At 40.1% G+C, this 72,089-nt stretch overlaps 2 protein-coding genes and 1 long non-coding RNA gene across 3 annotated transcripts; all 3 read left to right on the top strand.

Annotated features, from left to right (window-relative positions):
• Positions 1-36,150: 36,150 nt before the first annotated feature.
• LOC143259342 (uncharacterized) lies at positions 36,151-36,735 on the top strand. Its single transcript, XM_076521012.1, has one exon. It carries the CDS (start codon positions 36,151-36,153, stop codon positions 36,733-36,735), a length of 585 nt encoding a protein of 194 aa, XP_076377127.1.
• A 20,377-nt stretch (positions 36,736-57,112) lies between these two features.
• Positions 57,113-71,463, top strand: LOC117221523 (uncharacterized). The gene is made up of 2 exons (XM_033472557.2): positions 57,113-57,425; positions 66,036-71,463. The coding sequence occupies exon 2, from the start codon at positions 66,141-66,143 to the stop codon at positions 68,625-68,627; it is 2,487 nt and encodes an 828-aa protein (XP_033328448.2). The 5' UTR covers positions 57,113-57,425; positions 66,036-66,140; the 3' UTR covers positions 68,628-71,463.
• On the top strand, positions 58,905-62,694 carry LOC143259356 (uncharacterized). The gene is made up of 2 exons (XR_013033160.1): positions 58,905-60,405; positions 61,669-62,694. It is a non-coding gene; the product is annotated as an uncharacterized LOC143259356 (long non-coding RNA).
• Positions 71,464-72,089: the final 626 nt, after the last annotated feature.

Below are 72,089 nucleotides of genomic sequence, written 5' to 3'. Positions count from 1 at the left end.
TTTGAATTTTCCTTCGCTGAAATAATCAGCGAAGGCGCACACTGAGTGTGCGACCCGACATTGCGTGGGTACGCTCGAGCGAATCTAATGACTCGCGAGCTAAGATCTTTTTGAATTTTCCTTCGCTGAAATAATCAGCGAAGGCGCACACTGAGTGTGCGACCCAACATTGCGTGGGTACGCTCGAGCGAATCTAATGACTCGCGAGCTAAGATCTTTTTAAATTTTCCTTCGCTGAAATAATCAGCGAAGGCGCACTCTAAGTGTGCGACCCGACATTGCGTGGGTACGCTCGAGCGAATCTAATGACTCGCGAGCTAAGATCTTTTTGAATTTTCCTTCGCTGAAATAATCAGCGAAGGCGCACACTGAGTGTGCGACCCAACATTGCGTGGGTACGCTCGAGCGAATCTAATGACTCGCGAGCTAAGATCTTTTTGAATTTTCCTTCGCTGAAATAATCAGCGAAGGCGCACACTGAGTGTGCGACCCGACATTGCGTGGGTACGCTCGAGCGAATCTAATGACTCGCGAGCTAAGATCTTTTTAAATTTTCCTTCGCTGAAATAATCAGCGAAGGCGCACACTGATTGTGCGACCCGACATTGCGTGGGTACGCTCGAGCGAATCTAATGACTCGCGAGCTAAGATCTTTTTGAATTTTCCTTCGCTGAAATAATCAGCGAAGGCGCACTCTAAGTGTGCGACCCGACATTGCGTGGGTACGCTCGAGCGAATCTAATGACTCGCGAGCTAAGATCTTTTTGAATTTTCCTTCGCTGAAATAATCAGCGAAGGCGCACACTGATTGTGCGACCCAACTTTGCGTGTGTACGCTCGAGCGAATCTAATGACTCGCGAGCTAAGATCTTTTTAAATTTTCCTCCGCTGAAATAATCAGCGAAGGCGCACACTGATTGTGCGACCCGACATTGCGTGGGTACGCTCGAGCAAATCTAATGACTCGCGAGCTAAGATCTTTTTGAATTTTCCTTCGCTGAAATAATCAGCGAAGGCGCACTCTGAGTGTGCGACCCGACATTGCGTGGGTACGCTCGAGCGAATCTAATGACTAGCGAGCTAAGATCTTTTTGAATTTTCCTTCGCTGAAATAATCAGCGAAGGCGCACTCTAAGTGTGCGACCCGACATTGCGTGGGTACGCTCGAGCGAATCAAATGACTCGCGAGCTAAGATCTTTTTAAATTTTCCTTCGCTGAATTAATCAGCGAAGGCGCACTCTAAGTGTGCGACCCGACATTACGTGGGTACGCTCGAGCGAATCAAATGACTCGCGAGCTAAGATCTTTTTCAATTTTCCTTCGCTGAAATGATCAGCGAAGGCGCACACTAAGTGTGCGACCCGACATTGCGTGGGTACGCTCGAGCGAATCTAATGACTCGCGAGCTAAGATCTTTTTAAATTTTCCTTCGCTGAATTAATCAGCGAAGGCGCACACTAAGTGTGCGACCCGACATTGCGTGGGTACGCTCGAGCGAATCTAATGACTCGCGAGCTAAGATCTTTTTAAATTTTCCTTCGCTGAATTAATCAGCGAAGGCGCACTCTAAGTGTGCGACCCGACATTGCGTGGGTACGCTCGAGCGAATCAAATGACTCGCGAGCTAAGATCTTTTTAAATTTTCCTTCGCTGAATTAATCAGCGAAGGCGCACTCTAAGTGTGCGACCGACATTGCGTGGGTACGCTCGAGCGAATCAAATGACTCGCGAGCTAAGATCTTTTTAAATTTTCCTTCGCTGAATTAATCAGCGAAGGCGCACACTAAGTGTGCGACCGACATTGCGTGGGTACGCTCGAGCGAATCAAATGACTCGCGAGCTAAGATCTTTTTAAATTTTCCTTCGCTGAAATGATCAGCGAAGGCGCACACTAAGTGTGCGACCCGACATTGCGTGGGTACGCTCGAGCGAATCAAATGACTCGCGAGCTAAGATCTTTTTAAATTTTCCTTCGCTGAATTAATCAGCGAAGGCGCACTCTAAGTGTGCGACCCGACATTGCGTAGGTACGCTCGAGCGAATCAAATGACTCGCGAGCTAAGATCTTTTTAAATTTTCCTTCGCTGAAATAATCAGCGAAGGCGCACTCTAAGTGTGCGACCCGACATTGCGTGGGTACGCTCGAGCGAATCAAATGACTCGCGAGCTAAGATCTTTTTAAATTTTCCTTCGCTGAATTAATCAGCGAAGGCGCACACTAAGTGTGCGACCCGACATTGCGTGGGTACGCTCGAGCGAATCTAACGACTCGCGAGCTAAGATCTTTTTAAATTTTCCTTCGCTGAATTAATCAGCGAAGGCGCACTCTAAGTGTGCGACCCGACATTGCGTGGGTACGCTCGAGCGAATCAAATGACTCGCGAGCTAAGATCTTTTTAAATTTTCCTTCGCTGAAATAATCAGCGAAGGCGCACACTGAGTGTGCGACTCGACATTGCGTGGGTACGCTCGAGCGAATCTAATGACTCGCGAGCTAAGATCTTTTTGAATTTTCCTTCGCTGAAATAATCAGCGAAGGCGCACTCTAAGTGTGCGACCCGACAATGCGTGGGTACGCTCGAGCGAATCTAATGACTCGCGAGCTAAGATCTTTTTAAATTTTCCTTCGCTGAAATAATCAGCGAAGGCGCACACTGAGTGTGCGACCCGACATTGCGTGGGTACGCTCGAGCGAATCTAATGACTCGCGAGCTAAGATCTTTTTGAATTTTCCTTCGCTGAAATAATCAGCGAAGGCGCACACTGAGTGTGCGACCCAACATTGCGTGGGTACGCTCGAGCGAATCTAATGACTCGCGAGCTAAGATCTTTTTAAATTTTCCTTCGCTGAAATAATCAGCGAAGGCGCACTCTAAGTGTGCGACCCGACATTGCGTGGGTACGCTCGAGCGAATCTAATGACTCGCGAGCTAAGATCTTTTTGAATTTTCCTTCGCTGAAATAATCAGCGAAGGCGCACACTGATTGTGCGACCCAACTTTGCGTGGGTACGCTCGAGCGAATCTAATGACTCGCGAGCTAAGATCTTTTTGAATTTTCCTTCGCTGAAATAATCAGCGAAGGCGCACACTGAGTGTGCGACCCAACTTTGCGTGGGTACGCTCGAGCGAATCTAATGACTCGCGAGCTAAGATCTTTTTGAATTTTCCTTCGCTGAAATAATCAGCGAAGGCGCACACTGATTGTGCGACCCAACTTTGCGTGGGTACGCTCGAGCGAATCTAATGACTCGCGAGCTAAGATCTTTTTAAATTTTCCTTCGCTGAAATAATCAGCGAAGGCGCACACTGAGTGTGCGACCCGACATTGCGTGGGTACGCTCTAGCGAATCTAATGACTCGCGAGCTAAGATCTTTTTAAATTTTCCTTCGCTGAAATAATCAGCGAAGGCGCACTCTAAGTGTGCGACCCGACATTGCGTGGGTACGCTCGAGCGAATCTAATGACTCGCGAGCTAAGATCTTTTTAAATTTTCCTTCGCTGAAATAATCAGCGAAGGCGCACACTGATTGTGCGACCCGACATTGCGTGGGTACGCTCGAGCGAATCTAATGACTCGCGAGCTAAGATCTTTTTAAATTTTCCTTCGCTGAAATAATCAGCGAAGGCGCACACTGAGTGTGCGACCCGACATTGCGTGGGTACGCTCGAGCGAATCTAATGACTCGCGAGCTAAGATCTTTTTGAATTTTCCTTCGCTGAAATAATCAGCGAAGGCGCACACTGATTGTGCGACCCGACATTGCGTGGGTACGCTCGAGCGAATCTAATGACTCGCGAGCTAAGATCTTTTTGAATTTTCCTTCGCTGAAATAATCAGCGAAGGCGCACACTGAGTGTGCGACCCAACTTTGCGTGGGTACGCTCGAGCGAATCTAATGACTCGCGAGCTAAGATCTTTTTAAATTTTCCTTCGCTGAAATAATCAGCGAAGGCGCACTCTGAGTGTGCGACCCGACATTGCGTGGGTACGCTCGAGCGAATCTAATGACTAGCGAGCTAAGATCTTTTTGAATTTTCCTTCGCTGAAATAATCAGCGAAGGCGCACTCTAAGTGTGCGACCCGACATTGCGTGGGTACGCTCGAGCGAATCTAATGACTCGCGAGCTAAGATCTTTTTAAATTTTCCTTCGCTGAAATAATCAGCGAAGGCGCACACTGAGTGTGCGACCCGACATTGCGTGGGTACGCTCGAGCGAATCTAATGACTCGCGAGCTAAGATCTTTTTGAATTTTCCTTCGCTGAAATAATCAGCGAAGGCGCACACTGAGTGTGCGACCCAACATTGCGTGGGTACGCTCGAGCGAATCTAATGACTCGCGAGCTAAGATCTTTTTGAATTTTCCTTCGCTGAAATAATCAGCGAAGGCGCACACTGATTGTGCGACCCAACTTTGCGTGGGTACGCTCGAGCGAATCTAATGACTCGCGAGCTAAGATCTTTTTGAATTTTCCTTCGCTGAAATAATCAGCGAAGGCGCACACTGAGTGTGCGACCCAACTTTGCGTGGGTACGCTCGAGCGAATCTAATGACTCGCGAGCTAAGATCTTTTTGAATTTTCCTTCGCTGAAATAATCAGCGAAGGCGCACACTGATTGTGCGACCCAACTTTGCGTGGGTACGCTCGAGCGAATCTAATGACTCGCGAGCTCAGATCTTTTTAAATTTTCCTTCGCTGAAATAATCAGCGAAGGCGCACACTGAGTGTGCGACCCGACATTGCGTGGGTACGCTCGAGCGAATCTAATGACTCGCGAGCTAAGATCTTTTTGAATTTTCCTTCGCTGAAATAATCAGCGAAGGCGCACACTGATTGTGCGACCCAACTTTGCGTGGGTACGCTCGAGCGAATCTAATGACTCGCGAGCTAAGATCTTTTTAAATTTTCCTTCGCTGAAATAATCAGCGAAGGCGCACACTGATTGTGCGACCCGACATTGCGTGGGTACGCTCGAGCGAATCTAATGACTCGCGAGCTAAGATCTTTTTGAATTTTCCTTCGCTGAAATAATCAGCGAAGGCGCACACTGATTGTGCGACCCAACTTTGCGTGGGTACGCTCGAGCGAATCTAATGACTCGCGAGCTAAGATCTTTTTGAATTTTCCTTCGCTGAAATAATCAGCGAAGGCGCACACTGAGTGTGCGACCCAACATTGCGTGGGTACGCTCGAGCGAATCTAATGACTCGCGAGCTAAGATCTTTTTAAATTTTCCTTCGCTGAAATAATCAGCGAAGGCGCACTCTAAGTGTGCGACCCGACATTGCGTGGGTACGCTCGAGCGAATCTAATGACTCGCGAGCTAAGATCTTTTTGAATTTTCCTTCGCTGAAATAATCAGCGAAGGCGCACACTGATTGTGCGACCCGACATTGCGTGGGTACGCTCGAGCGAATCTAATGACTCGCGGGCTAAGATCTTTTTGAATTTTCCTTCGCTGAAATAATCAGCGAAGGCGCACACTGATTGTGCGACCCAACTTTGCGTGGGTACGCTCGAGCGAATCTAATGACTCGCGAGCTAAGATCTTTTTAAATTTTCCTTCGCTGAAATAATCAGCGAAGGCGCACACTGAGTGTGCGACCCGACATTGCGTGGGTACGCTCGAGCGAATCTAATGACTCGCGAGCTAAGATCTTTTTGAATTTTCCTTCGCTGAAATAATCAGCGAAGGCGCACACTGAGTGTGCGACCCAACATTGCGTGGGTACGCTCGAGCGAATCTAATGACTCGCGAGCTAAGATCTTTTTAAATTTTCCTTCGCTGAAATAATCAGCGAAGGCGCACACTGAGTGTGCGACCCAACATTGCGTGGGTACGCTCGAGCGAATCTAATGACTCGCGAGCTAAGATCTTTTTGAATTTTCCTTCGCTGAAATAATCAGCGAAGGCGCACACTGAGTGTGCGACCCGACATTGCGTGGGTACGCTCGAGCGAATCTAATGACTCGCGAGCTAAGATCTTTTTGAATTTTCCTTCGCTGAAATAATCAGCGAAGGCGCACACTGAGTGTGCGACCCAACATTGCGTGGGTACGCTCGAGCGAATCTAATGACTCGCGAGCTAAGATCTTTTTAAATTTTCCTTCGCTGAAATAATCAGCGAAGGCGCACTCTAAGTGTGCGACCCGACATTGCGTGGGTACGCTCGAGCGAATCTAATGACTCGCGAGCTAAGATCTTTTTGAATTTTCCTTCGCTGAAATAATCAGCGAAGGCGCACACTGAGTGTGCGATCCAACATTGCGTGGGTACGCTCGAGCGAATCTAATGACTCGCGAGCTAAGATCTTTTTGAATTTTCCTTCGCTGAAATAATCAGCGAAGGCGCACACTGAGTGTGCGACCCGACATTGCGTGGGTACGCTCGAGCGAATCTAATGACTCGCGAGCTAAGATCTTTTTAAATTTTCCTTCGCTGAAATAATCAGCGAAGGCGCACACTGATTGTGCGACCCGACATTGCGTGGGTACGCTCGAGCGAATCTAATGACTCGCGAGCTAAGATCTTTTTGAATTTTCCTTCGCTGAAATAATCAGCGAAGGCGCACTCTAAGTGTGCGACCCGACATTGCGTGGGTACGCTCGAGCGAATCTAATGACTCGCGAGCTAAGATCTTTTTGAATTTTCCTTCGCTGAAATAATCAGCGAAGGCGCACACTGATTGTGCGACCCAACTTTGCGTGTGTACGCTCGAGCGAATCTAATGACTCGCGAGCTAAGATCTTTTTAAATTTTCCTCCGCTGAAATAATCAGCGAAGGCGCACACTGATTGTGCGACCCGACATTGCGTGGGTACGCTCGAGCAAATCTAATGACTCGCGAGCTAAGATCTTTTTGAATTTTCCTTCGCTGAAATAATCAGCGAAGGCGCACTCTGAGTGTGCGACCCGACATTGCGTGGGTACGCTCGAGCGAATCTAATGACTAGCGAGCTAAGATCTTTTTGAATTTTCCTTCGCTGAAATAATCAGCGAAGGCGCACTCTAAGTGTGCGACCCGACATTGCGTGGGTACGCTCGAGCGAATCTAATGACTCGCGAGCTAAGATCTTTTTGAATTTTCCTTCGCTGAAATAATCAGCGAAGGCGCACACTGATTGTGCGACCCAACTTTGCGTGGGTACGCTCGAGCGAATCTAATGACTCGCGAGCTAAGATCTTTTTAAATTTTCCTCCGCTGAAATAATCAGCGAAGGCGCACACTGATTGTGCGACCCAACTTTGCGTGGGTACGCTCGAGCGAATCTAATGACTCGCGAGCTAAGATCTTTTTGAATTTTCCTTCGCTGAAATAATCAGCGAAGGCGCACACTGAGTGTGCGACCCAACTTTGCGTGGGTACGCTCGAGCGAATCTAATGACTCGCGAGCTAAGATCTTTTTGAATTTTCCTTCGCTGAAATAATCAGCGAAGGCGCACACTGATTGTGCGACCCAACTTTGCGTGGGTACGCTCGAGCGAATCTAATGACTCGCGAGCTAAGATCTTTTTAAATTTTCCTTCGCTGAAATAATCAGCGAAGGCGCACACTGAGTGTGCGACCCGACATTGCGTGGGTACGCTCTAGCGAATCTAATGACTCGCGAGCTAAGATCTTTTTAAATTTTCCTTCGCTGAAATAATCAGCGAAGGCGCACTCTAAGTGTGCGACCCGACATTGCGTGGGTACGCTCGAGCGAATCTAATGACTCGCGAGCTAAGATCTTTTTAAATTTTCCTTCGCTGAAATAATCAGCGAAGGCGCACACTGATTGTGCGACCCGACATTGCGTGGGTACGCTCGAGCGAATCTAATGACTCGCGAGCTAAGATCTTTTTAAATTTTCCTTCGCTGAAATAATCAGCGAAGGCGCACACTGAGTGTGCGACCCGACATTGCGTGGGTACGCTCGAGCGAATCTAATGACTCGCGAGCTAAGATCTTTTTGAATTTTCCTTCGCTGAAATAATCAGCGAAGGCGCACACTGATTGTGCGACCCAACTTTGCGTGGGTACGCTCGAGCGAATCTAATGACTCGCGAGCTAAGATCTTTTTAAATTTTCCTTCGCTGAAATAATCAGCGAAGGCGCACTCTAAGTGTGCGACCCGACATTGCGTGGGTACGCTCGAGCGAATCTAATGACTCGCGAGCTAAGATCTTTTTGAATTTTCCTTCGCTGAAATAATCAGCGAAGGCGCACACTGAGTGTGCGACCCAACTTTGCGTGGGTACGCTCGAGCGAATCTAATGACTCGCGAGCTAAGATCTTTTTGAATTTTCCTTCGCTGAAATAATCAGCGAAGGCGCACACTGATTGTGCGACCCAACTTTGCGTGGGTACGCTCGAGCGAATCTAATGACTCGCGAGCTAAGATCTTTTTAAATTTTCCTTCGCTGAAATAATCAGCGAAGGCGCACACTGAGTGTGCGACCCGACATTGCGTGGGTACGCTCTAGCGAATCTAATGACTCGCGAGCTAAGATCTTTTTAAATTTTCCTTCGCTGAAATAATCAGCGAAGGCGCACTCTAAGTGTGCGACCCGACATTGCGTGGGTACGCTCGAGCGAATCTAATGACTCGCGAGCTAAGATCTTTTTAAATTTTCCTTCGCTGAAATAATCAGCGAAGGCGCACACTGATTGTGCGACCCGACATTGCGTGGGTACGCTCGAGCGAATCTAATGACTCGCGAGCTAAGATCTTTTTAAATTTTCCTTCGCTGAAATAATCAGCGAAGGCGCACACTGAGTGTGCGACCCGACATTGCGTGGGTACGCTCGAGCGAATCTAATGACTCGCGAGCTAAGATCTTTTTGAATTTTCCTTCGCTGAAATAATCAGCGAAGGCGCACACTGATTGTGCGACCCGACATTGCGTGGGTACGCTCGAGCGAATCTAATGACTCGCGAGCTAAGATCTTTTTGAATTTTCCTTCGCTGAAATAATCAGCGAAGGCGCACACTGAGTGTGCGACCCAACTTTGCGTGGGTACGCTCGAGCGAATCTAATGACTCGCGAGCTAAGATCTTTTTAAATTTTCCTTCGCTGAAATAATCAGCGAAGGCGCACTCTGAGTGTGCGACCCGACATTGCGTGGGTACGCTCGAGCGAATCTAATGACTAGCGAGCTAAGATCTTTTTGAATTTTCCTTCGCTGAAATAATCAGCGAAGGCGCACTCTAAGTGTGCGACCCGACATTGCGTGGGTACGCTCGAGCGAATCTAATGACTCGCGAGCTAAGATCTTTTTAAATTTTCCTTCGCTGAAATAATCAGCGAAGGCGCACACTGAGTGTGCGACCCGACATTGCGTGGGTACGCTCGAGCGAATCTAATGACTCGCGAGCTAAGATCTTTTTGAATTTTCCTTCGCTGAAATAATCAGCGAAGGCGCACACTGAGTGTGCGACCCAACATTGCGTGGGTACGCTCGAGCGAATCTAATGACTCGCGAGCTAAGATCTTTTTGAATTTTCCTTCGCTGAAATAATCAGCGAAGGCGCACACTGATTGTGCGACCCAACTTTGCGTGGGTACGCTCGAGCGAATCTAATGACTCGCGAGCTAAGATCTTTTTGAATTTTCCTTCGCTGAAATAATCAGCGAAGGCGCACACTGAGTGTGCGACCCAACTTTGCGTGGGTACGCTCGAGCGAATCTAATGACTCGCGAGCTAAGATCTTTTTGAATTTTCCTTCGCTGAAATAATCAGCGAAGGCGCACACTGATTGTGCGACCCAACTTTGCGTGGGTACGCTCGAGCGAATCTAATGACTCGCGAGCTAAGATCTTTTTAAATTTTCCTTCGCTGAAATAATCAGCGAAGGCGCACACTGAGTGTGCGACCCGACATTGCGTGGGTACGCTCGAGCGAATCTAATGACTCGCGAGCTAAGATCTTTTTGAATTTTCCTTCGCTGAAATAATCAGCGAAGGCGCACACTGATTGTGCGACCCAACTTTGCGTGGGTACGCTCGAGCGAATCTAATGACTCGCGAGCTAAGATCTTTTTAAATTTTCCTTCGCTGAAATAATCAGCGAAGGCGCACACTGATTGTGCGACCCGACATTGCGTGGGTACGCTCGAGCGAATCTAATGACTCGCGAGCTAAGATCTTTTTGAATTTTCCTTCGCTGAAATAATCAGCGAAGGCGCACACTGATTGTGCGACCCAACTTTGCGTGGGTACGCTCGAGCGAATCTAATGACTCGCGAGCTAAGATCTTTTTGAATTTTCCTTCGCTGAAATAATCAGCGAAGGCGCACACTGAGTGTGCGACCCAACATTGCGTGGGTACGCTCGAGCGAATCTAATGACTCGCGAGCTAAGATCTTTTTAAATTTTCCTTCGCTGAAATAATCAGCGAAGGCGCACTCTAAGTGTGCGACCCGACATTGCGTGGGTACGCTCGAGCGAATCTAATGACTCGCGAGCTAAGATCTTTTTGAATTTTCCTTCGCTGAAATAATCAGCGAAGGCGCACACTGATTGTGCGACCCGACATTGCGTGGGTACGCTCGAGCGAATCTAATGACTCGCGGGCTAAGATCTTTTTGAATTTTCCTTCGCTGAAATAATCAGCGAAGGCGCACACTGATTGTGCGACCCAACTTTGCGTGGGTACGCTCGAGCGAATCTAATGACTCGCGAGCTAAGATCTTTTTAAATTTTCCTTCGCTGAAATAATCAGCGAAGGCGCACACTGAGTGTGCGACCCGACATTGCGTGGGTACGCTCGAGCGAATCTAATGACTCGCGAGCTAAGATCTTTTTGAATTTTCCTTCGCTGAAATAATCAGCGAAGGCGCACACTGAGTGTGCGACCCAACATTGCGTGGGTACGCTCGAGCGAATCTAATGACTCGCGAGCTAAGATCTTTTTAAATTTTCCTTCGCTGAAATAATCAGCGAAGGCGCACACTGAGTGTGCGACCCAACATTGCGTGGGTACGCTCGAGCGAATCTAATGACTCGCGAGCTAAGATCTTTTTGAATTTTCCTTCGCTGAAATAATCAGCGAAGGCGCACACTGAGTGTGCGACCCGACATTGCGTGGGTACGCTCGAGCGAATCTAATGACTCGCGAGCTAAGATCTTTTTGAATTTTCCTTCGCTGAAATAATCAGCGAAGGCGCACACTGAGTGTGCGACCCAACATTGCGTGGGTACGCTCGAGCGAATCTAATGACTCGCGAGCTAAGATCTTTTTAAATTTTCCTTCGCTGAAATAATCAGCGAAGGCGCACTCTAAGTGTGCGACCCGACATTGCGTGGGTACGCTCGAGCGAATCTAATGACTCGCGAGCTAAGATCTTTTTGAATTTTCCTTCGCTGAAATAATCAGCGAAGGCGCACACTGAGTGTGCGATCCAACATTGCGTGGGTACGCTCGAGCGAATCTAATGACTCGCGAGCTAAGATCTTTTTGAATTTTCCTTCGCTGAAATAATCAGCGAAGGCGCACACTGAGTGTGCGACCCGACATTGCGTGGGTACGCTCGAGCGAATCTAATGACTCGCGAGCTAAGATCTTTTTGAATTTTCCTTCGCTGAAATAATCAGCGAAGGCGCACACTGATTGTGCGACCCAACTTTGCGTGGGTACGCTCGAGCGAATCTAATGACTCGCGAGCTAAGATCTTTTTAAATTTTCCTCCGCTGAAATAATCAGCGAAGGCGCACACTGATTGTGCGACCCAACTTTGCGTGGGTACGCTCGAGCGAATCTAATGACTCGCGAGCTAAGATCTTTTTGAATTTTCCTTCGCTGAAATAATCAGCGAAGGCGCACACTGAGTGTGCGACCCAACTTTGCGTGGGTACGCTCGAGCGAATCTAATGACTCGCGAGCTAAGATCTTTTTGAATTTTCCTTCGCTGAAATAATCAGCGAAGGCGCACACTGATTGTGCGACCCAACTTTGCGTGGGTACGCTCGAGCGAATCTAATGACTCGCGAGCTAAGATCTTTTTAAATTTTCCTTCGCTGAAATAATCAGCGAAGGCGCACACTGAGTGTGCGACCCGACATTGCGTGGGTACGCTCTAGCGAATCTAATGACTCGCGAGCTAAGATCTTTTTAAATTTTCCTTCGCTGAAATAATCAGCGAAGGCGCACTCTAAGTGTGCGACCCGACATTGCGTGGGTACGCTCGAGCGAATCTAATGACTCGCGAGCTAAGATCTTTTTAAATTTTCCTTCGCTGAAATAATCAGCGAAGGCGCACACTGATTGTGCGACCCGACATTGCGTGGGTACGCTCGAGCGAATCTAATGACTCGCGAGCTAAGATCTTTTTAAATTTTCCTTCGCTGAAATAATCAGCGAAGGCGCACACTGAGTGTGCGACCCGACATTGCGTGGGTACGCTCGAGCGAATCTAATGACTCGCGAGCTAAGATCTTTTTGAATTTTCCTTCGCTGAAATAATCAGCGAAGGCGCACACTGATTGTGCGACCCAACTTTGCGTGGGTACGCTCGAGCGAATCTAATGACTCGCGAGCTAAGATCTTTTTAAATTTTCCTTCGCTGAAATAATCAGCGAAGGCGCACTCTAAGTGTGCGACCCGACATTGCGTGGGTACGCTCGAGCGAATCTAATGACTCGCGAGCTAAGATCTTTTTGAATTTTCCTTCGCTGAAATAATCAGCGAAGGCGCACACTGATTGTGCGACCCAACTTTGCGTGGGTACGCTCGAGCGAATCTAATGACTCGCGAGCTAAGATCTTTTTAAATTTTCCTTCGCTGAAATAATCAGCGAAGGCGCACACTGATTGTGCGACCCGACATTGCGTGGGTACGCTCGAGCGAATCTAATGACTCGCGAGCTAAGATCTTTTTGAATTTTCCTTCGCTGAAATAATCAGCGAAGGCGCACACTGATTGTGCGACCCAACTTTGCGTGGGTACGCTCGAGCGAATCTAATGACTCGCGAGCTAAGATCTTTTTGAATTTTCCTTCGCTGAAATAATCAGCGAAGGCGCACACTGAGTGTGCGACCCAACATTGCGTGGGTACGCTCGAGCGAATCTAATGACTCGCGAGCTAAGATCTTTTTAAATTTTCCTTCGCTGAAATAATCAGCGAAGGCGCACTCTAAGTGTGCGACCCGACATTGCGTGGGTACGCTCGAGCGAATCTAATGACTCGCGAGCTAAGATCTTTTTGAATTTTCCTTCGCTGAAATAATCAGCGAAGGCGCACACTGATTGTGCGACCCGACATTGCGTGGGTACGCTCGAGCGAATCTAATGACTCGCGGGCTAAGATCTTTTTGAATTTTCCTTCGCTGAAATAATCAGCGAAGGCGCACACTGATTGTGCGACCCAACTTTGCGTGGGTACGCTCGAGCGAATCTAATGACTCGCGAGCTAAGATCTTTTTAAATTTTCCTTCGCTGAAATAATCAGCGAAGGCGCACACTGAGTGTGCGACCCGACATTGCGTGGGTACGCTCGAGCGAATCTAATGACTCGCGAGCTAAGATCTTTTTGAATTTTCCTTCGCTGAAATAATCAGCGAAGGCGCACACTGAGTGTGCGACCCAACATTGCGTGGGTACGCTCGAGCGAATCTAATGACTCGCGAGCTAAGATCTTTTTAAATTTTCCTTCGCTGAAATAATCAGCGAAGGCGCACACTGAGTGTGCGACCCAACATTGCGTGGGTACGCTCGAGCGAATCTAATGACTCGCGAGCTAAGATCTTTTTGAATTTTCCTTCGCTGAAATAATCAGCGAAGGCGCACACTGAGTGTGCGACCCGACATTGCGTGGGTACGCTCGAGCGAATCTAATGACTCGCGAGCTAAGATCTTTTTGAATTTTCCTTCGCTGAAATAATCAGCGAAGGCGCACACTGAGTGTGCGACCCAACATTGCGTGGGTACGCTCGAGCGAATCTAATGACTCGCGAGCTAAGATCTTTTTAAATTTTCCTTCGCTGAAATAATCAGCGAAGGCGCACTCTAAGTGTGCGACCCGACATTGCGTGGGTACGCTCGAGCGAATCTAATGACTCGCGAGCTAAGATCTTTTTGAATTTTCCTTCGCTGAAATAATCAGCGAAGGCGCACACTGAGTGTGCGACCCAACATTGCGTGGGTACGCTCGAGCGAATCTAATGACTCGCGAGCTAAGATCTTTTTGAATTTTCCTTCGCTGAAATAATCAGCGAAGGCGCACACTGAGTGTGCGACCCGACATTGCGTGGGTACGCTCGAGCGAATCTAATGACTCGCGAGCTAAGATCTTTTTAAATTTTCCTTCGCTGAAATAATCAGCGAAGGCGCACACTGATTGTGCGACCCGACATTGCGTGGGTACGCTCGAGCGAATCTAATGACTCGCGAGCTAAGATCTTTTTGAATTTTCCTTCGCTGAAATAATCAGCGAAGGCGCACTCTAAGTGTGCGACCCGACATTGCGTGGGTACGCTCGAGCGAATCTAATGACTCGCGAGCTAAGATCTTTTTGAATTTTCCTTCGCTGAAATAATCAGCGAAGGCGCACACTGATTGTGCGACCCAACTTTGCGTGTGTACGCTCGAGCGAATCTAATGACTCGCGAGCTAAGATCTTTTTAAATTTTCCTCCGCTGAAATAATCAGCGAAGGCGCACACTGATTGTGCGACCCGACATTGCGTGGGTACGCTCGAGCAAATCTAATGACTCGCGAGCTAAGATCTTTTTGAATTTTCCTTCGCTGAAATAATCAGCGAAGGCGCACTCTGAGTGTGCGACCCGACATTGCGTGGGTACGCTCGAGCGAATCTAATGACTAGCGAGCTAAGATCTTTTTGAATTTTCCTTCGCTGAAATAATCAGCGAAGGCGCACTCTAAGTGTGCGACCCGACATTGCGTGGGTACGCTCGAGCGAATCAAATGACTCGCGAGCTAAGATCTTTTTAAATTTTCCTTCGCTGAATTAATCAGCGAAGGCGCACTCTAAGTGTGCGACCCGACATTACGTGGGTACGCTCGAGCGAATCAAATGACTCGCGAGCTAAGATCTTTTTCAATTTTCCTTCGCTGAAATGATCAGCGAAGGCGCACACTAAGTGTGCGACCCGACATTGCGTGGGTACGCTCGAGCGAATCTAATGACTCGCGAGCTAAGATCTTTTTAAATTTTCCTTCGCTGAATTAATCAGCGAAGGCGCACACTAAGTGTGCGACCGACATTGCGTGGGTACGCTCGAGCGAATCAAATGACTCGCGAGCTAAGATCTTTTTAAATTTTCCTTCGCTGAAATGATCAGCGAAGGCGCACACTAAGTGTGCGACCCGACATTGCGTGGGTACGCTCGAGCGAATCTAATGACTCGCGAGCTAAGATCTTTTTCAATTTTCCTTCGCTGAAATGATCAGCGAAGGCGCACACTAAGTGTGCGACCCGACATTGCGTGGGTACGCTCGAGCGAATCTAATGACTCGCGAGCTAAGATCTTTTTAAATTTTCCTTCGCTGAAATGATCAGCGAAGGCGCACACTAAGTGTGCGACCCGACATTGCGTGGGTACGCTCGAGCGAATCTAACGACTCGCGAGCTAAGATCTTTTTAAATTTTCCTTCGCTGAAATAATCAGCGAAGGCGCACTCTAAGTGTGCGACCCGACATTGCGTGGGTACGCTCGAGCGAATCTAACGACTCGCGAGCTAAGATCTTTTTAAATTTTCCTTCGCTGAAATAATCAGCGAAGGCGCACTCTAAGTGTGCGACCCGACATTGCGTGGGTACGCTCGAGCGAATCAAATGACTCGCGAGCTAAGATCTTTTTAAATTTTCCTTCGCTGAATTAATCAGCGAAGGCGCACTCTAAGTGTGCGACCCGACATTGCGTAGGTACGCTCGAGCGAATCAAATGACTCGCGAGCTAAGATCTTTTTAAATTTTCCTTCGCTGAAATAATCAGCGAAGGCGCACTCTAAGTGTGCGACCCGACATTGCGTGGGTACGCTCGAGCGAATCAAATGACTCGCGAGCTAAGATCTTTTTAAATTTTCCTTCGCTGAATTAATCAGCGAAGGCGCACACTAAGTGTGCGACCCGACATTGCGTGGGTACGCTCGAGCGAATCTAACGACTCGCGAGCTAAGATCTTTTTAAATTTTCCTTCGCTGAATTAATCAGCGAAGGCGCACTCTAAGTGTGCGACCCGACATTGCGTGGGTACGCTCGAGCGAATCTAACGACTCGCGAGCTAAGATCTTTTTAAATTTTCCTTCGCTGAATTAATCAGCGAAGGCGCACTCTAAGTGTGCGACCCGACATTGCGTGGGTACGCTCGAGCGAATCTAATGACTCGCGAGCTAAGATCTTTTTGAATTTTCCTTCGCTGAAATAATCAGCGAAGGCGCACACTGATTGTGCGACCCAACTTTGCGTGGGTACGCTCGAGCGAATCTAATGACTCGCGAGCTAAGATCTTTTTGAATTTTCCTTCGCTGAAATAATCAGCGAAGGCGCACACTGAGTGTGCGACCCAACTTTGCGTGGGTACGCTCGAGCGAATCTAATGACTCGCGAGCTAAGATCTTTTTGAATTTTCCTTCGCTGAAATAATCAGCGAAGGCGCACACTGATTGTGCGACCCAACTTTGCGTGGGTACGCTCGAGCGAATCTAATGACTCGCGAGCTAAGATCTTTTTAAATTTTCCTTCGCTGAAATAATCAGCGAAGGCGCACACTGATTGTGCGACCCGACATTGCGTGGGTACGCTCGAGCGAATCTAATGACTCGCGAGCTAAGATCTTTTTAAATTTTCCTTCGCTGAAATAATCAGCGAAGGCGCACACTGAGTGTGCGACCCGACATTGCGTGGGTACGCTCGAGCGAATCTAATGACTCGCGAGCTAAGATCTTTTTGAATTTTCCTTCGCTGAAATAATCAGCGAAGGCGCACACTGATTGTGCGACCCGACATTGCGTGGGTACGCTCGAGCGAATCTAATGACTCGCGAGCTAAGATCTTTTTGAATTTTCCTTCGCTGAAATAATCAGCGAAGGCGCACACTGAGTGTGCGACCCAACTTTGCGTGGGTACGCTCGAGCGAATCTAATGACTCGCGAGCTAAGATCTTTTTAAATTTTCCTTCGCTGAAATAATCAGCGAAGGCGCACTCTGAGTGTGCGACCCGACATTGCGTGGGTACGCTCGAGCGAATCTAATGACTAGCGAGCTAAGATCTTTTTGAATTTTCCTTCGCTGAAATAATCAGCGAAGGCGCACTCTAAGTGTGCGACCCGACATTGCGTGGGTACGCTCGAGCGAATCTAATGACTCGCGAGCTAAGATCTTTTTAAATTTTCCTTCGCTGAAATAATCAGCGAAGGCGCACACTGAGTGTGCGACCCGACATTGCGTGGGTACGCTCGAGCGAATCTAATGACTCGCGAGCTAAGATCTTTTTGAATTTTCCTTCGCTGAAATAATCAGCGAAGGCGCACACTGAGTGTGCGACCCAACATTGCGTGGGTACGCTCGAGCGAATCTAATGACTCGCGAGCTAAGATCTTTTTGAATTTTCCTTCGCTGAAATAATCAGCGAAGGCGCACACTGATTGTGCGACCCAACTTTGCGTGGGTACGCTCGAGCGAATCTAATGACTCGCGAGCTAAGATCTTTTTGAATTTTCCTTCGCTGAAATAATCAGCGAAGGCGCACACTGAGTGTGCGACCCAACTTTGCGTGGGTACGCTCGAGCGAATCTAATGACTCGCGAGCTAAGATCTTTTTGAATTTTCCTTCGCTGAAATAATCAGCGAAGGCGCACACTGATTGTGCGACCCAACTTTGCGTGGGTACGCTCGAGCGAATCTAATGACTCGCGAGCTAAGATCTTTTTAAATTTTCCTTCGCTGAAATAATCAGCGAAGGCGCACACTGAGTGTGCGACCCGACATTGCGTGGGTACGCTCGAGCGAATCTAATGACTCGCGAGCTAAGATCTTTTTGAATTTTCCTTCGCTGAAATAATCAGCGAAGGCGCACACTGATTGTGCGACCCAACTTTGCGTGGGTACGCTCGAGCGAATCTAATGACTCGCGAGCTAAGATCTTTTTAAATTTTCCTTCGCTGAAATAATCAGCGAAGGCGCACACTGATTGTGCGACCCGACATTGCGTGGGTACGCTCGAGCGAATCTAATGACTCGCGAGCTAAGATCTTTTTGAATTTTCCTTCGCTGAAATAATCAGCGAAGGCGCACACTGATTGTGCGACCCAACTTTGCGTGGGTACGCTCGAGCGAATCTAATGACTCGCGAGCTAAGATCTTTTTGAATTTTCCTTCGCTGAAATAATCAGCGAAGGCGCACACTGAGTGTGCGACCCAACATTGCGTGGGTACGCTCGAGCGAATCTAATGACTCGCGAGCTAAGATCTTTTTAAATTTTCCTTCGCTGAAATAATCAGCGAAGGCGCACACTGAGTGTGCGACCCAACATTGCGTGGGTACGCTCGAGCGAATCTAATGACTCGCGAGCTAAGATCTTTTTGAATTTTCCTTCGCTGAAATAATCAGCGAAGGCGCACACTGAGTGTGCGACCCGACATTGCGTGGGTACGCTCGAGCGAATCTAATGACTCGCGAGCTAAGATCTTTTTGAATTTTCCTTCGCTGAAATAATCAGCGAAGGCGCACACTGAGTGTGCGACCCAACATTGCGTGGGTACGCTCGAGCGAATCTAATGACTCGCGAGCTAAGATCTTTTTAAATTTTCCTTCGCTGAAATAATCAGCGAAGGCGCACTCTAAGTGTGCGACCCGACATTGCGTGGGTACGCTCGAGCGAATCTAATGACTCGCGAGCTAAGATCTTTTTGAATTTTCCTTCGCTGAAATAATCAGCGAAGGCGCACACTGAGTGTGCGATCCAACATTGCGTGGGTACGCTCGAGCGAATCTAATGACTCGCGAGCTAAGATCTTTTTGAATTTTCCTTCGCTGAAATAATCAGCGAAGGCGCACACTGATTGTGCGACCCGACATTGCGTGGGTACGCTCGAGCGAATCTAATGACTCGCGAGCTAAGATCTTTTTGAATTTTCCTTCGCTGAAATAATCAGCGAAGGCGCACTCTAAGTGTGCGACCCGACATTGCGTGGGTACGCTCGAGCGAATCTAATGACTCGCGAGCTAAGATCTTTTTGAATTTTCCTTCGCTGAAATAATCAGCGAAGGCGCACACTGATTGTGCGACCCAACTTTGCGTGTGTACGCTCGAGCGAATCTAATGACTCGCGAGCTAAGATCTTTTTAAATTTTCCTCCGCTGAAATAATCAGCGAAGGCGCACACTGATTGTGCGACCCGACATTGCGTGGGTACGCTCGAGCAAATCTAATGACTCGCGAGCTAAGATCTTTTTGAATTTTCCTTCGCTGAAATAATCAGCGAAGGCGCACTCTGAGTGTGCGACCCGACATTGCGTGGGTACGCTCGAGCGAATCTAATGACTAGCGAGCTAAGATCTTTTTGAATTTTCCTTCGCTGAAATAATCAGCGAAGGCGCACTCTAAGTGTGCGACCCGACATTGCGTGGGTACGCTCGAGCGAATCTAATGACTCGCGAGCTAAGATCTTTTTGAATTTTCCTTCGCTGAAATAATCAGCGAAGGCGCACACTGATTGTGCGACCCAACTTTGCGTGGGTACGCTCGAGCGAATCTAATGACTCGCGAGCTAAGATCTTTTTAAATTTTCCTCCGCTGAAATAATCAGCGAAGGCGCACACTGATTGTGCGACCCGACATTGCGTGGGTACGCTTGAGCGAATCTAATGACTCGCGAGCTAAGATCTTTTTAAATTTTCCTTCGCTGAAATAATCAGCGAAGGCGCACTCTAAGTGTGCGACCCGACATTGCGTGGGTACGCTCGAGCGAATCTAATGACTCGCGAGCTAAGATCTTTTTGAATTTTCCTTCGCTGAAATAATCAGCGAAGGCGCACACTGATTGTGCGACCCAACTTTGCGTGGGTACGCTCGAGCGAATCTAATGACTCGCGAGCTAAGATCTTTTTGAATTTTCCTTCGCTGAAATAATCAGCGAAGGCGCACACTGATTGTGCGACCCAACTTTGCGTGGGTACGCTCGAGCGAATCTAATGACTCGCGAGCTAAGATCTTTTTAAATTTTCCTTCGCTGAAATAATCAGCGAAGGCGCACACTGAGTGTGCGACCCGACATTGCGTGGGTACGCTCGAGCGAATCTAATGACTCGCGAGCTAAGATCTTTTTAAATTTTCCTTCGCTGAAATAATCAGCGAAGGCGCACTCTAAGTGTGCGACCCGACATTGCGTGGGTACGCTCGAGCGAATCTAATGACTCGCGAGCTAAGATCTTTTTGAATTTTCCTTCGCTGAAATAATCAGCGAAGGCGCACACTGATTGTGCGACCCAACTTTGCGTGGGTACGCTCGAGCGAATCTAATGACTCGCGAGCTAAGATCTTTTTGAATTTTCCTTCGCTGAAATAATCAGCGAAGGCGCACACTGATTGTGCGACCCAACTTTGCGTGGGTACGCTCGAGCGAATCTAATGACTCGCGAGCTAAGATCTTTTTAAATTTTCCTTCGCTGAAATAATCAGCGAAGGCGCACTCTAAGTGTGCGACCCGACATTGCGTGGGTACGCTCGAGCGAATCTAATGACTCGCGAGCTAAGATCTTTTTGAATTTTCCTTCGCTGAAATAATCAGCGAAGGCGCACACTGAGTGTGCGACCCAACATTGCGTGGGTACGCTCGAGCGAATCTAATGACTCGCGAGCTAAGATCTTTTTAAATTTTCCTTCGCTGAAATAATCAGCGAAGGCGCACACTGAGTGTGCGACCCGACATTGCGTGGGTACGCTCGAGCGAATCTAATGACTCGCGAGCTAAGATCTTTTTGAATTTTCCTTCGCTGAAATAATCAGCGAAGGCGCACACTGAGTGTGCGACCCAACATTGCGTGGGTACGCTCGAGCGAATCTAATGACTCGCGAGCTAAGATCTTTTTAAATTTTCCTTCGCTGAAATAATCAGCGAAGGCGCACTCTAAGTGTGCGACCCTACATTGCGTGGGTTTGCTTGAGGTTTTTTTGCCAAAGTTCGACGCTGTAAATTTAAACTCGGTTGCAAGCTGTGGTTATCTCTGACTATGACGAAGTGAAATAATATTAATGCGGCATTGGAGTTCAGTAATGATATAGCACAAATCTAAGCTCAATCAAAATTTATTGTACATATTTATTATTTAAAAAATATTGGTTTTCTTTTAATGACGGATAAATAAATTAGCTATTACTGTGATTGTAATTATATATTTGAGTTTAGACTTATTTAAGATGAATTTTATGGTGATTAATAATGTGGGTTTAATTTATAATAGAGTAAAAGTTAATTTTTATTTTGATTTAGGTTTGATGAAATTATCTAATTAAGTAATTGAATTTGATTTCTAATATAAAGTTACGGGGTAATTTTATTAGAAATAAATAATTGAGTTATAGATTATTGGATTATTTTCTCTCTTTTGAATACTTAGAAGTTTTTCCTTCTAGCATATAAGTTACAAAAACGAATCGACGCCGAGAGTCTCGCCAGAGTACCATTAGATAAACAATGATTTCATATGTATATAGAACAGAGTGCTCTTTGTCTTTAGGTGACGTTTTTGGTTTCGTCTTTGTGAATAGTCTTCAGTCTCCTGGAGCAATCAGGAGAGTAAAGACGGTCCTTCCTCGTACATCAAATAATAAACTAAAAGGGATAAGTTTAATTCACTGCGTTTTACTTTTATTTATCTACCCATTTCCAATAGGTTATGGGCCCAGATCACATTGTGTATTATTTCATTAACAATTTAGTTATTGCAAAAGTGATTTTTTGTTTAGTGTTAAGTTAAAAGGTGTTGAGACTAAGTGACAATGGATAAATCTAAAGACAGAAGAAATATCCAACCGTTCAGTGGTACCAAGTACAATGCATGGAAACATCGAATCAGGAATTTATTGAACGAACTAAATTTGCTAAAAGTAATTGACGAACTACCTCCGGTTCCAGTGACCAGTAAGTGGACAAGAGCTGAGCGAATTGCCAAATGTGTTGTAGTGGAGTATTTATCTGACACTTATCTAAGGTATGATACACCTGGTAGTACTGCTAAGACAATTTTGGAAAGTTTCGATGACATTTATGAGAGAAAAAGTGCTGCCACTGAAGTGTCGATTCGTAATCGATTGAGCAGATTGAAAATGAAAAGTGATGCAAAATTGAAAGAACATTTTGAAAATTTTGATGAATTGATAACTGAGCTCGCAGCGGTTGGTGTGTTAGTATCAGAAAGTCAAAAGATTTCGTATTTGCTCGGCAGTCTTCCTAAAATGTATGAAACTGTGGCAACAGTGATTGAGACAATGACCGAAGATGAAATTACTTTGGATTTTGTGAAGACAAGACTTTTAGATCATGAAACAAAAGTGCAGAATGCCAATGAAAATACAAGTGCGAAAGTGTTGCATATTGAAACAGAATCTCCTCGAGAAAATAACAGAAATTATTCGCGAGGCAGAGGTGGAAATTACAGAGGTGGAAATCGAAGAGGCAGAGGTTCACATTTTCGTACCGGCTTTCATCCACACAGAAATTTCAGAAATTCGTCTCATGGAAAATGTTATCATTGTGGACGAAATGATCATAAAAAGTTGGACTGTTACCATTTCAAAAGAAATCAAAGATACGAGGGAGAGAAGAACAAAGGGCCTCACACAGCCCAGGCGGTACAAACGCAACGCGATGTCAACAGATCAGGTTTCGCCTTTACGACTGGAGAATATCAGAACTATGAAAGTGATAAATTAATGTTTCTTTTGGATTCTGGAGCCTCTGATCATGTGATTAATCGAGACAATGTATTCACAAGTGTAATTGACTTATATCCACCAATAAAAATTATGGTAGCTAAGAATGGAGTTTACAACACCGCAACCAAGAGCGGGACCATCCACTTGACGAGCGATACGGGTTTTCCAATTGTACTCAAAGATGTCCTGTACTGTCCAGATATACCATGCAATTTACTCTCAGTGACAAAAATGCAGAAGGCAGGATTGACTATCACCTTCGACGCAAAAGGAGTACAGATAAGTAAAGATGGTAAAATTCTAATGAAGGGTAAATCCACAAATAATTTCACTGTAATTAAATTTGAATTAGCAAAAGGTGTCAATGTTAGTAACTCTCAAGTATATAATAGTAATCGAAATAATTATGATTTGTGGCATAAGCGATTAGGTCATATGAGTAAAACAAAATTCTTAGAGTTGAAAAATAAACACATGGTTAAAGATACGAGTCATCTCGAAAAAGTAATACCAAGCGACGATTTATGTGAGGCTTGTATAAACGGTAAACAAGCACGGTTACCATTTGAAAAATCAAAGAACAAAATTCATGTAACAAAGCCCTTGTTCATAGTTCACACAGACGTATGCGGTCCAATCACTCCCACGACAATTAACAATAAAAATTATTATGTATCATTTATAGATGAATTTACGCATTATACAGTAACTTATTTAATTACACATAAATCTGAAGTTTTCGGTGTTTTCAAAGACTATGTCGCAAAGAGTGAAGCTCATTTTAATTTAAAAGTCGTAAATTTATATTGTGATAACGGTAGAGAATATTTATCAAAAGAGATGAAAGAATATTGCGTTAAGAGAGGTATCAGTTATCACTTGACTGTACCATACACTCCTCAGTTAAATGGCGTTGCAGAGCGAATGAATAGAACAATAACAGAAAGGGCGCGTGCGATGGTAAACTGTGCAGGTTTAGAAAAAGAATTTTGGGGAGAAGCTGTATTAACTGCTACGTATTTAATTAATTTGACTCCAACAAAGGCTTTGAAAATTGATAAGACTCCATTTGAGATGTGGCATAGTAAAAAGCCTAAATTAAAATATTTAAAAATGTTCGGATCGACAGTGTACGTACATAATAAGACTAGAAAGCGTAAATTTGATGAAAAATCCTCGAAAGCGATTTTAGTTGGATTTGAACCCAACGGATATAAAGTTTGGGATGTTGAAAATGAAAAATTTATGACAGTAAGAGATGTCATAGTTGACGAAATAAATTATTTAAAATCTCGACCAGTTTTGAAAGAGGGTAATGAAAAAGGAACCTCTATAAACAAAGATACAGTATTAGAATCAGCTGAATTTAAGATGAGGAAATCTGGTAATGATAAACCAGATGGTTTAAATGATTTGAAATCTGATAATGGTAAATCAGATAGGTTAAAGAAATTTGGTAATGATAAACCAAATAGTTTAAATGATTTGCAATCTGATGATGATGAATTAACTGAGGTTTTAAAAAATAAATCAGATGGTATTAACGGTAGTAAATCTGTAGATAAAGCAGATGGAAATGGTCGAAGTCGAGAAAATACAGTTAAAAAGGATAAGAAAATTAGAAGAAGTGAGAGAATAAAACAACGCAGTCCTACATCGTATTACGAACTCATGTGCGCTCAGTCAGTTGTTTATAAAATACCCACTTCGTTTGAAGAAATAAAAACTCGTGATGACAGAGCTCAATGGGAGCAAGCGATTCAAGACGAACTAAATTCTTTAATTACAAATAACACGTGGACACTAGTACCAATGCCAAAAGATAAAAATATTGTTGACTGTAAATGGGTATTCACGACTAAAACCAATGAATTTGGAAATCCACAAAAATATAAAGCACGTCTAGTTGCTCGAGGCTTCAGTCAACAGTATATGGTTGATTACGATGAAACATTTGCGCCTGTTGCTAGAATTTCAAGTTTTCGATTTATTGTAGCTTTTGCAAATCAACATGATTTATTAATTCACCATATGGATGTCAAAACGGCATTCCTAAATGGTACACTAAAAGAAGAAATTTACATGAGGGTCCCAGAGGGTGTAAATAGTAATGGTAATCAGGTTTGCAAATTAAACAAAATCCTATACGGTTTGAAACAGGCGACTAGACGTTGGTTTGAGACATTTGAAAAGACTTTATTAGACTTAGGATTTAAAAATTCTGCAGGCGATCGTTGTATTTATATTTTAGATAGAGGAAGTATTTGGAAAAATTTTTATGTAGTTTTATATGTCGATAATCTTGTAGTTGCAACTGCAGATATTCAAATAATGCGTAGTTTTAAAGATTATTTGATGAACAAATTTCGAATTACAGATTTAGATGAAATTAGATTATTCTTAGCAATTAGAGTTACTAGAAATAATGGAAAATTGACATTAGATCAAAGCGCATACATAAAGACTGTACTTGATAAGTTTAATATGAGTGATTGTAAGCAAATCAGTGCACCACTTCCAATTAAATTAAACTATGAACTTTTAAATTCTGATGAAAAATGTGATGCACCTTGTAGAAGTTTAATAGGATGTTTAATGTATATCATGTTATGCACTAGACCGGATTTAAGTGCAGCGGTAAATATTTTGAGTCGTTATGCAAACAAAAATAACAAAGAACTTTGGGAAAATTTGAAAATGATATTCGGTATCTGAAAGGGTCATCTGATATTAAATTGACATATGTTAAAAATGATTATAAAGACTTTTTGAGTGGATACGTTGACTCCGATTGGGGAGGTGGTAGTGGTACAAATCGAAGAAGTACTACAGGTTATGTATTTAAGTTGTATGAAAAATGTACGATCTGTTGGAACACAAAGAAACAATCATCGGTAGCTAGTTCCACAGCAGCAGCCGAATATATGGCTCTGTATGAGGGTGTAAAAGAAGCACTTTCGTTAAAGTCATTAGCAACAAGTATTAATATAATTATATCGGATCCAATTGTGATTTACGAGGATAATACTGGTTGTATGTGCATTGCGAATAATCCTACAAGTCATAAGCGATCGAAACATATAGATATTAAGTATCATTTTTCACGAGAACAAATTGAAGAAAAAGTAATAATATTGAATTTCATTCCCACAGAAAATCAAATTGCAGATATACTGACAAAGCCACTGTCAGGTCAGAAATTCCTGGAGTTCAGAGTCGGATTGGGCCTGGAGTGACTCCATTGATATATATATATAATAATAATTACTTTGTCTTATTAGTACTGTATGTACTTGATATGGTCTGATTGGTTTTTCTGGGTGTTCTCAATTCATTGCAACAAATGTTGGACCATTTGTATTTGCCCCAGAAGTAGAGTCAGTGCGAGGAAGGTCAGTCGAAAATTTAGTTGATAAGATGAACTATAAATATATTACTGATAATTAATGTTAAATTTAGATTTTACACAGTTAATACACATTCATTGAAAGCAGAGTCGATTCATTTTTGAGGAGGCGTATTGGATTATTTTCTCTCTTTTGAATACTCAGAAGTTTTTCCTTCTAGCATATAAGTTACAAAAACGAATCGACGCCGAGAGTCTCGCCAGAGTACCATTAGATAAACAATGATTTCATATGTATATAGAACAGAGTGCTCTTTGTCTTTAGGTGACGTTTTTGGTTTCGTCTTTGTGAATAGTCTTCAGTCACCTGGAGCAATCAGGAGAGTAAAGACGGTCCTTCCTCGTACATCAAATTAATAAACTAAAAGGGATAAGTTTAATTCACTGCGTTTTACTTTTATTTATCTACCCATTTCCAATACGGGGTAATTTTCTTAGAAATAAATAATTGGGTTATATAGTTAATTAGTACTACAATTGTAATAATATAATTTATTTTACTTAGGTTTATTTGATTGAATTATATTGAACTGTTAATTATTAATTAATTTGCTTTGTTGGAGTGAGAATATATATATTATTTTAATTGCGGCTAAAAAATTGGCTGCAAAATATTTTTCATACATACCATTTATGAATTCATCTAAAAATTTAAATAGTTTTCATACGAGTGAAAAGTAGAGATTAATTTTTAATATTACATGAAAGTTTGAATAAGAAATTTAAATTAAATAATGATAAATTCTGTGCGCAAGCACCAACGGTTGAACTGCTGTTGTTCGTTAATTTTAAGAATTTTTAGGGGCTGCAGTTATCTCGATGGTAAATTTTAATAATTATCTGGGTTGAATAAATTTATGCGAACCGTACAAATTGCCCGTCACTTTCATTATAAATGGAATAAGTCGTAACGTTGTAAAAGTATGGGACAATGTTTTCATTAAAATTTTAGTTTAACAATAAGTGTTTCATTTACATTGAAAGGATTCTGTATGAGGAAAATTTTATTATTTGCACAAATTATAAATATTATTGATTTTTTAATTTAATATATTTGAAAAAAGCAATTACATGATTATAAGTTATAGTATTTATTTACGAATAAATTTCATGATTTTAAAATGTGTGTGCGTGTATTGTAGAAGAAGAAAGTAATATTAGTATAAGTAAAAGTGATTTTTTCGTACTTTTTGTATCAGGGTTAATTAAAATAAATTTAGTGTTTTTAATTATCTCGAAAGTAAAAGAGTTAATTTAATATTTCTGTTATGTATCATAATAATTATTAATACTGAATTGATGAGTTTATGTTGGAAGAAAATCCTAACTTTGGCATTGTTAGTTGATACATTTTTTATTGGAATCTTTTTTTTTCTTTTCTTTTTTACGGACATTATTATTTCATACTTTTAAATATATTTATTCATTTATCCTACATGAAATTGAATTGGTTAGTGTTGAAATTTTAGCCTCGGACAAAAATTCATCTATAGTTTACTTAGGACTGAGATTCGAAAATATCGGTTTACATTTCGCCGGTTCCGTCAGCGGGCAACGACGGTGATGTAAACTGTATATAGTAGATACCGCGATACATCATCACCGGTACCATTAGATATACATCGTACCCTGACTCTTTGGGGGCTGCAGTAATCTGGTCTGTCCCGAGGCCCGCGATTCTCTAAAGGAAAAACAAACTGATCTGTGGAAAACCACGCGACAGTCCTCGGCCACTTACCCGGCAATATATATATATATATTTTTTTGCGATCCAGGAAACCAAACACTATTGGGGCCTCGAGTGCCTGGTCGTGTGTATATCGTCAGTCGAAGGCGCGACACAATCGCCGCTCGCACTCAACATAATTTACGACAAACGCACAACTGTTTCTTTCTCTTAGTACGACATTGACAGTATGCATCGTTAGCCCGTCGACCGGATTATGGCCATAAAAAACGAATTACGGTTTTCCCCAATTCATGCGACTGTCCACCGTGGGTCCTATCGGCAGACCAGACCACCCGCGGGCCACGTGAAAATATTGGAAATGCGGTCTAATTATCATAATACAAAATATTTAATTTTATTGATTAAAACTACTGAAAATTTAAATATTCTAATTTTAAAAGTCCAATTTTAAATTAGTATTACATTAAATTTATCCAGTCAAGTTAAATTATATTATGTAACGGAACGCACAGAGGGGCTTTGTCCGATTCGGGTTCAAAGAACCCAGGATGTTTAGGTTGGGAGATAAGGACTGGCCATGCGGTGGAGGCTGGCCTTGCAGGGACGAGCCGGGCCGAGACACAGAGAAAATTAGACCGTTGACCAAGAAGGATCGCTTGGGCAGCAGAACGGGAAAAATCCAAACATACACTTAATACGGCCACTACTTTACTTTTGTTCAAAACATATATTAATAAAAGTTTACAGTTCAGAAGTGGGATACACTCGCGTGTTGGGTGTCGACCTGATTATTCGAAAGTCGTCTTCGAGTGAATAATAAGTGAATTTGACGAAGTGGTGGAGATGTCGAAGAAAGTCTGTAAGAGACGATCAGAGTCGCCGGACAGCTGCGAACGAGAGCGAGTCCGAAAATCGAGTCGACATCATAGGCAGCGGTCTCGGAGTTCACGGAGAATGGAAAAACGTAGGGACTCGGTTACGAGGCCACAGCCATCCACCCATAGGAACCGATCCAGAGAAGGACGATCGGACGGAGGAAGAAGCTCGAGTATGGGTGACGGTACCTCGGGGATTGGTGAGTCCGATTTTGCGAGATTGACGGCAGCTCTGACAGACGCTATTCGAGCAGGCTCTAAACGTGCTAAGCAGGTCGCGAATGATAAGATCATTCCGGGTTTTGATCCCGAGGTTAGAGACGCGTCGGTGTTGGAATGGCTGCGAAAAATTAATGAATTAGCAGTAGTTTGCAATTGGGAGGGGACAGATAAGGTTTTTTACGCGGTAGGTAAATTGCAAGGGATTGCCAAACAGTGGTACGATAGCCTTACGAGTCCTCCGTTGGTGTGGGACGTGTTTTCGGAACTGATTAGCAGCCAATTTGCTGGGGAGGAGAATTTTGGCAAACTATTAGAAGTTGCAGCCGGGTACAAAAGTGTGCCGGGGCAAAGTTTGCAGGCATATTGTTTCGAGAAATTAAAAAAAATTAACAAACTAAATCTGGTCGTACCAGAAGAGAAATTAGTTGAGTGCGTGGTGTATGGCATTCATGACGACCATATTAGGATGAATCTAACGGTAGCGAAGAAAAAAACAATTCCGGAACTAACGAACTGTTTAGATTCGCTTACGATTGAACTATCCAATAGATCGAATGTTACCAAAGGGAAAAGAGATTTCTCTGACCGGGAAGGTATATGGAATAAAGCGAGACGAGTCGAATCGGGTGTATGCTTTCACTGTGGGAAAAAGGGGCATATAAAGTATAATTGTCCACTAGATATAAAAAGAACGACAGATATTGGCAAGGACGCGGGGGTAAGAAATTCCGTGGGAACAGGTGGAAATGGTGCTTTAGCAAAAGGTAGAACTGATGTGAAATGTGGGTATTGTGGTATTTCGGGCCATACAGACAGTAAATGCTATAGGAAGCTACGTATGGAAAACGCAGGAAAAGGAAAGAGTGAGAGAGCATGACTAGACAAGGAAGGGGCATCGGTGTCGGGCGAAAACATCGGGAACCATCGGGCTCAAGCATTAGAGGTGAAGGTCGATCCTTTGGCTAAATCTTTGAAGAAATGTGTGGTAGAGTCTATGGAGAAAACATGCACGATTGATTTAGGGAGCGAATGTTCGATAATTCGGGAAAGCTTAGCACGCCAGTTAAATTTGACGTTGAAAGACACCAATAAGGTGTTGTCCGGTTTCAATAATTCGGAAGTGGTCCCCATTGGACGCTCTAAAATCAATATATTTGTTGACAATATACCGTTTAAAGTTAGGGTGTTGGTCGTAGCGGACGATCAATTGTCAAAAGAAATTATTATCGGCAGAGATGTATTAAACAAAGCGGGGACCCGAGCGATAACCGATTCTTCGGGTGTTACGTTCACATGTGGTGATTATCGCAGAGAAGTGTTGGAGGTAAACATGACTAGTTATGAGGAAAGAAGACCGATAGTGGAGACAGATATCTGCTGCGATAGTAGTGTTGGAGATAAAAGTCGATTATTGGAGTTATTAAACGAATATCGAAATTGTGTAGCGTTAAATTATAACGAATTAGGTCGGACCTCGGTAACGGAACTAAAAATTGAATTATTAGATGATGAACCGGTCTTTCATAAACCTTATCGTCTCTCGCAGGCCGATAAGGAAATAGTTCGTAACATAGTAGAGGAATTGGAAATGAACGGTATCATTCGGCCGAGTACGTCGCCCTACGCTAGTCCGGTAGTACTCGTAAAAAAGAAAACTGGAGACACGCGTATGGCAATAGACTATCGGGCTTTGAACCGAAAGACCAAACTTATGAAGTTTCCGTTGCCAATTATTGAGGATCAGATTGATCAACTATTCGGGAAGAAAGTATTTACGTCTCTCGATTTGAAATCAGGATTTTATCAATTGCCTATACATCCCGATTCGATAGAGAAGACGGCGTTCGTTACCCCAGATGGACAGTGGGAGTTTTTGCGTATGCCGTTTGGCTTGGTTAATGCTCCTTCAGTTTTTCAGGCGATGATAAAAAGGGTAGTGAAAGAACTAGCTCTGGTATACATCGATGATGTATTAATAGCATCCGAGGGTTTGGAGGAGGCATATGAACAACTAAAAGCAGTCTTGCAGGCTTTGGGCACGAACAATTTAACATTAAATTTGGCTAAGTGCAAGTTTTTCCAATGTAAGATTGATTATCTGGGTCGCGAGATTTCGGAGGAGGGAGTGCGACCGGGGTTGTATAAGATAGAGGCGGTTTCAAGAGCTGCCGAACCACGGAATGTGAAGGAGGTTCGACAATTTTTGGGCCTCGCTGGTTACTTCCGTAGATTCATTCGGAATTTTGCCTGCAAGGTTGCTCCGTTAACAAAGTTGTTGCGCAAGAACGTGCCCTGGGAATGGGGAACGAAAGAATCTGAAGTTGTTAAAGAGGTAAAACGGATTTTGGTCGATAGGCCAGTGTTGGCAATCTACAGTCCATCTTTGACTACAGAGGTTCACACTGATGCGAGCGCGATTGGTCTGGGTGCAATATTATTTCAGAAACATGGCGGGGAAAATCGTGTAGTAGCATATTTCAGCCGAAAAACTACGGTCGAGGAGCAGAGATATCATTCGTACGACTTAGAGACCTTAGCAGTAGTGGTAGCTTTGAAAACGTTCAGGGTTTATCTTCTAGGCATTAAATTCACGATAGTAACAGATTGTAGTGCTGTGAGGGCCACTGCAGCTAAGAAAGACATTCAGCCCCGGGTAGCTCGCTGGTGGATATACATGCAGGACTTCACGTTCGATATTGTCTATCGCCCGGGCACTAAGTTGGCTCATGTAGACTATTTGAGTCGGAATCCTGTAGAATGTTGCGCAATTGATATCACTGAGGCAGAGTGGATCAAGGTCGCTCAGTTGCAGGATCCCAGTCTCGAAGTGGTCCCGAAAATTCTCGAGTCGAAGGATATACAGCCGGAGACTAAGCAGTACTTCGACAAGTATATACTTAAAAAAGGAGTCCTGTTTCGAAAAACTGAAAGGGGTAATAAATGGGTTGTACCTAGTATGTCTCGATTTCAGGTAGTAAGATATTGTCACGATGAACAAGGGCATTTCGCGGTCGATGGAACGTTAGAAAAAGTGCGGGAACATTATTGGTTCAAGGGGATGAGAAGGTTCGTCACAAAGTATGTTAAAGCGTGCCTAAATTGTTTATATTATAAGAATCCCGGTGGGAAAAAGCCAGGATTATTACATCCAATAGAAAAAATAGCTGTGCCATTCCACACCGTGCATCTTGACCACGTTGGGCCTTTTGTTCGTAGTCAAAAAAGGAATACCCAGGTTTTAACGGTCATTGATGGATTCACTAAATTCTGTATACTTGAGCCTGTTCGTGACACTTCATCCAAGAATGTCTTACGCGTGCTGAGCCAAGTAATCGCAATTTTTGGGGTACCGTCTCGAGTCATTACCGACAGGGGGGTCGGCTTTCACCGCAAAATCATTCGAAGCTTTTTGCGTTGAACATGGCATGAAACATGTATTGAATGCGGTGGCTACACCACGGGCAAATGGACAGTGCGAGAGGCTGAACCGTACTCTGCTGAGTTCTCTTGCAGCTACTTGTGCTGGGGAAGCAGAGGATAAGTGGGACGATAAGGTGAAGCAGGTACAAAGCGCTATTAATTGTACCACCAACAGGACTACCCGCAAGTCTCCGACGCAGCTGCTGTTTGGATTTAAGCCACGTAGTTTGGCAGGGGCCAAACTATTAGCGGAAATCCAGGATACGCTGGATCAGTTGGATCTGCAGGAAATGCGTGGAGCCGCAAAAGCTGCCACGGATGCGGATCAAGAGAGGCAGAAAAAACGTTTTGACGCAAAACGCTATGCACCTCCGAAGTATGCAGTAGGAGATGTTGTGATGGTCGCTGCCAAACATGGAGCGACAGGGGAAAGCCGAAAGCTACTGCCTGTAGCGAAAGGGCCGTTCAAGGTGACTGCAGTCCTACCTAACGACCGATATGAGGTTCTCGATCTTCGGGACATGAGGAAGTCGCGTAACAGTCGTACTGTGGTCGCTGTTGACAGTATGAAACCTTGGGTTACGTTTGATGCCACCCAATAGACGACGGTGAGTTGGCAATGGGCGGCTCCTAGTGCAGGATTCTGTGCAGTAGCACTTGGTCGGAGTATGTTACCCTGAGCAGTAATTTCGGGTCAGAATTACTTGTGAGTGACGGGTGCATGCGAGGCCGGGACCCAGGTCGAGTTCGGATTATCCTAGGATAGGGAGTCGTCGACCCTATCTGGTAAAGATATTCGAGCGGAGGCTATGACATGAGGTCGAGTTCGGATTGTCTTAGGGTAGGGAGTCGTCGACCCTATCTGGTAAAGACATTCGAGCGGAGGCGTTGACATGAGGTCGAGTTCGGATCATCCTAGAGTAGGGAGTTGTCGACTCTACTCGGTAAAGATATCCGAGCGGAGGCCGGGACAGGTAGTCGGAGTCAGGACTGATGGGGTTGAAGTGACCAGTCGCTCACTTAGCTTTGTCTCAGTCTCTGGCAAGGCTAGCGACCGTAGTTTTGTTTAGTCACTATTTTGCTTATGCATGTCAAATGAGTTGTGGTTGTGCTGTTTGACTGGGTATTTGTATCAATGGGAGTCTGACTGTCGGACGGGCCTGATCACCCTGCGTCGCTGTCTGTAGTCTCAATCGATCAAGTACCGTATGGTTAACGAATTGTGGTCTGTACTAATTTTTTGTATTTATTGATGGGTTACAGGATAGATTCATGGGTTACCAAGTTGAGATACCTATATTATCATGTGTATCGTCGAGGACGACGAAGTGGTCAGTCTGGCCGAGTGTAACGGAACGCACAGAGGGGCTTTGTCCGATTCGGGTTCAAAGAACCCAGGATGTTTAGGTTGGGAGATAAGGACTGGCCATGCGGTGGAGGCTGGCCTTGCAGGGACGAGCCGGGCCGAGACCCAGAGAAAATTAGACCGTTGACCAAGAAGGATCGCTTGGGCAGCAGAACGGGAAAAATCCAAACATACACTTAATACGGCCACTACTTTACTTTTGTTCAAAACATATATTAATAAAAGTTTACAGTTATATAGTTAATTAGTACTACAATTGTAATAATATAATTTATTTTACTTAGGTTTATTTGATTGAATTATATTGAACTGTTAATTATTAATTAATTTGCTTTGTTGGAGTGAGAATATATATATTATTTTAATTGCGGCTAAAAAATTGGCTGCAAAATATTTTTCATACAAACCATTTATGAATTCATCTAAAAATTTAAATAGTTTTCATACGAGTGAAAAGTAGAGATTAATTTTTAATATTACATGAAAGTTTGAATAAGAAATTTAAATTAAATAATGATTGAACTGCGGTTGAACTGCTGTTGTTCGTTAATTTTAAGAATTTTTAGGGGCTGCAGTTATCTCGATGGTAAATTTTAATAATTATCTGGGTTGAATAAATTTATGCGAACCGTACAAATTGCCCGTCACTTTCATTATAAATGGAATAAGTCGTAACGTTGTAAAAGTATGGGACAATGTTTTCATTAAAATTTTAGTTTAACAATAAGTGTTTCATTTACATTGAAAGGATTCTGTATGAGGAAAATTTTATTATTTGCACAAATTATAAATATTATTGATTTTTTAATTTAATATATTTGAAAAAAGCAATTACATGATTATAAGTTATAGTATTTATTTACGAATAAATTTCATGATTTTAAAATGTGTGTGCGTGTGTTGTAGAAGAAGAAAGTAATATTAGTATAAGTAAAAGTGATTTTTTCGTACTTTTTGTATCAGGGTTAATTAAAATAAATTTAGTGTTTTTAATTATCTCGAAAGTAAAAGAGTTAATTTAATATTTCTGTTATGTATCATAATAATTATTAATACTGAATTGATGAGTTTATGTTGGAAGAAAATCCTAACTTTGGCATTGTTAGTTGATACATTTTTTATTGGAATCTTTTTTTTTCTTTTCTTTTTTACGGACATTATTATTTCATACTTTTAAATATATTTATTCATTTATCCTACATGAAATTGAATTGGTTAGTGTTGAAATTTTAGCCTCGGACAAAAATTCATCTATAGTTTACTTAGGACTGAGATTCGAAAATATCGGTTTACATTTCGCCGGTTCCGTCAGCGGGCAACGACGGTGATGTAAACTGTATATAGTAGATACCGCGATACATCATCACCGGTACCATTAGATATACATCGTACCCTGACTCTTTGGGGGCTGCAGTAATCTGGTCTGTCCCGAGGCCCGCGATTCTCTAAAGGAAAAACAAACTGATCTGTGGAAAACCACGCGACAGTCCTCGGCCACTTACCCGGCAATATATATATATATATTTTTTTGCGATCCAGGAAACCAAACACTATTGGGGCCTCGAGTGCCTGGTCGTGTGTATATCGTCAGTCGAAGGCGCGACACAATCGCCGCTCGCACTCAACATAATTTACGACAAACGCACAACTGTTTCTTTCTCTTAGTACGACATTGGCAGTATGCATCGTTAGCCCGTCGACCGGATTTATGGCCATAAAAAACGAATTACGGTTTTCCCCAATTCATGCGACTGTCCACCGTGGGCCCTATCGGCAGACCAGACCACCCGCGGGCCACGTGAAAATATTGGAAATGCGGTCTAATTATCATAATACAAAATATTTAATTTTATTGATTAAAACTACTGAAAATTTAAATATTCTAATTTTAAAAGTCCAATTTTAAATTAGTATTACATTAAATTTATCCAGTCAAGTTAAATTATATTACAACAAAGTAATAAAATTGTTATGAAATACAAATAATTTAATTTTACTGATTAATATTAATAAAAATTTAAATCTTCGCGTTTCACATTGTATACGTGACGCTGGGACCCCCAAACAGTCAGGGCACGATGTATATCTAATGGTACCGGTGATGATGTATCGCGGTATCTACTATATACAGTTTACATCACCGTCGTTGCACGCTGACGGAACCGGCGAATTGCGGACCCTTTTATATCAAGGAACGGCGCTTCCGCAATCGCACCAAATTAAAAATTTACGTTGCCGTATTCATATGTCTGGCTACCAAGGCCGTTCATCTGGAGGTTGCGAGCGATATGACGACCGAAGCGTTTATCGCGGCATTAAAACGTCCCATCGCGCGTCGAGGCATATGTCGCAACATTTATTCCGATAACGGCTCTAATTTCGTGGGAGCTAACAATGAATTACGGGAACTCCAAGAAATCTTGAAAAAGGACGATAGGTTAGAAAATTTCCTCGCGGGCAAGGGAATTACATGGCACTTCATGCCTGCCCTTTCACCACACTTCGGCGGGATATGGGAAGCCGCGGTAAAATCGTTTAAACACCATGTCAAGCGAGTCGTTGGGGATGAAATGTTCACATTCGAGCAATTCAATACATTCATAACTGAGGTCGAAGCGATTTTGAATTCTCGCCCTTTAACTCCCCTATCCTCAGATCCTCACGATCCGTTAGCCTTAACACCTGGTCACTTCTTGATTGGCAATCCGTTGACGAGCTTGCCGGAAGCCGGTCTTACTTCAACGCCCACGAACCGGCTGTCGAGGTGGCAGCACATCCAAAAGGTCAAGCAAGACTTTTGGACCACCTTAACGTACGACAAAGGTGAAGCCAGGGCTCCCATGACATCCGAGAAGGCACCATCGTCGTTCTGAAAGACGACAATCTTCCACCGTTCCAGTGGCACCTGGGTCGCATCGAGAAGATTCATCCAGGAGAGGACAACGTCATCCGGGCCGTTTCCGTTCGAACATCTACCGGTGTTTACAGGCGCAATGTGAAACAGTTAGCGCCGTTACCAGTCAAGGACACCCACTAGAGACAGTCGCTATTCTTAAGTAAATTTAAGATAGTTTTAATCGAACAATAGTGCATTGAGCGATTTGTCGCTCAACGGAGGGAGCATGTTCCGTCACGTAGGACCTCCCGCAGACCTCTCTCGCGTGAAGGTTTATGGCACGGACAAGCGTGGGTCATCTGAGGAGACGGAGACCTTTTTTTGCAGCTGTCGAACATCTGGGCAGTGTCTCCGTCTTTTCTAATGATCGCGACACATCGTAAATCCGAAAGGCCCGGAAAAAATCCCGCAATAACACTTGAGATTTTTGAACACGTCTTGGGAAAGTTAGTCCCAACCGCCGCGGGGATGACATCTCAAGGCCCAGAGGACCTCCCCGACCACGCAATTACGTGTCGCACCCCTCTTCAAGACAAGGCCCGTGCAGGACGGTACGAGAGGGTGGTGACAAAACGTTGAAGGACGCTGATTGAGAAATCATAATTTTCGAGAAAACCAATCAGTGCATCCTGGCATGGAAGTGGAGATTCCTTCAGGAATCTCAAGTGGGGAAAAATGTATAAAAAACGCGAGCAGTCGAGGCGCGTTATTATTATTATTATAGTCACATTCACAAACATATATTCTCGATCCGGAGTCTCACTCGTGCGTTTCAAACAGTCTCAATCATTCGGAGACTCACTCGTCTCATTCGGAGACTCATTCGAAGAAGACAGCACATTGAAGTACTAAAAAAAATGGCATTAATTTATTTGACATTAATTTATTGCTATTTAGGACCAAAAACAATTAATAAATTGCATGCCACTATATTCGGAAAACTTTCCTCTATCTTTCGAGACTGATTAGAACTTTCTAGCGTTTGTACTTTTCATGCAATACCTAATTTTTGTCGAAAATTTTGGGCTTTTACAAAAGTTCGTTTATTTAAAAAACTGAGGGTGATGGAGCAATTTGGTTTTCGGATTCTTGCTCAGGGAGTGAAGCTCTACAAGAATTTCATAGTTGCTATAGGAACCCAGAAAAAAAGTTTGATTCTGTCGGACAGTGCAGTTTTTCGTAAATATCGAGAGATATAGAGCTCGAATCGAAAATTCACAACCGAAGTCGCCGAGATAAGGCATGTACAAAGGCAGTGGAGTGTATTTTCAGTTGATTACTTAGTTAATTAAGACACACGGTTGGTGGATCTGAATTGTGTCGGAAACACAACCTCGAGCTTCTGACATTCTTCACTACTAGCGCCACAGTTCTCCAACCAAAAAGATGGACCACAAACGAGCTTGCCGGTGACTATAGTTACTTACAGTCGATAATACAGATCGACAAATTACATAGTTTTATACTTCCATTCAAAATATTTTGAATGAAAAGACGACTAAACATGGTTGCCACATTTCATTCCTCGCCGCAATGTTGCCATGTCGTCAAAATCGTTTCACAAACTGATTCCTGCTTCATGAGCCAACAGACAACGAACGGACAGATACTAACCAGACACCAATGCGTAAAGATAGTCAATAGTCTCACCATCAACTCAATTCATTCTAAGCCAAGTACAGTTAGTCACCCTAGCGTTAGAAATTGTTATGTTATGTTAAAATATAATGTTCTTGATATCAGCCAGTGTTAAAACCATTTTTCATCAACCTACCACCCGTATCACTCGAAAGAGTCATACGGAATCGCGCAGACTCGGTGTCATACACGATTGAATCGGAGACTTACGACCTCCGTAGATCTAACAGTTCACTGTTCGATCTCACCGGGAAAACGTGAAAAAACACAATTAAACTTATATTCTAACTTATTGCTAATAAATGAACTCGTTGCTAACAGACTACTAAGGCATTTTACGGTTAATATTCAGTATTCAGATGTTTCAGTTTGTCATTTACGCATCTTATTTCGCAACTATACGAAGACTTTTGTGACACGATATTTGTATCATACAGGGTGTTCCAAAATTATTTTAACAGCCGAAAATGAGGGGTAGCTGAGGTCATTTGAAGTAACTTTTTCCTTCGCGGAAATGCAATCCGCGGCTTTGTTTACGAGTTATTCACGAAAAACATTGACCAATGAGAGGTGAAGGCGCGAATTACAACGTGGTCGATCGATCGAGTGAAACGTGCTTCGATCGTGGAGCGCGATAGAAGATGGGGGGGGGGGGCTCCGTGCTGCGTTCGAAACAATGAACAAGTCACGGTGCGTGAACTTCCGAATTTTATTTAACTACATTACAGTGATAATTTTAAGTGTAGAGGCACACGGTCGGCGACCGTAATAACCATAAAACTGTCCGCTTGCAGATGTCAAGGGTTCGACAGAGAGAAAACGTCCTTGACGTTCGCAAGAACCGGAAATTCATTTGTCTCTTTATTTTTTATCACTGCCATATGTACTGCAGGCCTAGTCGCGGAGAAACGGCCGAACGGCCAGCGCGCCCCTGCAGCGAGAGTTCGACGATGGCTGCCTCCTCCGCCAAACTAAACGGGGGAAAAGAAGACAGCGAGTCTCCCAAAAAGGCAAATAATAAATAACAGAGGCAAGATACTGCGAACCTCTTCTCGTCTAAACATTTTCGCCGAGCCTCTTCACGTTTAACTATTCCACGGTGCTTCATCCTGTAACCATCCGCACGCGCGTCATTTATATACATCTCCGAATAAAGTCCAGTGCAATTTCACTCTGTGTCCTTCCGTTGTACCCCGAACACAAACACGCGTTACAATCGGTGACAACCCGACGTGGTTGCAACGAGGGACAAGTCAGTCACAGTGAATCATCCGTCCTAAGTTTAAACAACTCCCGACATCGATGCGTTCCATCCTCGCCACGCAAATGGACTCGCCGCTGGACAAGATGGCGGAACTGGCAGATAAAGTCAAAGAGCTCAACCCGTTGAGACAATGCTCGGCTGTGGCATCATCCGATAACAAATTCGACGCCCTATGCGAGCAAATGGCTCGCCTAACACAACAAGTAGCAGAGCAGGCGTCTGCTGGTATCATCGAAAATACGGAGACCGCTCCATACGATGCACGACACCCTGCATACACGTCAGCCAGCAGGGAAACGATACCGATCGGCCCTAGACGAGGCGAGGAGCGTCGATCCGAAAACAAGCCGTCTCTTCATGACCGATAGGGACACAAAGGTACTGTGGCGGCGACAAGCCGGCGCCACGTCACCTCCATGTGTTTAGTTTTAAGACGAAAGAATGTTTGGACGAATGGACCGGACTGCATGCTGTGCGATAGCGTCGAGCGGATATTTGAACGATTGGTTTGAGTGTCGCGTAGAATGAATGCGTTTAGTCAGTTTAGAGTGAAAGCGAACCGTGAGAATAAGAAAGAACGATCTGGATGGGATGCATCGGTGAGCGAATGAGTGAGTTCGGTAAGAACCTCGGTTGGGAGCAGTACGCGGGCGTCGCGAGTTTGTACCAACGTCAGTTGTGAATAAAATTAGTCTGATTGTAACCGGGTTCGATATTCTCCTTCCGTCGCCGATCCTACCACCTCAGTACAGTACCTTATCGATCCGGCGCCGACATTTGCGTATACCCGCGATCCCTAATAAAAGGACGACCGACGAAAAGTAACTACACCCTGTACGCAGCAAACGAGTCAACCATCTCGACGTATGGTGACATCGTCCTGCACCTAAACTTCGGGTTGCGTCGCGTCCTAACATGGAAATTTGTAATCGCGGACATTTCGAAACCTATAATCGGTGCTGACTTCTTAAAGAACTTCGGCTTGCTAGTAGATATTAAGAATAAGCGGCTCACAGATAATAATACAAACGTTACGGCACGCAGAACATTAGGGACCGCCGATATAGAATCAATTAAAACGGTTGTCGGCGATTCACCCTACATCAAACTCCTAACCGCCTTCGTGGAAATAACTCGCCCGCCACAGACAAATAAAATAGCAAAACATAGCATTACACACCACATACAGACTACGGACGGACCACTGATTTTCGCGAAACCGAGGAGACTCGCCCCCGACAGGTTAAAAAGCGCCAGACAGAAATTTCAACACATTTTATCAGAAGGAGTGATTCGGCCATCCAAAAGTCCATGGGCCTCACCTCTTCACTTAGCCCAGAAAAAGGACAATGGATGGCGACCCTGCGGCGACTATCGCGCACTAAATACGCGCACAATCCCGGACCGTTACCCGTTGCCTCATATTGAAGATTTTTCCCAAGCCTTGCACGGAAAAACAATTTTTTCAAAATTAGACCTAGTTAAAGCATACCACCAAATTCCAATTGAACCCGCAGACATAGAGAAAACGGCAATTACAACTCCATTCGGTCTTTTTGAATACGTTAGGATGCCGTTCGGACTACGAAATTCGGCTCAAACATTTCAGAAATTTATCAACGAAGTTTTACGCGATTTAGAATTCTGTTATGCATACCTAGACGACATATTAATAGCATCCAGGAACGAAACCGAACACTTAGAACATATTAAACAAATTTTTACACGCCTACAAGAATACGGAGTTGTAATTAATCCGGCTAAATGCACATTCGGCAAAGATACGATAGATTTTTTGGGATACACGGTAAATTGCAAAGAGACGACACTGAACCCAGACAAAGTAGAGGCAATCCGTAGTTTCCCCAAGCCCACAAACGTACGCGAGTTGAGACGATTCTTAGGAATGGTCAACGTCTACCGCCGATTCATTCAAGGTGCAGCAAGATTGCAGGCTCCGTTGGCCGACCTGTTGAAAGGTGCACCTACACGTGGAAATCCGCAGGTAAACTGGACACAAGACGCCGATATTGCCTTTGCACAGGTAAAGGAGGCACTAGCGCAAGCTACCCTCTTGACAACGCAACGCGATGTCAACAGATCAGGTTTCGCCTTTATGACTGGAGAATATCAGAACTATGAAAGTGATAAATTAATGTTTCTTTTGGATTCTGGAGCCTCTGATCATGTGATTAATCGAGACAATGTATTCACAAGTGTAATTGACTTATATCCACCAATAAAAATTATGGTAGCTAAGAATGGAGTTTACAACACCGCAACCAAGAGCGGGACCATCCACTTGACGAGCGATACGGGTTTTCCAATTGTACTCAAAGATGTCCTGTACTGTCCAGATATACCATGCAATTTACTCTCAGTGACAAAAATGCAGAAGGCAGGAATGACTATCACCTTCGACGCAAAAGGAGTACAGATAAGTAAAGATGGTAAAATTCTAATGAAGGGTAAATCCACAAATAATTTCACTGTAATTAAATTTGAATTAGCAAAAGGTGTCAATGTTAGTAACTCTCAAGTATATAATAGTAATCGAAATAATTATGATTTGTGGCATAAGCGATTAGGTCATATGAGTAAAACAAAATTCTTAGAGTTGAAAAATAAACATATGGTTAAAGATACGAGTCATCTCGAAAAAGTAATACCAAGCGACGATTTATGTGAGGCTTGTATAAACGGTAAACAAGCACGGTTACCATTTGAAAAATCAAAGAACAAAATTCATGTAACAAAGCCCTTGTTCATAGTTCACACAGACGTATGCGGTCCAATCACTCCCACGACAATTAACAATAAAAATTATTATGTATCATTTATAGATGAATTTACGCATTAAACAGTAACTTATTTAATTACACATAAATCTGAAGTTTTCGGTGTTTTCAGAGACTATGTCGCAAAGAGTGAAGCTCATTTTAATTTAAAAGTCGTAAATTTATATTGTGATAACGGTAGAGAATATTTATCAAAAGAGATGAAAGAATATTGCGTTAAGAGAGGTATCAGTTATCACTTGACTGTACCATACACTCCTCAGTTAAATGGCGTTGCAGAGCGAATGAATAGAACAATAACAGAAAGGGCGCGTGCGATGGTAAACTGTGCAGGTTTAGAAAAAGAATTTTGGGGAGAAGCTGTATTAACTGCTACGTATTTAATTAATTTGACTCCAACAAAGGCTTTGAAAATTGATAAGACTCCATTTGAGATGTGGCATAGTAAAAAACCTAAATTAAAATATTTAAAAATGTTCGGATCGACAGTGTACGTACATAATAAGACAAGAAAGCGTAAATTTGATGAAAAATCCTCGAAACCGATTTTAGTTGGATTTGAACCCAACGGATATAAAGTTTGGGATGTTGAAAATGAAAAATTTATGACAGTAAGAGATGTCATAGTTGACGAAATAAATTATTTAAAATCTCGACCAGTTTTGAAAGAGGGTAATGAAAAAGGAACCTCTATAAACAAAGATACAGTATTAGAATCAGCTGAATTTAAGATGAGGAAATCTGGTAATGATAAACCAGATGGTTTAAATGATTTGAAATCTGATAATGGTAAATCAGATAGGTTAAAGAAATTTGGTAATGATAAACCAAATAGTTTAAATGATTTGAAATCTGATAATGGTAAATCAGATAGGTTAAAGAAATTTGGTAATGATAAACCAAATAGTTTAAATGATTTGCAATCTGATGATGATGAATTAACTGAGGTTTTAAAAAAAATAAATAAATCAGATGGTATTAGCGGTAGTAAATCTGTAGATAAAGCAGATGGAAATGGTCCAAGTCGAGAAAATACAGTTAAAAAGGATACGAAAATTAGAAGAAGTGAGAGAATAAAACAACGCAATCCTACATCGTATTACGAACTCATGTGCGCTCAGTCAGTTGTTTATAAAATACCCACTTCGTTTGAAGAAATAAAAACTCGTGATGACAGAGCTCAATGGGAGCAAGCGATTCAAGACGAACTAAATTCTTTAATTACAAATAACACGTGGACACTAGTACCAATGCCAAAAGATAAAAATATTGTTGACTGTAAATGGGTATTCACGACTAAAACCAATGAATTTGGAAATCCACAAAAATATAAAGCACGTCTAGTTGCTCGAGGTTTCAGTCAACAGTATATGGTTGATTACGATGAAACATTTGCGCCTGTTGCTAGAATTTCAAGTTTTCGATTTATTGTAGCTTTTGCAAATCAACATGATTTATTAATTTACCATATGGATGTCAAAACGGCATTCCTAAATGGTACACTAAAAGAAGAAATTTACATGAGGGTCCCAGAGGATGTAAATAGTAATGGTAATCAGGTTTGCAAATTAAACAAAACCCTATACGGTTTGAAACAGGCGGCTAGACGTTGGTTTGAGACATTTGAAAAGACTTTATTAGACTTAGGATTTAAAAATTCTGCAGGCGATCGTTGTATTTATATTTTAGATAGAGGAAGTATTTGGAAAAATTTTTATGTAGTTTTATATGTCGATGATCTTGTAGTTGCAACTGCAGATATTCAAATAATGCGTAGTTTTAAAGATTATTTGATGAACAAATTTCGAATGACAGATTTAGATGAAATTAGATTATTCTTAGCAATTAGAGTTACTAGAAATAATGGAAAATTGACATTAGATCAAAGCGCATACATAAAGACTGTACTTGATAAGTTTAATATGAGTGATTGTAAGCAAATCAGTGCACCACTTCCAATTAAATTAAACTATGAACTTTTAAATTCTGATGAAAAATGTGATGCACCTTGTAGAAGTTTAATAGGATGTTTAATGTATATCATGTTATGCACTAGACCGGATTTAAGTGCAGCGGTAAATATTTTGAGTCGTTATGCAAACAAAAATAACAAAGAACTTTGGGACAATTTGAAAATGATACTTCGGTATCTGAAAGGGTCATCTGATATTAAATTGACATATGTTAATGTTGGGATTATGGAATGAAAATGAATATGATTCTAATACTTTGCTTAAGAGGACTTTATTTTATTCCTTTATTGAGAGAAGGTATATGGGCGAATCCGATCGAGCGATCAAACTCTACTGAGAGTCCGGTAAGAAGAAACGCTTCTTTTATACTCTTTTTGGGTTCGTCGTGTCCACCAATCAGAGACGTTTTATTTGTCGCGTCTTACATTGTATACGTGACGGTTAGGGCACGAAGTACATCAAAAGGTACCGGCGATGATGTCTCGCGGCATCTAATATATATAGATTACGTCACCGTCGCTGCCCGCTGACGGAGTCGGCGAAATGTAAAACGATATCTTAACTGAAGATATCTTACTAAGTAAACTATAGATTAATTTTTGTTCGAGGCTAAAATTTCAACAGTTAAAAATGATTATAAAGACTTTTTGAGTGGATACGTTGACTCCGATTGGGGAGGTGTTAGTGGTACAAATCGAAGAAGTACTACAGGTTATGTATTTAAGTTGTATGAAAAATGTACGATCTGTTGGAACACAAAGAAACAATCATCGGTAGCTAGTTCCACAGCAGCAGCCGAATATATGGCTCTGTATGAGGGTGTAAAAGAAGCACTTTGGTTAAAGTCATTAGCAACAAGTATTAATATAATTATATCGGATCCAATTGTGATTTACGAGGATAATACTGGTTGTATGTGCATTGCGAATAATCCTACAAGTCATAAGCGATCGAAACATATAGATGTTAAGTATCATTTTTCACGAGAACAAATTGAAGAAAAAGTAATAATATTGAATTTCATTCCCACAGAAAATCAAATTGCAGATATACTGACAAAGCCACTGTCAGGCCAGAAATTCCTGGAGTTCAGAGTCGGATTGGGCCTGGAGTGACTCCATTGATATATATATATTTCTACAAAAAAAGGGTTTAATAAAAAAAAAAAGAAAAAAAAAATAATAATAATAATTACTTTGTCTTATTAATACTGTATGTACTTGATATGGTCTGATTGGGTTTTCTGGGTTTTTCCCAATTCATTGCAACAAATGTTGGACCATTTGTATTTGCCCCAGAAGTAGAGTCAGTGCGAGGAAGGTCAGTCGAAAATTTAGTTGATAAGATGAACTATAAATATATTACTGATAATTAATGTTAAATTTAGATTTTACACAGTTAATACACATTCATTGAAAGCAGAGTCGATTCATTTTTGAGGAGGCGTATTGGATTATTTTCTCTCTTTTGAATACACAGAAGTTTTTCCTTCTAGCATATAAGTTACAAAAACGAATCGACGCCGAGAGTCTCGCCAGAGTACCATTAGATAATCAATGATTTCATATGTATATAGAACAGAGTGCTCTTTGTCTTTAGGTGACGTTTTTGGTTTCGTCTTTGTGAATAGTCTTCAGTCTCCTGGAGCAATCAGGAGAGTAAAGACGGTCCTTCCTCGTACATCAAATAATAAACTAAAAGGGATAAGTTTAATTCACTGCGTTTTACTTTTATTTATCTACCCATTTCCAATAGTCTCTTTATTTTTTATCACTGCCATATGTACTTCAGGTCTAGTCGCGGAGAAAGTCGCCGGCCGCATACCACTACCCGGCCGAACGGCCAGCGCGCCCCTACAGCGAGGGATCGACGATGGATCCCCGCCAAACTAAACGGGGGAAAAGAAGACAGCGAGTCTCCCAAAAAGGCAAATAATAAATAACAGAGGCAAGAAACTGCGAACCTCTTCTCGTCTAAACATTTCGCACGCGCGTCATTTATATACATCTCCGAATAAAGTCCAGTGCAATTTCACTCTGTGTCCTTCCGTTGTACCCCGAACACAAACACGCGTTACATAAGAAAAACGCTATTTATTCTTATTTCAGAATGTCTGAAGAATATTTACTAATTTTTCGAATCCGAAATAACAAGTAATTTAACCATGACGGCCGTTTTAATTTTCTAGCGTACATGACACCTCGTATGTAACATATGAAATTTCTAAGCAAGGTGTACAGTGAAGATTAACAAAGTATGTAAATAATATTTCAATTTAAATAATTCCGTGTCCGAACACAGTTCAATGAATGATTCGCAAAGCTAATTTCATAAATAATAATCGTGTTAAAGGACGTAAGGGATACGTTTGTTAGAGAAATATGAAGAATATTATCAATTAGAATCTCACCCATTTAGTTGTAAATCCACTTCATGCACGGATATATGTGCAGGAGGATTGTGCATTGACCTAGCACAATGTGTGATGAACTGCACAGCTGATCTGCATTCGACGGCGACGAACAGAAGGATGTCTCCGGGCAGGCATTTCAACGTTTACTTTCACTGCATTATCACTAAACACTTGAGGGGATTGTGTATTCCGAATGTCCCGTACACGGAAAGATGACTCCCACGGACGTCCAACCTCGTGTCCTCAATTATAATAATATGGACTTATATACGAACTTATAATTTAACCGATACTCGACGTGACCGCACTGTCCCGAGCGAACTGTCCCGAGCGAACTGTTCTGACCGAACTGCTCGAACTGACTCGCGGCAGCCAACTTTTGCCGCTTATATTCGTCCGGCGGAAACATCGTCTTCCTTTGTCCAAGGTGACGGTTACTCCTAAGGGTTTCCTCGGCCGCGCTAAACGCGCGGCCAGGTAGCCCTCTAGCGGTAGGCGGCCGGTAATTATTTTTCAGCAACATCTGCTGTACACGTGGGGTTGTCAAAAAAGTCAATAAAATCAGTTTCGACTTGCAACGGCCAGGGAAAGTTTATTACTTCGTCCTTGGTCTCTGCAAGCGAATCCTCTAACTGTTATTACCGTCGCCGGCCGTGTACCGCTATAAAATTGAAAGTTTCTCTAGGCGGGCGCGTAGTTGCAGCACAATGGCTGCTACACACTGATCACTTATCAATAATATTTATGGATGAACTTTCTTGGGTTAATATGTATGGCTCTGAAAAGAGCCGATTTTTTTTATGCGACGCCGATTTTTTTATGATGTCTAAACACATTTTGAAAAAACGTAATATTGTTATAAATATATTAAAATATATTATTATAAATATAATATATAAATAGTAATAAAATTGAATTGAACAAATTTTATTCTGGTGTACGAACACTTTTGTGTAGCTGGTAATAATCAGAACTCGCGGACTTCTCTGGACCGGATGTATTGGCTATTGTTTCGCGTTATCAACTCGCGAATACTAATAGCAGACCATCTTGATTCTAAGGAAGGTTTCGATTAGGATTAGGATCAAATTAGCATAAAATGCTATGCATTATCGATCCGGTTCCTAGCCGATGAAAAGAGAAGTAAAATTTGAAATATTGTTGTATGTATATCTTATTATAAAAGAAATTATGTCGATATAAGGAAACTTTATATTATTTATAAACTGAAAATATTTAAAACCATACTTATATTCTATAGATCGCTTGGACTAATATTTTTTAATAGTAAAAATTGTAATTAAAAAATACGTGAATTAAAAATTTCGAAGTTTTTAACAGTTTAATATGTATAATTAATTAAAAATGGATTTTCGAACAAGTCAAGGAATAACCACATAATTATCTAATAATCGTATGTGAAATAAAAAATTTTGTAACTTAGAGTGCGTTTTTACATTACTTAGGATCCGAACTGATCCCAAGTCTGATCCGGAATAACATTGAATAACCTTCATTTATAGGTTATTGTATTCGCCTTGAAAGGCTTTATCAGAGTATGAATAAAAAAATTAGTTTGTATAGTTTATTTGTATAGTTTATTGTATAGTTTACTCTTATTCTTAGTCTTAGTCTTATCTCAGTCTTTATGTTTTCTTTCTTTTTACTTTTTACTTATTTTGGCGCTATCGTATCACAATATTTTCTACAGTGTCGGTAATTCAGACCCGTAGACAAGAAATCATTGCATGCAGTGTCTGTACGTGACAGGCAACGCTGCGCCACGGTATCATTCCAAAAATGTCTACTTACTGTTGGTAGTATAGGAACTATCAACAACTGTTAAATGATCTCTATTTTTCGATTATAAATAAATATTTTTATACATTCAAGACTAACTTGTTAGTTCTCATATTACTAAACTTCATCGAATTTTTCATACATGTATTTTGTTCTTAGAAGTCTAGTTTAAACGTTTTTTTGTTAGATGGCGATAGCTTGTCTGATAATGCACGTTAAAAAAGTACAAAGAGAGTTTACAAAGTGGAATTATATATATATATATAATTCCATTTTGTATGTTGTATATATATATAAACGTTCTTTATAATTTTTGACAAAAAAATTTATATATATATATATATAAAGAACGTTTTGTCTTAGACATTCATAATTAAAGCCACTCTGCACACATTAATTATCATTAGCATATTTTCTAAGAACGAAACAGGGAAATGGAAAATGAGACGAAACAAAGAATTTCGGTGTGTACGTTGTCAAAAGATCAAAGAGGATAACAAAAAGCACAGAAATTCCGTATATCAGCATAGTCTTAAATAAATTGTGCACAATCTGAAAATTAAACATTTTAATTATAAAAATATATATGACTTCCATAAGAAATAAGAAATGAGTGGAATAAAATGGGGTGTCTCCATTTAGACGAATGAAACCCAATAAAAGGTTCGAGAATACAAAAAATCCAATACTTTTTGTATTTCAAATGAAAATGTAATACTGTCGGGAAATGTGCTTGGTTCATTAAGATGCTCTTCCCAGGATAAGTTTTTGTTCTGAAAGTGTTCCTTTTTTTTTTCTCTGACTCGTTGTTGTTTACTCTTGACTGTAGACATAAAAAGTTTTCGCTTTCCTTTTTTCTAGTTTCTTGTATTTCATCTTCTCCTGTGTCGTGGTAGCCTCCAATTCGAGTTTCTATTTCTACGATGTAGTTAGTACTGACTTTCTTCTTCTTCTTCTTCTTCTTCTTTGTCCTGCGCATTTCTTCTTGTCAACACGTGTGGCAATTTACTGAAAATGGCATAACCTAGATGATTCGAACAAATCTTAATTTTGTTAAACTGATGTCCGCAGTGGTATACAGTAGTGAACATTTCAAGACGATGATTTTTAATTTCAGTTTCACGCGCATGTTGCACAACTGTTATTTATTTTGTCTGTCTCGTTTTGAGATCTACAGACGTATGTTCTACTTTCTTAATTTCAAACATAGGGCTGCGAAATTTAAGCAAGACGCAATTGTTTTTTGGTTCTCGGTCACCTTGACTTGTAGAAGTCGGATTTTATAATTTACAGCGATCTGTCAAGCGTGAAACACTTCACGAATTTGTTTGTTACTTTAGTATACGATTATCAAAATCCGTGTGCAGCGTGCCTTTTGTTTGATTTAAGTTGATCTACTGAGCACAAAAGTGTTGGTAAATCACGGAATTAAATACGAATCGACTATTGTTTTATCAAAACTTTCCAAACATCCTAACATTAAAGATCGCTTATCTTCATAAGAATAATGTGGATTTAATAATAAAAAAAATGTTTTATCTAACATTCCCTTATAGTTGAGAAAATATTTTTAATCTTTACTGTACACACCGTACAACAATTTCACGCCAAGAAATTCAAACGGTTGTTGGGTTTAAACTATTTATTATTTTGAATTTCAGAAATTGCTGAATGTTCTGTAGACATTCGAAAATAAAGGACAACTGTGTTTTTCTTGAAATTATATCTTACACGTAGTAAAAAAAGCGGAAAGAGGAGTCGAAAAATAATTCGTTTTATAACCAAAATTTCGTTGGGCTGCCGTACATCGTGCATCCCACTGCTCAGTGAAGGTTATATGATTCAATTGTTCAACCGTGTTTAATTAATATGTTTTCTAAACTCAGGCAGTTAAAAATTATAAACGGTATAACTCCATTTGGATCATAAAGTTGCACTAACTACAATGCTACGATCAATGTCAAATACTATACCAAAAGTTTAATTTTTGTTTAAAGTAAATGAACTCATCATTGAAGCGGAGGTACGATTTTCTAGTTAACTATGTAATTTTTATTTTTCCAAGTATCATTTCCCATTCATTTACTACACACACACACAGTGGTAATGTTTTTAAGGAAATTATCAACTTTTTCTAGAAAAAAAAACACTCGGATCTCTAAACGTGATGATTTAGTTTATAATTTAATACTTATAAGTAAAGCTATAATACGTTTATCGAAGTACAGTAAATTTTCCCGAATTGGCCCTCAGCTTGGAAACAAAAACAAAAATAAATAACTTGGGAAGAAGAGATATGATTATTCGAGCCTCGTTTTTATAGTCGCCGATTGTTAACAACTATAAAAATGAGCTGCGAGGCTTGAATAATCATATCCCTTCTTCTCAAGTTGTTTATTTTTGTTTTCAGACTGAGAAACAATTTGGGAGAATTTATTGTGTTTTCGATTATTAAATCAAGGAAATTGTTGCAGTTCTTACATTTTACAAATATGCAGCCGGAAGTTAACCCCTTGCCCTATAATATCGTGTTAGGCTCGTTATGAAGATTTGGAACATAATCCACTAAACGTGGATGTCATTTACGTCTTTTAAATCGAATTCAAATTGTATTCTTCTATTAGAAATATTCAAACATCAAAGAATAAATAACAACTAAGAAGAAACACTTTGAAATTAAAAGCATATTCATGGAATTATTTTTACAAGTAAAATCGCATTAAATATGAACCACTGAACTCTACCAAATTGTATCAATTTACCTTTTCTTTTAGGTTAAATTTTATTTTTGCTTATAACTTATTTCACATTTCTCATTTGTTTAATTAGCAGTTGTCTCAACGACGTTCAATAATTTGTATTTTACGTTGCGTCCAACGAAACCATTTTATAAATACAATATCGTTTACTGCAATATTACTTATTTTTCTTTTACAAAATCTTATGTTACACTTTTTAAAAATGCTATAACTATTGTAAAATGCTATGCATAATATTTGGAGATTCATAAGATTAAATAGTATTTAGGGGTGACCATTTTAACAAACATACAATTTAAACGTTCATTCACTGGACTGGTCACCTTAATGTATACATTTTCTATTATAAGATAAATGTAATATTAAATTTACAACTCAATAGTCTAGAGAAATAAATAAATATTTATTGCCTTCTTCACGTGCCTAATCATCACAATCTATGGAAGTTATAACATCAAAATGAAAAATATGAGGATTGTCAAAAGTCAACGTTATCCCCACAGAGCAAAGACCATAATTTGCGAACTTTGTGCAAGACGTGAAAAAAAGTTTTCAAACAAAAGTTGTTTCTCTTAATGACAGCTGTAGTTGGATAAAAAATTTATCAATTGTCTTCGCAATTAGAGAAATTTGTAACATAAAGACAAAAAATATGCAAATTGGTAATTAAATAAATAATGTTTATCGCATTAGCTGAGATCTGACCGCAAATAAAAGAAGATGAATGTTGAGTGAATAACGAGTGAAGATTCCACTCTTTCTATTTGCTCCTACTATAGATATATTAAAGAATTTCTTAAATATAAACAAATTTGCATTGGAAGAAATTCTTTTGTATCACCTTCCGCCAAATACGTTTTTATTTTCGAAGTACATAATAAGTATTTAGAGAAAATTCTTCCCAATTGTCCTCTTGGAATAAAATATAACATGATATAATATTGGAACTTTATTTGAGATTTCTTTGTTTCTTCAATATTCCTCGGATATCTCACAGGCAATGTTACTCCAAAAATGTTTGAGTTGCTACTGATAGATTTGTTTGGAATTATCGCGTGTAAACATGACCAATTTGTAGAGATTGTTTACATTTCTCGACTAGCGAGAGAGTTATTGCTAGCTGTCCACTTATTTTTGTCTCACGACAAATAGCTGATTATTTCGTTAAATGTGGACTGTATTTTTTATTAAATAATCTCCATACTATAAGGATACAGAATAAATAAAAGTTTGGTTCGTAATAATAACAATATAAATTCGTTTAAATTTCGTTAATATCAATTCTCTTGGTTCGTTGCTAAATATACACGGGGTTCAGAAAATCATGGTATAACAGGCGAAGGGATGATTCTATATGCAAAAATAAGTCAGAAGATATGAATAACATTTTTTCATTTAAGACGTCGTTTTCGAGAAAACTAAGTTGAAAGATGTGTCAAAATCGCGTGGCTTCTAGTATGACGAAGAGTAGAATTGGTATGTCATGACCAAACGCGCCACTCGATTCCTATTCAATAGTGTTATTTTGTCAACCTAATTTTTCCTGAAAATGGAACCTTAAATGAAAAAATGTTATTCTCTCTTTTCGACTTATATTTTCATGTAGAATCAATTCCTGGCCGGTTGTGTCACGTTTTCCCGTTTTTCACCCTCTATATACCTTATTATTTGTTATACAAGTTATCTTTAATATATTCTGACACCTTTAGCCTACTACAGTGATGCGCATAGTAATAGACTCAAAGTATCTTTTACATTTTTAGTAATATTTAAACAAAAATTTAACGAAATATCATATTCGTATATTTCTATATTAGAATGAATAGAAAATATAAATATATAAATATATGTTGTTAAGTTTTCGTTTAAATATCGGTAACAATATGAAAGCTACTTTGAGTCTATAATTATGTACACCACTGTATATATTAAAAAATGTGTCTGCAATGGCATTTAACTGTGCACAATCGGAGTGTTACCATATGATGACGGTAGGTTTCAATATTACTTTTAAAAATGTCGACGACAAAAGAAGTCGTCAAGCCTAACGAAATATTTCGTTATATCCGGTTAACGAGTTAAGGCGTATAAATGATAAATTTTCGGAACTCTTGCAAATTTTGTACATGTATATGAGATTCTGCTCTGCGAATGTCGTAATATACTGGATTGCTTTCCAACACCCTTAACCCTCTATGGATCGAATATTTTTCTAAAATATAAAAAAATGTATCCAACGGAAAATCAACAATTATAAACCTATATATGCAGATTAAAAAGAATTACCAGTTTAAACAATTTTATTATTAATTCATACATTCACTTTGTAACTTTGAAGTAACAACCGATAATAATATCTATGCATTGTCGGATAAATCGGACTCAGAATTTAATAAAGAATCTTCGGATCTATTTTTATTTTTGTGTGATTTTTTATCCATATTTTTGTTATATCATATATAAATCTGAAAATAGGAGAAAGCACAAGCATTATCCTAAATATACTGAAATCCACCATAATAGCCGACTGTAACCTGGAAGTCACAAAACTGTATCATATGCAAATGCAACAAAATGATTATTGAAATGCAAATAAATACAGACCCAGAGCTATTATGTACGCTTTCCTTTTGGTTTAGTGAACACCGACAGAAGCACAAGATGGTTCCGTTGGTTTCTATCTGCAGACAACTTGCAAGGCATTTACTTTGATATTTCAGGTTGATGGTGCTGCCAACCGTCATCAATATTCTTATTGGTTAATCCCAGACACAATATATAATTAAGACGTAAATGTCATCTTGTAAAAAAACTGGAATTATTTGGTAATTTTGGTCACATTAGCGTGTGACCTGGATGTTACATGGGCCCATAGAGGGTTAACGCAATTACATACATTGTTATTGCAAGAGTTTTTTGATTTTACATTCGGAGCGTAACGCGATAAATATTAGGGGGACCGGAAAGTTATGTCGTTTGTGTTTACATTAAATTCAAACAGATAAATTTTTAACTAGTTTTTATTTTCAATCAATGATGTAATCACCCTCATTATCAACAACCTTTTTCCATTTAGTATGCAAATTTTTAGTACGCAAAACTTAGTATGCAAAAAAAAAGGAATACTGACATGCGCAGAAACGACATTACTTTCCGGCCCCCCTAATAGAATCCGGCCTAACATTTTATCGACACAAATTCCACGAAACAAAACTTTTGATTCCAAAAATTATCCCAATCAACAGAGCAGTTTTATTATACTCTTTGAGAGGGAGCCACCGAGTGTGAAGGGTCAACTGTCTCATAATTCTTTCGAGAAATGGCGTGGCAATTCCCCCAGTGGCACCTCGATGTCGCCGATCGAGCGCGCCGAATAAATCACCGAAAGAAAAAGAAAATAGTTCATCTTTTGTTTGCCGAAGAAAATCCGATTTCCGCAGTGGGTGTGCGCGCGAGCTAGCGAAATCGAGCGTACACAATACTTAGGATGGCGGCATCGCGCGTACGCAGGACCGCTAGTTAAATGTATGAAAATAAATTGGAACCGAGTGGCCTCGGGCGTCCGATCGGGTATTGTCTCTGGCGTCTCGATGACTATATAGTTACCGCTATAGAGTTATCCCGAATCGAACGCCTGGAGGGAGACCGGGCTTGTAATAGCCAGGCTGCTGCTCGGGGAACCGTAATGTCATAATAGAATAGCGATGTTAGTAATACCATCGCGATGCACCGGCGTAGGCAACCGGCCGATTGACTGGTCCGTGTACTGTAGCCGGGAGAGGCCCAATTTGCATCGCATTGTGTACTCGTTACGCCTTCGTCCGCGCCGCTACGCATCCATACGTGCGCCACTGCGCCGAGCAGAGTCGAGCCGAGCCGAGCCGAGTCGAGTCGAGTCGAGTCGAATCGAGTCGAGTCGCGAGGACTCCGACAGTCCTAGTCGGCGTCGGTAACAGGCGTCGGCGTCGGCGTCGGCGCGCATCGGCCATCCCGACGGCAAAACCGCCGCCGTTCCAGCAATCAGCGCCCTGGGAGAACTGTGGAAACCGCGGAAACCCCTAACTCGATTATCGTTCCTGGCGTCGTTATCGTTATTAGTCGCTCCATCGCCCGAATAACGCGACGGAAGACCAAGCTCGGCTCTCGATGTTGTTCCCACACCCTCGCAATTGTTGCACGTTTCATGCGCGTTCACTGGGTTCTTTCTTCCGGGACAAATACTTTTCTGATATTGTCTCTGTCGCACGGCGCATGGTGGCCTGGGGTTCAAATGTTCATTAAATTTTTCATGTTACATACGTTTGTTGATAACCTTTCGAAGATTCGAAGTACAAAATATTAGCTGTTTTAGATAATTGAGCGATGTCACTGCGAAGACAAAATTTGGAAAAGCAAAGTGAGATCACTCTAAGAACTCATTACAGAGCATGAAATTAATAGGTTTGGATTAATGTTTCGTGTATATTAATAGGCGTATTGTCATTGAAATATTTATCGTTCATGTTAAAGTTGTATTTAAAAGCACTTGACACATGTATTTAAATAATATCGAAGACAAAAATTGCCTCGAAAATGTGTTTCGGACGTCGTAACGACGTCCAGTTAGGGACGTCTCTAAGACGTCTTATCTCAGACGTCAAAACGACGTCCACTTTAGGTCGAAAGACGTTCAGACCTAAAATGGACATAAACTGGACGTCTTTAAGACCAAAAATAAAAAATTGTTAGATAATTTTCAACCTACTAAAATGATTAAAAGAAAAGGAATCTGTTAAACGTCTGTTTGTTGCAACTGAGATGGACAATTTTTATTTTGCATAGAGGCCCGCAGTCTAATCATAACAAAGTATATTTACCATTGTATATTTTCCCTCAATCTTTTTGTGCGTGAAAGTATCTAATTATTATTTTATAAATGAGATATTATATTATATATTATACTATACAATATGTAAAATGTATAATTTATTATATAATATTATATATAATTATGTTATATATATTATATAGTAATAATATAAAATATAATTATATATAATATTATATATAATATAATTTATTATATATTATATATAATATATTGTCATATATTCTATGATAAAATTACTTTATTTCTTTGTATGTGGTAACTATATTATATGTAATTCAAACAAACCTTCGACCACGCCACATCGCTTACAAGTTATAAGATTGTAGGCTCCTAACTACAATAGACTATGTCTAATTGTTGAACAATGCTCTATTTGGAACTGCATTATATTATATATTATATTATATAAAATATAATTATATATAATAGTATATATAATTATGTTATATATTATATAGTAATAATATAAAATATAATTATATATAATACTATATATAATTATATTATATATATTATATATAATATATTGTCATATATTCTATGATAAAATTACTTAATTTCTTTATGTGTGGTAACTATATGTAACTCAAACAAACCTTCGACGACGCCACATCGCTTACAAGCTACAAGATTATAGGCTCCTAACTACAATAGACTATCTATAATTGTTGAACAATGCTCTATTTAGGACTGCAGCCATTCCATCAGATCAGTGAGTGGTTGCAGCATTTTTTAGTGGTTGGCCACTTGTCAATGATGCACCGTCACCGGTTTGTATTTCCCGCGCTTTCTCGGCGTGTTTTGGTATGCGCGTAACACCGCTTCCCCGCTTGTGATTGTCGGAATAACGTCGCAGTCAAACGTAGCGTGTTGATTTAGACACCCTTCTGTTCGTCAACGTTCCGCGCGCAGTAACTGTTCTTGTACAGTGTTCTCGGTGGAATGTCTTCTGCTCGTTTGTTTTATTATAGTTTTCAACGTCAATCCTTAGTTTATCGTTCGTAAATCCATCACGAAAACATATCCTCAACTGTTAAAAACACGTGACTCCAACGACGCACGTGCATCTTGCGGCCTGTCGCAAGATTCTACGCAGCTTTCGTAGAATTCAATTAATACAATTGAATTTGTACGAATCACCCCAGTACCACCGTAAGTTTATTTTATCTATTTTCTTTAAGGGGCATTCCTATTCAGAGTCGATAATTTTGTGAATATTAATATATATAAATTTTATTATATATATAATATTATTTAGTTATTATATATTATATATTATTATTTAGTTATATATTAGTTTTATATTACTATTTAGTTATATATTATTATTTAGTTATATATATAAATTTTTTTTTTTTTTTATAAAATGCAGTCATGTTTTTGTAGGCGAAACGTTTTATAATTTTGCATACATGTTTGACTATATCTCAAGATAATACAGTTCAACTCTCGTGTAGAAATTGGATCTACGTGGCCGAAAATGAAGCTGCAAATTCTTATTCTTTTGATATGAAACAATTTTTAGAACTAAGACTTTTCATAGTAAGTGTTAGTATTTTTATAGTAAATATTAACAATGTTTGTAGAAAGAACAATTAATTTATATATAGTTTATTTTTGAGTTACAAGATTTTACTTGTAACTTGTAAAAAACGTAAACGGTCGTTCAGCCTTCGTTTGTCGTTTGTTTTGGTTTCTTCTTATTTTGAGTAAGGACGAAGGGTGCCTCAACGCTCGAATTTTCGATTAATCGAAATTTGAAGCGAATCGTGGACTCGGTTTTCGATCCGATCTGAATACTCGACAAAACCGAACACTCGAAAGGAACCGAATTGTTTGGACGAATTCGAATAATCGAATGAAACGGTAATTCTCAGATTAATGTTAAATTAACCCATTGTCCTATAATTCAAGTTTCAATAACGTGTACCACAAACAACAACAAGGTCGGTCACGCGCCGAGTCTTGTTACGGTTAGAAAATACAACGATTTCCGTTAATATTCGGACACTTTTTATAAAACGCAGTAACTTCTTTAGAACTGGACTAATAAATGACTTGAATTTTTTTTAGATGATAGATTATTTAACTCTTTTTAAATTTTGCTATTGCTTTGAATGATAAAAGAAAACAAAAAACTCCTGTTTCTTAATTTTTTTGTCTGATTCCATAACGTAAATTTAAAAAATGTGTTTCGTAGATTTCGGTAAATTATATGCATGTTAAAAATTTCACTGAAATCGGTTGACCGATCGGTATGAGGTGTAAACAATTAAAGATAGCAAAAATCGGTTTCGTCCTGATTTTTGCAGCTTTTACAATCTTTTAACGCTTGTAACTTGACTTTGCGTTAACCGATTTCGATACAATTTTCAGCATGCATATAAGTTACCGAGATCTGCAAAGCGTATTTTTTAAATTTTTATTATAGGCTCGGATAAAAGAAATTAAAAGATGAGAGTCTTATTTTGTTTTGTCATTCCAAGTAATAGCAAAATTGTAACAAAGCAATCCAGTTATTATCTAGCATACACTAGTCTCTCTGTCATCTAAAAAAATTCAAATCGTTTATTCTAATTTTAAAAAAGTTATTGCATTTTAGAAGTGTCCGAATATGAATTTGATAAAAAATTTCGAACGAATCATGTGTGTGTGAACAGGAAAGGTTTATTATAAGATTTATTAGTTTCATAATTTTATAAGTTATTATAAGTTCTAATTCTCCAATTTATAATAATTTACAGTAAATTAATAGTCTTCAACCATATGGTATCTTTCAAAGCATTTTGGTACATGCAATGGCACGTTACATCTTTTGCACTCCCTCGTTGTTTCGCTACGTTTTTTATGTCTCGTACGAACTTTACAGATTTTTATGGCTTTGATTTCGATGATGTTGTGTTCCAAAAGTTTAAAAAGGTTCCAGTTATATTTTAATCGAAGGCATATTGGCTATAAAAGTCGGTACCCTTAGATCGCGGCAGGGATTAGCACGCGTCATGCTGGTTCCTGCGCCACTTCCTTTAGCTACTGATAAAACAATTAAATGACGAAAAACAAAATACCTCAAAACATGTATTCCCTATTCTAATACGAGCCTAACTAGTTACGTTTATATCTGGCCCGATTGTCGCACCATGGCTCTAATTTCTGGTCCGATTTGTCGACCACGTCTCTCAGACGTGATAATCATTTCTGGTCCGATTCTTTTACCACGTCTCTCAGACGTAATAATCATTTCTGGTCCGATTTTTTTACCACGTCTCTCAGACGTGGTAATCATTTCTGGCCCGACTATCTAACCATGTCTCTCAGTTGTAAGGCAAAGGGTCAATGTACTGTAAATCTTCAAATTACATACAAGTCTACTGTTATAATGCACGATAGGTGTATTGTCTATACGGAAATAAGCCAACGTAGACTGCAGACTTCAGATTTCGAGCATTAGGAGCTGTTCGAAGTGTTCAATTGTTTCGATTATTCGGATCCGTCCGAACACCTCTGTTTCATTCGAGTATTCGATTTAATCGATTGTTCGAATCGAATTAAATTCGGATTCATTTGTTCGAGGTTTCGCACGTCCTTAACAAGAACATTGTATAATACCACGAAGTTGTTTGTATTATGTATAGTGGAGAAAATAATATTAAAATTATATTGTGAAAGTCCAATATATTATTTAAATAATATATTGTGACAATAAAGTAACGAAATTTATATTTGTTAGACTTATTTTCTGCAAATATACATACGTGACATTGAGTGAATTTGCGACTGTACCTTTGAAAGTTAACTGTCAAGACAAAAAAGTTAAAGTTAAACAGTCAAGACAAAGGAATATGTATGTTGTATACATATGTCGAGTAACGTCTGGATAGGTGTCCTTCGATGTGTTAGCATTTTGTTATAGAACATAGGAAGTTTTCTGTGAATATCTCGGAAATTATTAATATCCGGAAGTTAATATTTTATATTTACGATACTGTCGTCAATTGTTAGTTGTGCAGCCTACAGAAAAATCGAATAATCCTAAAATATCTAAAACACAGACGACGCGAAAAGAAAAAAGTGAAATATAATATATAATAATATATAATAATCTACCCGGAATAATCAGACTTTTAAACCGAAAGTACGTATAAATTTACTGCAGAAAATGTAGAATATCATCAGAATTATAGACTACGTAACTAACAATTTCTCCATAATTATTTTCTTTGTGTAGTTTACCTTTAAATATTTGTTAAATATTTTAAAAATATTTCTTAAACGATTTCACAAAAATATCATTGGCTGTTCTATACATATATAGTTTTACATAAAAAGAAATTAAGAATTAATGAAACAAACAAAAGAATGGGGGAGTGCTGGCTGCGAGTTCACAATCGAACCTTCAACTTGCATAGTTAATATGTATTGCTAATTGTACCGCGCCGATGCAGTGCTAAGCTGACTTATAACTTGATTTCATTTTTTAATTGTTTCTGTGAAATGTGTGCCGTTTAGCGGTGCTCAATATATTTACAGAATAAATAAAATGTCACAATTATAAAATTAGATCAGTTTCTCGCGGAAGGAACGTCAAAGTCGGTATTTATTTCTTTTAACTACGGCGCACCAAATTGAAAAATCTGAAAGAATTCCTGAACGATAATTATAGCAATGTATAATATATCGATAGTGGAAAAATATGCAGTTTGTCACTTCAGAACTTTCATGTGGAAGCTGTATTTTTTTGATTGTCTTAAGTTTTTTGAATCTTTACAAACATTTTCAATTAAATAATCTGAAACGTATCGCAGAGTAGGTATTTGGGTGTTTGACATGTCTCAGATTTTTTCTCAGAATTTCTAAACATCATTATCTAGGAAAGGTAAGACAAAAACTGATTTTTTAATTTTACCTCATAACTAACCGCCCGATCGAGATATAGGGTTGAAATTTTACACAGTATACAGGGTGTCCCAAAAATGTCTCGCAATCCGGAAATGGCGGGTTCCTCGGATCATTTGAAGCAACTTCTTCCTTTACAAAAATTTTCTCCGAGGCACCGTCAACGAGTTATTAATGAAAAACAGTGACCAATAAGAATCGAGTACGATTTACACGAGGCGGCCCAGCCAACCAGCGCACGAAGCCCAGTTCCGCTCATTGGCTCGGTCGCCTCGCGCCAGCTGAGCTTGCCTCTCATTGGTCACTGTTTTTTGTTGATAACTCGTTAACGGTGCATCGGAGACAATTTTTGTAAAGGAAAAAGTTGCTTCAAATGACCCGAGGAACCCTCCACTTTCGGATTGCGAGACATTTTTGGGACACCCTGTATTTTTTCTTAATGTCCTATCGAATGGCGCATCGACCATATATTTCAGCATGAGGGTACTTTTCAATCCCTTAGAATAACGTCACAACGGAGCTGTTTTTTGGTCGGTCGGACGTCGGTTAAACACGCACAATGGCTAACGAAGAATGTGTGCGTGCAAATTCGGCCGACGCGACGTCGTCGGTGAACGCGATCGCAGAACGCGATATCAGATGAATGGTTTTGGCTCCTCGCAGCTTCGGCCGGATTTATTGGCCCAACGGAGGCATTAGTTGCTAATTCGTTAATTGGTTTAACATTTGGACACTCAATATACGGATTTTATAATTATATTTTTGCGTGCAAATGTTGTTAAAAAAACAAATACAATTTACTCAATATTCATAAGTATACATACATTCCATACATTCCTGTTAATATTCGAATGCTTTTCAAAACGCAATGATTTTTTTTAGAACTGGACTAAACGACTTGAATTTTTTTTTAGATGTTAGAGGGACCAGTCTACTAGGTCGTAACAAGAACGTTTTTTCAAATTTTACTATTGCTTCGATTGAAAAAAAAATAAAAGTCACGTTATCTAACTCTTTCATTCGAGCTGATGACGAAACTTTAAAAAATGCATTTTGTAGATCACGGTAAGTTATATGTGTATTAAAAATTTCATCGAGATCGGTGATGACCTCGGTATGGGCTGTAAACAATTGAAGATCACAAAAATTCATTGCAAAATTTTGTCCCGATTGAAATTACGACCACTTTGGGATAAATGTTTAATTTTTGAAAGTAATCCGTTATAGAGTTGAAGATAAGTAATAATAAAGTAATTAAAAATAATCAAAACAGCGTTACTTACTTCCTTATTTACGCACGTTACCACCAAACAGAAAATTGCAAGCAAGAATAAAAATAAGTCAATTAGTACTCGAAGAGGTATCTGAAATGCCAGTCCGACAGGCTCGGGCCGAAACACCCATTTAGGCTAAGGAATTCATTTAATATTATATTAAGTATAAATGTAATATTCTATGTAATTTTAAGTCTATTTATAAATTTCTTATATCGCCAACTGGTATAACAAATAAATAATTATAATTATACTGTATCTCATATAATAATATACGTACATATGTATAACCAGGGGTTGGAAACAGTTATGATATCGGTTTCGGTTCTTGAAAGAGTTATAAGTTTATATAAGTAAAGTTTTATTTCTTTTAACTACGGCGCACCAAATTGAAAAATCTGAAAGAATTCCTGAACGATAATTATAGCAATGTATAATATATCGATAGTGGAAAAATATGCAGTTTGTCACTTCAGAACTTTCATGTGGAAGCTGTATTTTTTTGATTGTCTTAAGTTTTTTGAATCTTTACAAACATTTTCAATTAAATAATCTGAAATGTATCGCAGAGTAGGTATTTGGGTGTGTGACATGTCTCAGATTTTTTCTCAGAATTTCTAAACATCATTAATTAGGAAAAGTAAGACAAAAACTGATTTTTTTATTTTACCTCATAACTAACCGCCCGATCGAGATATAGGGTTGAAGTTTTACACAGTATACAGGGTGTCCTAAAAATGTCTCGCAATCCGGAAATGGCGGGTTCCTCGGATTATTTGAAGCAACTTTTACTACTAAATTTCTTATATCGCCAACTGGTTTAACAAATAAATAATTATACTGTATCTCATATCATAATATACGTACATATGTATAACCAGAGGTTGGAAACAGTTATGATATCGGTTTCGGTTCTTGGAACAGTTATAAGTTTATATAAGTAATCATACCGGTTTCGGTTCTTCAGAACCGATCCGGAATTTCGGGTATGGATTTCGGCTCTAATTATATTAGTTATTATATATATTTATATATATAATATAATATAATATAATATAATATTATATAATAATTTATATAATAAATATATAATATTATATATTTTTATATATATTTGTTATAAGCTACATATTCTATATTTAAGTTTGAAATAGACGCGGTTTGATCACATTTTTTAAATACTTTGCCTCATTGAAAAGCAGCGACAACGGTCAAATATACTGTTTTGTCTATCACGAGGCTCGGAATTAACCAGCACGCAACATGAGGATCTCGAAGGCTACGCCTCCTAGCTACCGTCCCGCGTCTCGTTATCCGGTGATCGCCTAAATGCTGCACACATACACGCATATATAAAGCTACAGGCACAAATGTCTGAGTTGCTCCGAGCCGAAAGTGGCGACCACGGTTAATTCCGAGCCCTGGTCTACCAAATAGTTTCGTTCGTTAGAATCGGCATTGGTTCGTTGCGGAACCATTTTGTTCTTTTCATTAGAGAGAATAGCACATAAAATGTGAACGAACGTTTCCATAAATCTCTTAAGGAATTCTGCTCAGTCAGAAATCTAAAAAAAAATCGATTTTTGGGTTTTGGTTGTTCCTGAAAGTGTAAATATGTATGAATGTTTCGAAAATATTCTATGGAAAATTTTATTGTAATTTATTGATGGACATATTATAGTCATTTAATTATTCAAGTGTTACTTGTTTAAGTGTTGGTTTTAAAAATTCCTGAAGTTTAAGGTATAGGCGAATAATAATGACCGTGTTGGCGAAAGAGAGCTGACTACTACAAATGCCCACTACAAATTTCGTGGGGTTAGAAAACGAACCACTACGAACTGGTCCAAGGCGCCCAAGGGACCCAAGACCTGAAAATGGCCCCTAGACGGGGTTTTCCTCGGTGGAAAGGCCCGGTAGGGTAGTTCACGGACGGACGAGACAAGGCAACCGCCGTACACAAGAAATAACGCACCAAGGTAAAATATTTCGCCTGCAACAACAAATAAACGTTTTGGAGGATAGTACTTCAGCAGAAGATGACTAATATGTATTAAAGTAGTTAAATATAAACATTTAAATGACAATATAAGCTGAAACTCTCTCTTTAAACGCGTTTTTCTTGAAAATACATTTTCAATATCGGTGGTCAGGATATCTCGAAAAGTACTATATCGATTTGGGAAAATTTTCGCAGCCTGTTTGCATACAAAAAACTTGTACTTGAACAAAGGATTTTTACCGCCTAAAAACCTAGTTATTTTTCATCAAAACCTGAACACCTGCCGTTTCGTCAAATATCAAAATTTCGAAAATTATTCATTCAAGGCCAAGTTCAGACTATCAACTAAAGAAATATTTTTCGAACATGATTTCAGATTACCATGGACCGAGTAAAGCTGACCACCGCAAAGTATGTTTCTCCGGGAAGCCCTCAGGAGAACTGTCGTAGCTTACGCATGTCTGCACATTTTTAAATGAAAGAAATACAATTAGTAATAAAAGGTCTTATTTTTCAAATAAAGGAACACTGGCTGAAGAAGGTCTTAAAAATTTTGAGAAAACAATTTCCCGAAAACACCATTTTTCTTATTAATAGCGTTATATTTTACTGTACCATGAAATAATGAATTTCTTATATTAGAAGTTACTACACGTATAATACACACACATTTCTAAATAATTTAAAACTTATGTATAAACGTTTAGGGACTGTAAAAGTAAAATGTATATTGCATCATATCTCCATTGTCCATTTTTGTGTACAATCTGAGTGTCAATTAGGGAGAATTTACTGTATTGTGAAAACGTAAAGCCTTAAATTTGAAATATAACCGAAATAATATCGGTCATATCAGAACCGATATAATATTGGTTTTCAAGAAACACGAACCGAAATTGATGTAAGTTAGAACCAATATACCTCATGACGATTATGAAACATTTTCGTTTATGCATAACAGTTTTAATCAGAACCGATTGTATAACGGTTTGAGATGGTTATTTTCGGAACCTTTTAAATCTCTGTGTATAACTAACAATAATTTAAATGACGTACTTGGATTGCTTCTCAACAACATCATAAATCGACTCTATAGTATGTAGTAAAAGAATTTCTTTGTCATTCTTCATATATCCGTGGGTCAGGAGAATTTCAATAAGAACACGGATGTATTATCATTATACTTTACATTTTATTGAATTTTGGAACGATCAGAAAGATATATACATGCAATGAGAATTAAAACTAAATCAGTAACATTTAAGACCGAATAACTTCTCTTAAAACTACACTAAATGAGTTGATTTTTCTCTTAATATTAGGACTAATTCACGGTATAATAACTGAAATAACGGTACGATAACTAATTACGTCTCACATATTGGGACGGTTCATATTTCTTTTAACTAACAACGTTATCCTTTTTAGGAATATTTACAATGAGTTATATTTTAAGAATATGCAGTAGGAAAATTGATGTTTTGACTCCTCTGAATGGGAATGCTCCCTTAGTTTGACTCTGGTCACTCTAACCATGAGTTTATTTACACGTTATATACGCATTCTAATGTTTTCCACGTGTATATTTTACAGAGCAACTCAACGTTATCATCACGGTTCTCAAGCATTTGGTTCATCGAGTCGGATAGTGAACCGTGCTAAATTCAACGTACATCTGATTCAACAAGCGCAGTCACGATGAAGGATAACATTAACAAGCAGATTAAGAATAACGTTGAAGAGGGGACAAAGGATAGCACTGAAAAGCAGACCAAAGATGACTTTGAAAAGCAAACCAAAGATAACTCTAAAGAGCAGACCAAGGATAACTTTAAAGAACAGACCAAGGATAGCTTTATAGATCTGACCAAGAATAACTCTAAAGAGCAGACCAAGGATAACTATAAAGAACAGGTCAAGGCTAGCTTTATAGATATGACCAAGAATAACTCTAAAGAGCAGACCAAGGATAACTTTAAAGAACAGATCAAGGCTAGCTTTATAGATCTGACCAAGAATAACTCTAAAGAGCAGACCAAGGATAATTTTAAAGAACAGGCCAAGGATAACTTTAAAGAACAGACCAAGGATAACTTTAAAGAGCAGACCAAGGATAACTCTAAAGAGCCGAATGAGGATAACTCTAAAGAGCCGAATAAGGATGACTTCGAAAAGCAGACCAAGGATAACTCTAAAGAGCTGACCAAGGATAACTTTAAAGACTGCTCTTTGGTCTGCATCAAGGATAACTTTAAAGAGCAGACCAAGGATAATTCTAAAGAGCTGACCAAGGGTAACTTTAAAGACTGCTCTTTGGTCTGTACTAAGGATAACTTTAAAGAGCAAACCAAGGATAACTTTAAAGACTGCTCTTTGGTCTGCACTAACGATAACTTTAAAGAGCAAACCAAGGATAACTTTAAAGACTGCTCTTTGGTCTGCACTAACGATAACTTTAAAGAGCAAACCAAGGATAACTTTAAAGACTGCTTTTTGGTCTGCACCAAGGATAACTTTCTAGAGCAGACCAAGGATTGCTTTCTAGAGCTGACCAAGAATAACTCTAAAGAGCAGACCAAGGATATCTTTGAAAAGCAGATCAAGTATAGCTTTGGAAGGCGGACCAATGATAACTTTAAAGAGCAGACCAAGGATAATTCTAAAGAGCCAACTAAGAATGACATTGAAAAGCAGACCAAGGATAACTCTAAAGATCAGACCAAGAATAACTCTAAAGATCAGACCAAGAATAACTCTAAAGAGCAGACCAAGAATAACTCTAAAGAGCAGGTCAAGGATTGCTTTATAGATCTGACCAAGAATAACTCTAAAGAGCAGAACAAGGATGGCTTTGAAAATCAGATCAAGTATAACTTTGGAGGGCCGATCAACCATGAATTATTACAAGATCAGATCCAGCGGAAATTACCTAACATATTTCAGGCCGGTTGTTCCTCAAATCAATCAAGAGAAATCCTTCCGCCTGGCCTCGCACTCAAGGCAGCAACACAGATGTCACGACTCGATTCATTGAAGGACATCGAAAGAACGTTAGCAGACATGACGCATGACATCACTTATGCAAAAGTGTCGTTAGAACTTGAATTGATGGAAAAAATTCATAAAGACTTTCAAAAAGAACATGCTTCTCTTGAGTCGGCATGGCCAGCAAACTGTATTCATCATGAATACTTCGCCTGTGATGTCTTCCAACAGGAGGTTCAGATGATGATGAGGATCAAGCGGGAGGCCAGAAAATTGGAACTCATGATTATCGGAGGACCTGCGTCTCAGAATTCTGGAATCAACGCCGGCGGAAATCTGCCGGAACTTCCACTCCCCACGTTCAAAGGCGACTTTATGGATTGGCCTTCATTTATTAAAATTTTCACCTCACGCGTTTTAAAGCGAGGTCATCTGGACAATATTGAGAAACTATGCTATCTAAGGCAGTGTCTCCAGGGGCCACCAGCCCGACTCATTGCAGGCTTGCCTCTCGAAGATGAATCTCTAGAGCTCTCATTGAGTATACTCAGCCAATGGTATTTCAACAAGCGTATTCTTGTCGATGCGGAGTACGATAGGATTTTCAAAATCACAGCTCCAGCAGTGGCGGACTCAGCCACCCTGATGGAACTCACTACAAAAGTGTTGTCGTCCTCCGTGACCTTGAAGGTGACTGGAGTAACTGACTTTTGGGATAGCTTCTTGGTATACCATGTGTCACGATGCTTGGACCCTGAGACATGGAATAGTTGGATGACGTCAATGGAGACTTTCAAGGATTACCCACGTTACGAGCAGTTGGAAAGTTTTATCAAATCACGGGCACGAATAATGCAGACGTTAGAATCGTATGCAAAGGATCCCAATGTCCCAAAGCAGCAAGAATTCGAGGAACAAACCATACTGCTTGCTCCATTGCCTGAACTCGCACCGCCACCACCCTTCTCAGTATCTCCAGTCCATAATGCCTGTGATTTTTGCGACGCCAAACATTGTATAATAAAGTGCCCGAAATTTTCGAAATTGACCGTAGCAGATCGATGGATTTTTATCGGGGACCGTTATCTATGCTCCAATTGCTTGAAACACCACAAGGTGGAAGACTGCAGATCTAAAGGCACTTGCAACGTGTGTGACAAAAAACACCACACCCTGCTTCACGACGAGCATGTACTCTAGAAATGCTTCACGTCATCTTATTGGGGGTTTGGTTGGGGGGCGTCGTCGTCACACCGCACAATCTTCTTGGGGGTCTCGTTCAATCGCCACGCCATTCACATTCTGGGATCCGCTAATTTAATAGTACAAAACACACGAATTAGAGACAATTACTTGCAAAAGTAACACAATGCGTTCAAGTTGAAAATCAAGGCTACTCATCTGTGAGATGAACCCACAGGTTACACTTACGTGGATGAAGACTCTTGCATCTCCAAAATGATTATCACCTCCTGAATTGTGATAATTCCGATGCGATCCAACCTCTGCGATTCATCTACAATAGGATGATCACCTTCAGGATTTATCATGGGGGGTGGTGCTATCATGTCTCCTCGATTACTCGATACTCGTGGACACGTCAGCCAACCGAACCTGAAAACATAACTGCATTAGTGTCTTGTTCAAGCGTGTCTCTCTTCCAACGAAATCTTGGCTATACAGAAATCGATGATCACTGGGATTTCATGCAAAGGTATTCTTCCCTCAACGAAGTGTTTCGTCTAATAATAATTCGTTTTAGAATTATTGGACGATTCAAGAAAACACTGTACTCATCGCTAACACCGCTCATACAAATTGCTGACTTGGAAAGAGCTACATGCAAAGGTATTCTTCCTTTAACGAACTCTTTCGTCTAATAATAATTCGTTTTAGAATTATTTGACGATTCTAGAGAACACTGTACTATCACTAACAACGCTCATACAAATTGCTGACTTGGAAAGAGCTACATGCAAAGGTGTTCTTCCTTCAACGAACTGTTTCGTCTAATAATAATTCGTTTTAGAATTATTTGACGATTCTAGAGCACACTGTACTCATCACTAACAACGCTCATACAAATTGCTGACTTGGAAAGAGCTACATGCAAAGGTATTCTTCCTTCAACGAACTGTTTCGTCTAATAATAATTCGTTTTAGAATTATTTGACGATTCTAGAGAACACTGTACTCATCACTAACAACGCTCATACAAATTGCTGATTTGGAAAGAGCTACATGCAAAGGTATTCTTCCTTCAACGAACTGTTTCGTCTAATAATAATTCGTTTTAGAATTATTTGACGATTCTAGAGAACACTGTACTCATCACTAACAACGCTCATACAAATTGCTGATTTGGAAAGAGCTACATGCAAAGGTATTCTTCCTTCAACGAACTGTTTCGTCTAATAATAATTCGTTTTAGAATTATTTGACGATTCAAGAGAACGCTGTACTCATCACTAACAACGCTCATACAAATTGCTGATTTGGAAAGAGCTACATGCAAAGGTGTTGTTCCTTCAACGAACTGTTTCGTCTAATAATAATTCGTTTTAGAATTATTTGACGATTCAAGAGAACACTGTACTCATCACTAACAACGCTCATACAAATTGCTGACTTGGAAAGAGCTACATGCAAAGGTGTTCTTCCTTTAACGAACTGTTTCGTCTAATAATAATTCGTTTTAGAATTATTTGACGATTCAAGAGAACACTGTAGTCATCACTAACAACGCTCATACAAATTGCTGACTTGGAAAGAGCTACATGCAAAGGCGTTCTTCCTTCAACGAACTGTTTCGTCTAATAATAATTCGTTTTAGAATTATTTGACGATTCAAGAGAACACTGTACTCATCACTAACAACGCTCATACAAATTGCTGACTTGGAAAGAGCTATATGCAAAGGTGTTCTTCCTTCAACGAACTGTTTCGTCTAATAATAATTCGTTTTAGAATTATTTGACGATTCAAGAGAACACTGTACTCATCACTAACAACGCTCATACAAATTGCTGACTTGGAAAGAGCTACATGCAAAGGTGTTGTTCCTTCAACGAACTGTTTCATCTAATAATAATTCGTTTTAGAATTATTTGACGATTCAAGAGAACACTGTACTCATCACTAACAACGTTTATACAAATTGCTGATTTTGAAGGAGCTAGGATATTTTGCATCGGAGATATTTTCGATCAACGCCACTTCATAGCGTTCTCCTTTCATGAGCTCAAACTATCAGCGCTAACATAACATTGCCAAGGTGTCATACGTAGCAAGCCTTGCTACGTAGGTGAACATATCCTGTCATATCGTCACGACACTGAAGACCGCCCGAACAATTTGTTTTACGATCATTGAACGACTCAAGTGAACACCATACTTATCATCAATCACGCTTACACCAAACTGCTGATTTGAACGGGACTAGGATATTTTGCATCAAGGCCGCTCAATCAACGCCGCTTCATGAGCTCAAACTATTAGAGGCTAACATTGCTAAGATGTCATACGTAGCAAGCATTGCTACGTAGGTAAACATCGGGCCATATATCGCTACGACGCTGAAGATCGCCTAAATCCCGCGCGCATTAATTTAACCCTTTGCATTGCGATTTCTTTCACAACTGCGTTGACTAGCAATTCTTAATAATCTTTCCGACAGAACGAGACAATTTTTACTTCTTGTATGTTCTCATTTACTTTTATTCCTAGACATTGACATTGAAAATATCAAATTTTGTTTCGTCTTAGAAGTAAATAATATTCACAACTAGCAGATTATGTATGATATAGTATAATCACGAGTTCGATTTGTTATTGTGGCGTAAGAGATTAATCAAGAACTAGTTTGCTCAGCAATGCATATTCTAATACTTTCTACAGAACGAATCAACATCGACGTCGGTTTGTAAATTAATAGTTTTTATATTTATAAACGACTATTTAGTCTGATTTGCCTAATGTTGTATACGAAATGTAGATATCATTATCATTTGCACCAATAAATTCACGTTTCCATTTCCTTTATCATTTACTTGATCGGATCATTAATCCGGTACTTTCCTCTTTTACCATATTCCGTAACATCGTTTCTCTCTGTTTACGCAATCCGGCCTCTTTGCCCGCAGACCAGTACCCTATGCCTGGCAAAGCTTAATCTGATTATACGCTTTGTCAAAGCTTTAGCGCCCGGGAGAGTTGATACCTTCGCAATAGCACGGGCGACGAATTAGACGCGACGATCAATTGTTCGGTTTGCCTCCAATTGAGAATACGATTGCCTAAGCATCCCGAATTGTTTATTCGTCTATACATTTAACATTATCAATTTATTATAATCATTAATTGTACAATTTTTTTAAATGCGATGATTCTCGTCTATGCTCAAACTTTCTTCACACGTTAGCATATATCATTTTTAATTTTATCAATTTACTATAATCAATTTAATATAATCATTGGTTATACAATTTTTTAAATATAATGATTTTCGAATATTCTAGCTCGACTTGCTTAGAAGATTAATTACGGATAGTAAATCATACAGAAGGAGACACGTATAAAGCAGTGCAATGCGCTCGTATATGCGTAAACGTGTATTCACAGTTTTTAAACAGCAATGTACTTCAGAGTTTTTTCAACTACTTG

Source organism: Megalopta genalis, chromosome 4, assembly GCF_051020955.1.
Source record: "Megalopta genalis isolate 19385.01 chromosome 4, iyMegGena1_principal, whole genome shotgun sequence".
NCBI classification, from domain to species: Eukaryota; Metazoa; Arthropoda; class Insecta; order Hymenoptera; family Halictidae; genus Megalopta; species Megalopta genalis.
This window is presented reverse-complemented; position numbering and strand designations above follow the sequence as displayed.

What these genes read in the sequence shown, in the direction of transcription:
- LOC143259342 (XM_076521012.1), top strand. Translation starts at nt 36,151, where the DNA reads ATGACGACCGAAGCGTTTATCGCGGCATTAAAACGTCCCATCGCGCGT.
- LOC117221523 (XM_033472557.2), top strand. Translation starts at nt 66,141, where the DNA reads ATGAAGGATAACATTAACAAGCAGATTAAGAATAACGTTGAAGAGGGG.